The following is a 62,340-nucleotide window of genomic DNA, read 5'->3' as shown; positions in this document are numbered from 1 at the left end:
GCGGGAGACACTAAAAATCCAGACATGATGGCAACATGCTTACCACATTTTAGGTATAAGCGTTTGCACATTGCCTAATGTTGTTAATATTCCTATCTCAAAGTTTGTTTGATGGTATCATTTCAATATTGTTAGCCTATATGACCATGTTCATCACAATTGATGCTGCTACACCCACCGATTTGTTATACTCCTATTACAAACCTTTCCTCGCAAATATTAGGGTAGCTATTATTTACTTAACCTCGTTCCCGTTTTTAATTATTATTGGCAAATAATTTTAATTTCACGTGTAGCTCAATAGGACTGTAGCCTATGCGATAAATTCTTATTTGGATGAGAAAGGACCACGGCGATTGACTGTTTTTATGGTATTTTTGTTCATTTGTAATTTTGTATTTTCAAAGTTAATGGATTATGAACTTCAAGTTCTACATTGATAGGCATTCAGCAATCACATCTTGAATTAGAATGATCTTCGTTTACTACTTTTATTTTCTAATGAATTTCATGATTAATTAAACTGTTTCCATCTTGTTGTCGTTAAGGATCATTTAGACTGCTTATTAATTATTATTTACTCTGAATTAGTAGCTATATTCATGCATCAATAATGGGTCAAGCTCAGGTGGTGATTGAAATTCAGTTTATTTAGCCTGACACAAGTAGTTCAGTTTGTTTCGTTGATGCACCAGGTTTGCATTTAGGCTAGGATGATTTCATAATCAAACGATAATATGCAGCCAAAAGTAGCTAATTTTGTAAGTATATGAAATCATAGTTTTACCACAACTCGAAGACTGTTGTTAACATTTTGATATAGACTACGTTTTAGAATAAGTAATTTAATTTCTACAGCACTTTTCCTTACAGAGGCATCTCAATAGGCTACTATATGCAGAAAAATACAAAATACATAGTCCTACATTAATTCTAATAATAAAATAAAGGTTATGCTTGTTTGAAAATTAATGGTTTACCAAGCGACTTGGTATTTTCTGTAGTGCGGACTTGGCCCAGGGAACGCTCGTTTGATTCAAGTCAAGGGGTCTAATACTACATCTTTCCTAATAAAAAACAGTAATCTAAAAGTGTTAATTCATGGTACATTTTGTGCGCTGTGGTTTTATTTCATACTTAACGTTTGCACAAATGCTGTATAGCGTAGACCTACATCTAGAGAAAGATACTGTATATCACTTAGTTCAACATTTTATTTAGATCATGGCCTATGTATATCATAGGACATATATGTTTCGGATGAGTAGGTCTACCATAAAAACCTTGTATAACTCAATAATTACATTTTCTATTCCGTTTTGTTACATCTTCTCCACATTGAAAGATATGATAAGAAAATATTGACTATGCTTCGTTTTAAACATGTGAGTGTGTAAACGTTATTCATTAAATAAGCTATTTAGGTTGCTTTACTGAACTGGTTTTAATATTTAGGCTACCCTCGACTGCGCACTGACCGCACCAGCAACATGCAAGCGTTAGGATTAAAACAATCAAGGCAAATAAAACTATAAACAAAACCTTGTTTTCAGTGTCTTCTACAATCTAGTGCACAGTGCACAGCTAGAGGCTACATATAACCGGTTTCAATTACCTAATAAAGATAATTATTGTCGTCTATATTTTTCCCTCAATCAAATAGGCTAACCTTGGTTCTGACCAGGCCACCTGTCACGGTCTTTGAGCTCGCTCTGTTTTTCAGCTGTTCATGAAGCTGTAATGTAACTTAATTAAATCTGGTAATATTGAAATCAATGAAGCCCTATTTATGCATTAGAGTAGACTATGATACGTGGTGATAAGAAGTAATTGGACAGTGTTCCGACATTGTATGGATCCTAATACAAATTCGGAAACATAGCCAACCTTTGTATAATACCGCATTATAAATGTGGTTAGTTGGAAACATCACTTGTTCTGGGCCCTTTATGCATGTCTTCGCACATTCAATAGCTGTGCATGGAGGCTTCCAGTGACAGTTTATCATTGCACAATGATTTCATACAGGTAATTCAAGTAAATCTTAGTAACATATTTGTAGAGGGGGGTAGGAGGTTCGGATGGGGGGGGGGGGCAGGAGGGGGGCGCGGTGGAGCAGGTAGCTGACCATAACATTTATAAAATACGTTTAGTTCTATTTTCCCCCATAAAGCCCTGACGATGTTAATTCAGTGTTGGATGGTCAGTTACAAGGGTCGGGTTTAGGATTCTTGCTTCAGGAGTTGGTGTTTCTCTCATTTGCTATTGGTTAACACATTTTGGTTCTCTCTCTTTCCAAACTTCTCATTGGACGTGTGCGATTTGACAGTGAGCGAAGGGGTTGCCCTTAACGCTTCAAAAAAAAAGTTATCCAGAAGTGAGTATCAATCAGAGAGAGGGGAGAAGGACAGAAAGGGGAAGAGAAAGAGGCAGGAAAGCAGGACGGGGAGACAAAAAGCAATAGATAGCCAGGAATATATTTAATGCTAACTTTCGAGCAATTAAAAGCGCCGTGGGGATGGCGTATCATATCTTTAGAGGTTTGAAACACCATTTCTAGTCATAGTTTTTGGATTACTTTCGTCATTGGCGACTTTTGCACCGTTTTAAACATTGACGTGTGCATTTTCCTTGTGCTCGCTGCGTGGACGGAGTTTTTGTTTTCCCTCTGGTGGATTTGCCTTGAGAGAAATGAGTGACAGAAGGCGATCTGCTGCTGCTCTGAGCTCAAGAGCGCACGCCTTTTCGGTGGAAGCCCTGATCGGGTCAAACAAGAAGAGAAAGCTCCGGGGCTGGGAGGAAAAGGATCTGGAGTTGTCTATGGAGAGCCTCGCCAACAACGGACAATTAGGAGACGGCGACGACCCTGTGCATTGTCTGGATATCGACCCCGGTCAGTGCATAACCACCATCACTTCATTTTTTTTTTTTTTTAATATTGTTATGCTTCCAAAACAAAACTACGGATTGGCCTATCTCACGGAAAAGAGGAATACAGAAAAGGCTACTATTTCATCACCATTTCAAAGATAACTAGTTATAACCTTTTCCTCAGATAGACCTACTAATGTGGAATAATAACATCTGTAGGCTAATAGTGTCCATAAATAATATGTATGTACCATACCGTAATAGTGGAGTTTTAACTTTGCATAAATTATCAAAGGAGTTAACCAACCCCAAATTATTGATTTTGTATAAATGCCATCACTTTAACAAATGAATAGGCCTGTCACACCTCGGTCAGATTGACAGGGACAATGTATCAATGCATAATAAATTCTGCAGTCAAACTTTATTCATAAATACCCATTTTTTACTGGATATGTGAGCAACAAAAGTTCAACATTCACCTCTTGCTGCTATACTAAACAAAAATATAAACGCAACATGCAAGAATTTCAAAGATTTTACTAAGTTACAGTACATATGAGGAAGTCAGTCAATTGAAATAAATTCACTAGGCCCTAATCTGTGGATTTCACAGAATGGGAATACAGATATGCATCTGTTGGTCACAGATAATAAAAATTAAAAATGAACTTCACAATGATCCTCAGGATCTCATCACAATTTTTGTGCATTCAAATTGCCATCAATAAAATGCAATTGTGTTCATTGTTCAGAGCTTATGGCTGCCCATACCGTAACCCCACCGCCACCATGGGGCACTCTGTTCACAACGTTGACACCAGCAAACGTGGTCTGCGTTTGTAAGGACAATTAGACATACTGCCAAATTCTCTAAAACGATGTTGTAGGTGGCTTATGGTAGAGAAATGGACATTAAATTCTCTGACAACAGCTCTGTTGGACATTCCTGTAGTCAGCATGCCAATTGCATGCTCCCTCAACTTGAGACATCTATGGCATTGTGTTGTGTGACAAAACTGCACATGTTAGAGTGGCCTTTTATTGTACACAGCACAAGGTGAACCTGTGTAATGATCATGCTGTTATAATCAGCTTTTTGTTATGCCAAACCTGTCAGGTGGATGGATTATCTTGGCAAGGGGGAAATGCTTACTAATCGGGATGTAAACAAATTTGTGCGCACAATCTGAGATAAATAAGCTTTTTGTGCATATGGACAATTTCTGGGATATTTTCTTTCGGCTCATGAAACATGAGACCAACACTTTACATGTTGCATTCATATTTTTGTTCAGTGTACTTCTGTCACATCTACGCATGCAATTTGATGCATATTTGGATAAATGGAACTGAATGTTCTTCTGGTGTATCAGAATGCAAGATCACTGTCGGTCTGATCGAGGCGTCACTAGACCATGACGCACGCAGAAAAACGCAGTAGCCTATTGCAGCAGAGCACGGTTCATATTCTTTTTGCGCAGTTATATTCCTTAATTTTTAATTTATTTTAATGTATCCTTTATTTAACTAGGCAAGTCAGTTAAGAACATATTCCTATTTACAATGACTGCCTACCCCGGCCAAACCTGGACGACGCTGGTCCAATTGTGCTCCGCCCTATGGGACTCCCAATCACGGCCGGATGTGATACAGCCTATGATCATAAATATCATAAGCGGTTACGTTAAAAGTTATATTACCATTTTTTCACAAATTACTACACATTGGTACAAAATGAAGGTTGCGTGTGGGGCCATTGTCCCTTCTCCATTTGCAGAAGCCTAGCTGCATAAAATTGCCCCGTCTCTCTTTCACGCGTGCCTCTCTTGATACAATACAATTGTCCATGCCAGTGACTCAAGGGGAGACATGGTCAGTTGTAATTCATATTCAATTAAGATGGTTTTGAATTGGATGAAATGTTTTACTGCGATTATAAAGGCCTACATTGGTTTCTGTGATTCAATGCAAATTATGCATGTTTGGAGCATGGCACAATATACAAAATTTGCCATCACAAGCCACACCTGGGTTACTTATACCTGTTTTTGTGTGAGTCCAAATATAATGAGACAATGCGTGTGTTTTCGTGTGAAGAGAGTTTGTTTGAATGTAGAGCTGTTGTGTGCTTGTTGTTTTCACCTGGTTTGCCTGTGTGCCCTGTATTTTCTATTCTAATTTCGTGAAGCATATCTATAGGCCTATAGGCTAACGCCATAATTTTTCCTATCTGGGAAACAATAGGCCAATAAAACGTAGACCTACGTTTAAACTATTTTTATTATTATGTTTTAGTACTTTATTTTTCCAATAATATAGGCTAAACTATTTATCTATATGAAATGGAATGGACACGCAACCTCTGCCTTAAGGCTAAGGAAAATATCAACTCAGCTCTCAGTCAATTCTTGACAATTTAAGCAATCACCTATAAAGATAGTCTAAAGTAAAATTGGATATCAATTTTTATTTAATTCAAATTGATAATATTCATTTTGTAAATCTGAAATCGCAAAATCAAAAGGCTCAGGCTAATATTTAAGGCCTATGAATCACGCAGCCTTTTTATTACTGTCAAAACACTTGAAATTCCTAAATCGCAATTATATTTAGGTAAACCATTTGTTTTCGCTTTTCTTTGTTGCAAATGTTGTAATAATAAGTAGCCTGGGCTATCCCGATTTTCAATAGGCCAAAGTTATTGCATGCCTATGACGCAAGTCACATTAGATTCAAGATGGGCATATCCTATCATTTTAAATTCTAGATTTTTCCAAATTATTTACAAAGACGTCTAGGACTTAATTTTTATACAAATTTAAAACGAACTAATAAGTTATTTAATAGGCTATATGTCACAAAATCAATTGACTCGTCTTTTCTAAATCTTGGGGGATTTGGGGTAGGTTTGAATTTAAGAACATTGAACTCATCGAAGAGAGACTGATGTCAAAGCTAGCATGAATGACTCAATCTCGAGGCTTTGAGTTTGAATATCCTTACTTTATACATCAATGAATGATGATGGATATATTCTATATCCCATTCTAACCCTCCCAGGCCGCAAATATGAATCATAATCCTAATATGAATTGATATCTCCTCTCAGCTCAGTATACCCTACATTGAATTTCAACAGACACGTAAACCAACATCTCAATATTACAATCTCCATTACAATTGGATTCACAATAGGCCTAGTAGCGAAGTCCCACCTGCTTTTTATCAAATAGGATATAGGCCAACATTTTTTTTGTATCTAAAAGGATCTCAAACTAATAGCCTACCCGTATTATAAACTATATGCCTATACATAGAAAATATATATCTTATTTGGTTCATTAGAACCTAATTTAGCGTCACGTGCATGGTTTAATAATCTAGGCCTACACATTTATTTTCTAATTGTACAGTTCATTTTAGAAGCTGCAAAGCTTTGTGGTTTGCCTTCAGCAACATGACTTGAACCTCATGCACAGAGGCTCTTGTCTGACGCGTGAAGTGCAGCAGCAAGTGTTGTGGGTTTGGGGGATGCCTCACAAATGCGGAGGACCGAACTGAATTTGTTCACAGCTGAGATGCAGGGTTTCAGTACTACCATTGACTGCGATTCAGTCAGTTAAGGAAATGTTATATATCCTCCACGGTTTCACATTAAGTTAGAGTCGTCGTTGATTGAAAAGGAACGTTGTCTCGCTAGCTCCAAGTAATTTAGGAGCCATATTCCTGGCAGAGTCGCAAGTAGTCTGAGTATCCAACCTTGACTAGCCTCCAGTTGACACGTATAGACCAGCCATCACCGATAACAGCTAGTCTTTGTGGTCAGTTTGTGCGGTTTAGATTTTTTACATAATGATTTTGCCTCCATGTGAGGCTTTCAAACCGACATGGTCAAATAACATTCTCATTGAAAGACACGTCATGGGAAAAAATGTCAAGAAAACCACCTCCACACAATAGTTTCAATTGGATTAATAACAATCCCGTTTCCCAGAGAGCCAGCATGTATGACACATTACCTTTGTTCCAGACAAGCACATGTAGGCCTATCTGCAGAATTAACCCCTCCAATATTAAATTGCCTGCCTTAAATGTAAACATCAGCACTGTTAGCAGTTTGTGTGTGTGCGCGCGCGAGCTTGTGTCAGAGAGAGAGAGAGACTGCTTTTCTTTTATGGATTTACAAATAAATGTAAACATCCAGACTGTGAAATATATCACTACAGATGATCTTTAATCTCACTCTTAAACCTATTACTGGCCTATATGGTTTGGACAGTAGTCTGTCTCACTAGGAATCTGTAATTATATTATGGATAACCATGTAGACTGTTTTATGTTTTTAGTCTATGGAGTGACACTGATTTTTAAGTGACAGAATGTTTAATCTTATTCTGTCCGTACTTCATATAGCTCTGAGGTTTCAATATTGTTAACCTATTCTATATAATAATATATGATAAAGCCTAATATATGATATATAAATTGTCACTTGGTACTTCTGGGGTGATGATTCCTCTTTCACAAAATGCAAATTGCTGCTGATCATCTCTAAATAATTTTGTATGTTAGAAACCCAACTTTTAAAATGATGCCTCTGAGAAAAGCTTAACTCCAAGCCAACAGATGTTTGTACTATTAAAAGGGTTTAATCCTTATTTTATTGCCTCTCCCTAACATGGGCCTGCATTAATTACAGGCGGAAACAGGTGGTTCTGATTCTTGTGGATTGGGTTACTCTGCAATTTCAAGGTTGGTAGATTGCTACTTACCCACTCGGTTACAACTGTATTAAATGCATTTTCTATTCATAAACTTGTTTCCATAGAAAGGTCTTTGCGATTTTATTCGTAACATTTTTGTCCAAATTAGATAATCACATAGTGAATAAGTTTGTGTAAGAATAATTAGCTGAAATCCATATTCTTTGCACCTACAAGCTGTTAATATTCACATTCAACTAGCTGAATTTCTTGTGTTTACCCAAGCTTTGACAAACAGAAGATGGCATTATTGTTATTTTTTTAGACTTGGTAGACATATCAGTTGAGAAGATCTATGTTCTCCATTGAGGCTCACCGCAAGTTGATTTCTCTGTGCCTAACCACAAGATAGTTCATTTGGGTTTTGAAAAAGTGGTTGCTGCTCTCCACCGTTTAGCAGAGGTTGGCTACTGTCTATGATTGGCTAGTTAGTCAGCATTAGTCATGCACTTAAGGTTAGCACCAGATTTCTGACTCTGCTTCCACCTTTCTATCTGTAAGCTGCCATGAGGTGCTACTTCCTTCAATATATTTATTTATTTGTCCCTCACTCCATCTCTCTCATTCTTTCCCCTTCTCTCGAGACATGCATCTTTCTTCCCAGCAATATCCTGTGTAATGTGGGACAGATGTGTATAGTTCTTCTCACACTTTTGTAGCTCTGCTCTGTTCCTGCTGTTTATAGTGGGTGTGACTGAGAGCAGGCTGTCCGTGTGGAGGGGGACAGTGGGATAGCGGTGGAGGACAGGGACTGGTCTGGTGACATGTGAGGGACAGCATGGTGACTCTGAGTGCTAGTGGATGGACGTGGTGTAGCTTGATGACAGTAAAGCGCCTAGACAACAGCAGCAACAGCAGCCATGATGGCTCTGAGCAGGCCCAGATCTCTGGCCTGGCCCGCTGTGTGGCTGATGGCTGCTGGATGCATGATGGCTGTATGGGCCAATCAACAGTTGCACTGTCTTACCATGTTCCTTGGCTAACACAGAGAGAGTCATCACTGCCATCATACTGAAAGGATCTCTCAAGAGGATGATGAAAATAATTTTTTCTCCTCTCACTCTTTCGCTCCCCTTCTCTGGACCTCTCTCATCTCCCTCTCTGTTTCTGTGGTGGAGTTGTCCTGCCTGCATTGTCTTCATGTCTCCACTTATTGCTCTTGTCTCTTGTTTTGGGGTCGTGATCACTTGGTGGTTAGTCCTGGGCCACACTCCAGTCTCTCAGCAGTCCTGAATCTGCATAAAAGCCTGTTTGCATGGTGTGTCCTGCCAAAGCAACCTACTCATGTCAGGTCCCTCAATAAATCATATCATATTACATATTGGCACATAATAACAGAGACAAGTACATTAATAAGAAATTGAAATATACAATCCATAACTTTACTGTGTGCTGTATAGAATAAAAATATATATATTTATGAGCTGCTACATGGCAAAATGTTTTTTTCACTACATAGTGTTGTCAATGTTGAACATAAAATGCTGCAGCCAGTAGTAATGTAAGCCTATAGGTTTATTTGGAAGCTAAGATCTGGAACAGTTATTCTGGAAAATTTCCTTGACTATTCAAGTTCTATATGCAGGCTATACATTTATTTTGCTATTGTAGTTGTTTTTATTGTGTTGCCAGAGATACCATTGGGGAAAATATAACTTTTTTTCTAACTTTGTTGTGGGCTGTTTTCATAGCCTATGTGACATAGTAATATATTATATTTGTAGACATAGTGATATTGTCACGATCGTCGTAAGAAGCGGACCAAAGCGCAGCGTGGTTTGAACACATTCTTCTAAGTTTAATGAAGAACACTTACACAAAAACAACAAAACGAATAAGACGACCGTGACCGCTATATAAACACTGTGCAAACATGCAACATAACATAGACAATAACCCACAACCCACAATACTATACAGGCTACCTAAATATGGTTCCCAATCAGAGACAACGCAAAACACCTGTCTCTGATTGAGAACCATATCAGGCCAAACACATAGAAATAGACAACATAGAAATACAAATATAGACTGCCCACCCCAACTCACGCCCTGACCATACAAAACAAAAGACAAAACAAAGGAACTAAGGTCAGAACGTGACAGATATGAATGCTAGTTTGTAGTTGGCATGACAATCAGTTGGGCTAAATATAGCTTTTAGAATTTTGTTGGTTGGCGTTTTTTCATGTAAAATGCACATTTCGTTTGATGCAAGCGTTACCCTTGTGGACACTTTATGACATTTCAAACGTAAATGGAATAGTTTTAGTCAGATTTCTTTTTTATTATTTGAAATCCAACCAAACCCAAATTATTTGAGTGAGTCAGATTCGGTGCTTTCTCGGAGTTCATGCTACAGATGATTTGGCCTCAACGGTCAATACTCAACTAATCTTCCTGAGTTCTCCGCTTTACCCGGGCTACATTTTTTCATAATCCTGTAAATCTCCACAGATTCGGAGGCGAGCCCAGGTTCAGATGGCGAGGGTCTGGCGGAGAGGACGTCGTGCTCCTTCGGCTCCCCTGAGGACCTAGCCCCGGCGGCCTGCGAGCTGTCTCCCGCTGCCTCCATGGAGGAGATTCAGGTGGAGCTGCAGTGCGCGGACCTCTGGAAGCGCTTCCATGAAATTGGCACGGAGATGATCATCACTAAAGCCGGGAGGTAAAGCAGCTGCTGCATATTTATGATTTAAAGGACTCCGCTGATTAATATATTTTCTTCTGGCACCTACCATGCACTCTTAGAAAAAATGGTTCCAAAGGGCTCATTCGGCTGTCCCCATAGGATAACTATTTTTGGCTCATGGTGGAACCATTTTTAGTTCCTCTGTGGAAAGGTTTCTACATGAAACCCAAAAGAGTTCTACCTCGAACCAAAAGGGTTCTACCTGTAAACAGGGTTATTCAAAGGGTTCTCCTATGGGGACAGCCGAATAACCCTTTTAGGTTTGATATCATCTTTTTTTCTAAGGTGACACACATGTAGCCTACTTTTGCGCAAAATACCCCCCCGTGCGCTATGCATTACCCCTGTAGCACGCATGTTTTTGAGGGGTGCTAATGTGTTGCACATGGGGGCAAGGGCTCCGGACGCGCGAGGGCCGCTCTGTAATCACAGGCCATAAATGACGTATGAGGGTATTCCATGGCTGATGTCAGAGAATAGCCGGGGAAGAAAGGAACTGTTTCTAATTAATCTCTTTGAAACATGTTTTCGGTTCTTGCTCTTTTGGGCAGTGTTACGTACTGGTGAACGTAACAGGCAGCAATTACAATCGAAACCGAGCATATAACTTAACCTACACTGTTCTCATGAAAACTTTTCCCCCTCGCCAGGAACACCAGGTATTTCCCGTTCATTTTGAATTTAACGATCATGCAATAGGCGGACGACGAATTTATGTAGTCAAGTAGGCCTAGCAATAAAGCGGTCGAGGTTATGACTTTTTCCTCCATAAAACAAACGAAAAACACTGTGAAAGCATATGGTCATCTGTAGGCCTATAGTTTATAATGCATAATATGTTGATTTCAAAACTATGTTTAATATAGGTCAAGGTGTTCATCTTATATCTAACCTAACAGGTTTTAGTTTTAAAGGCCACTTTATTTTACTCTGGATTGCGAAATTCGACTTAGCCAGTTGCCCATTTCAAAATAATTGTAATTAATTAGGAATATTAGTTATGTTTCAGGCTCCCATTTAATGTCAATCAGCATCAAGCCTTTTGATTTTTCCACATTTGTAACCATGTATGGTCCTGTATTGCTAAGTTGATAGAGCATCTCGCTTGCACCACCAGGGCCGGGAGTTCGATTCCCGGGGCCACCCATACGTAAAATGTATGCACGCATGACGTTTTGGACAAAGCGTCTGCTAAATGGCATATATTATTATTATTATTACTTTTAGGCTAATATCGGCCTACTACCTGTAATAACAGAACATATTATGAAGTTTAACAACAGAAAATAGTATGATATTAATCACATTTAACAAACATAGGCCTATGATGATTCCTCTGTATATGTGTCATGCATTAGAAGGGAGTGAGGGCAGAGCAGTATAGGCTATATATGGCCTAACACGGGGATGCGGCATATTTCTCTTAATTTTCTAATTTGAAAAGCATGCTTTCCATTTCGTTAGACTAGATTGGCTATCCACTGATTATTTTCGTCAATGTATCTTCATTTATTTAAAGCTGACCAATTAGTTGACCAAAAACCATGTTTTTATGGAGAAATGGCAAGGGCCAAGTTGTTTGCGTGTTTAATTTTCTTTTGGTAGGCCTCTATCAAACTACATAACAATATTTTAAAGTTGTATTGTAAAGTTTTAGGTTTATATTTTCGCGTTTTTCTTCTGTTTTAATAACACATGTACACCAACTTTACAGTTAACCTATACATCTGACTTACCTAAACAATATATGATCAACGTTGTTTTCGTGATATTCATGAATCAGATTTACGTTGTTAACAGCCCCATATATATAATCAGTGTCTGTTTAAATGCAGTAGAGCTTAAACGACTAGCTGCGTGTATTTCATGCCTCTGCTAATAATAACCCTATAAATTCAGAGGAGAAAGAAAGTAAGAAAACAGAACTCATTTGTCATTATGAGGGCAAAGATTTATGATGTTTAAATGAAAAGAAAAATGCAGCTTTTGAAGTGTAAAACGAGGAATTAACTTGAAAATGTCTCTGTGTATGTAGTCCTACTTTTAATATGGCTTTTTTTGTTTTTCCTGGTTTGGTTTGCATCGAATTACCAAAAAACTTCTCATGATTGGGTGCATATTTTCAAGGAAGATTGAGTTTGTTGCCAGCTCGTGCATTAAAACAGTTTTAATCTTCTTTGAGGATGAAATGACCTACTTTCTTTAATCTGAATAATATTTATTTAATGAAGACATGGAATGTTGATACAGACATTTTAAGGAATTATCATAAAATGATGTGTCTAGGCGCTGTTATGAGTGGATGAGGGGTGGAAATTAGCTATATGACTGGCAAGACATTGGTCAAACTTTAAACCATGCCCAGTGGCGCACTAGAATATATTTCTAGTGGCATGAGTGGAATTATACTTAATGTCTACATGGTGCAGGGTTCCGTTTGTAATGCTGATACTCATAATATAATATTAAACTTAAGCTATATTGCTAATCTCTCTCTCTCGCTCTCTCTCAGGCGGATGTTCCCTGCAATGAGAGTAAAAATTGTGGGTCTGGACCCCCATCAGCAGTATTACATAGCCATGGACATTGTTCCTGTGGACAATAAGAGATACAGGTATGCTCCTATCTTCCTAAGGTATGCTCACACTTATTAGCGCTTCCTAACATTTCCTAACTTCCCGTCACTCATTCAGATGGGTGTGTACTATCGTGTGTGCACGGTGATGTACAGATATATACACAACATGTGCTATTGGAACATTACACTCTCCATGTCTGAGATTGATGTTCTTATTCAGTCAAACCAAAATAGGCTCTACCCCCAATTTGGACAACATAGCCGATAAATAGTTGTTGTGTATTTTAAGATGGAGAGTAGTCCCCATGAACCCCAAAAAACATACACAGATCATTGCAAATTTCAAATGGTATGCTGATATGCACATAAATCTGAATGAAACCTGAAACAATGACCTTTACAGTTGTCCATCTTGGGGATAGGTTTTTATGATGGATATCTCCTGCCAAAGTATCTGAATGAATTTCTGGCATAGAGCACAATGTCTGGAGAGAAAGAGACCATAGGAGAGGAGAATGAAAATTATTTATCATATGTGTGTATGGTTAGAGTGAGACCATAATATTGATAGCTTTATTCACTATGGAAATGGCAAAACATCTTTCTACCCTAAACCTGGTTCTTTAACCATGGCGGAATACAACTTTTATGCCGTAAGATATTGTTTTAATGTACTACCTCAGCTGAAGGACGCAGTTCAATGTGTCATACATTGGTGACGTGGCAGACGACAGATTAAGTGGAAAAGTGTCATAGTTGCATTAATGTTATAGCAGCGCTACAGATGGGTTACAATGCATTTGTTAAATTCATTTTCTAATTTTACAGTGTACATCTTCAGTTTATATATCATTAACATGCATTAATGTTATATTATTGTTACAGATATTTTTACTATGTTTACATTTTATTTGAGAAACAGGACTTGGCTTTCTTGAATGGAACACTGAGGAACCACTTTAACAATGCATTCATATTATTTCGCCCAGTTGTTTATTTATGTAAATGTGTCATTGAAGGATCGTAGAACCCTGGCTCTCTCACTGACTGAAGTGTTTGTCTACGAGGGGACGGTCTAGAGAACCAACATATTATGGAGTATTTTTAGAAGCCAAAAGATCTTGTAAAATTAAATAGGATTTTCTTCCTGGCTGGGGACCACCACAGGGCTTTGCAAACTGAGCTCCGAGCTGTCACTGGAATGTCTCATAGTTCTCATAGAGTTGGTGTCTGGAAATAGTCTTTATTGAAATGTACTTGCTTTACTTAGGCTCTCTGCCTCTCTTCAGGAGTGTCTCATTTATACTGAGCTCGTTAAATCTCCATATTTTACTTGTCTTTTATGTGGACAGTTGGTATGTTCTAAATTTGAATCACAAAAGACAAGTGCAGACACCAGCACTGTCTAGCTCTTCAAATTGACTTTGTCCTCTATATTTGAAAACACTCACTCACTCTCTCACTCACACACACACACACACACACACACACACACACACACACACACACACACACACACACACACACACACACACACACACACACACACACACACACACACACACACACACATACAAAAACACGTTCACATTCAAGGACTTAACTTAATGATGTAAACTCTGAACACACACCAGTCAACCCTGTAGGGCAGGGATGATCAACTAGATTCAACCACGGGTCGTTTTGTTTTGAGCGGATGGTCGGGGGGCCAGAACATAATTATAAATAATTTCTAGACTGCAAATTGACTGCAAGAAGCCCAAACATATATAACATTTGACTAAAATATTATCATTTCAAACCTTGCTTACATTTGTAAACGATCTCGTGTCTCGCTATTATGCGAGGGAATATTTGGGAATATTCCAAACATTAAAATCACTTGGAGGTGATTACCTGGTGTTTTTACAGTCTTTTATGTCCCCCCAAAAATAAAAATAATAATACATATTTTTGCTCAGAAAACTTGGGGGGCCAAATAAAACCACTTGTGGGCCAAATTCGGCCCGCAGACCACCAGTTGGGGAACCCTGCTGTAGGGAAATGTAATAGTGATACTTACTTTGTCAGTTAAGGTAACCCAATATACAGTACAGCCTGGGTTTGGCAAGTGTGTGTGAGTACTTTAACGTGTGTCTGTCTGAATTTCTGTGTCCATAAAAGTATATATCTGTTTGATGAGTTGCATGCATACATATGTTGTCTGTGGTCCGTGGTTTGTGTGTGTGTGTGTGTGTGTGTGTGTGTGTGTGTGTGTGTGTGTGTGTGTGTGTGTGTGTGTGTGTGTGTGTGTGTGTGTGTGTGTGTGTGTGTGTGTGTGTGTGTGTGTGAATTGTGTAAAGTGTGTAAAGTGTGTAAAGTGTGTAAAGTGTGTAAAGTGTGTAAAGTGTGTGATGTTGGGTGAGCGGGCTAGGCTAGCCCCATCTGTCCGAATGGTGTCACATAAAGTCAGATCTTTATTGATTGTGCTGGAGCCAGATGGCAGATTTATGGAAGATGAAAGGGGGCTAATCAAATTTCCAGTCCTGTTTGGGGCTAAGGTCTCTCTCTTCTTCAACACTTTCCCTGTTACACGGAACTTAACCCTAAACAGCACTCCAAACAGGAAATTACACAAACGCCTGGCATTCTGTGTGTGTGTTTGGTCTGGTGTGTTTGTGAGTGTGTTCTTGTGTGCTAAAGAGGTGAGAGAGTGTGCATGTGTCTACAGGGGGCTCAAGGCTGTGCGTGTGAGAGAGAGAGAGAGAGACCGAGAGGGTGGTGTAACGCTGCTAGACAATAACAAAGAGGCCAAATTAGAGTTTTGTCCATGTTTTACCACTGAGTGATGACTATGGAGGCGTTGCAGCTAAGCACTTTCAACTGTGCGCATGGCCAGAACTAAAGGCAAACAGCTGTGCTTGGGGCTACAGTGGATTTGAGTCCCTTTCTTGCTTCAGTCAGTCAGTGAGGGGAATGCTCTGTGCTGGGCGGGGCAGTCATATTGTACCCTAACTCGCAATGCAACATAAAATATTATGACTGAGCTTAGTTGTGAATATGTTGTTAAAAGCATATGTAGTATGTGTGGGGATATTTGATGTCTCCATTGTGAGCAAGCTCTGCATCTGCAACACATGAACTCCCTGACTTCAATGCTTCACAATAACATGTGCAAAACCTGTGGGAAAAACACAGAGAATCAAATGTGAAATAAGGTTTGGTGCTGATACGTCTGTCACTGTGTGTCTGTCCTCCAGGTATGTGTACCACAGCTCCAAGTGGATGGTGGCGGGGAACGCGGACTCCCCAGTGCCCCCGCGGGTCTACATCCACCCAGACTCCCTGGCCTCTGGAGACACCTGGATGAGGCAGGTGGTCAGCTTCGACAAACTCAAACTCACCAACAATGAGCTGGACGATCAGGGCCATGTGAGTGAGCCGGTGAGCCGGCTTAACTTGACATACCATACTCTCGCCTCCCTCCAACACCTGTACACTGTTACACCTGTACACTAATACAAAGACATATAAGTAATTGTACTGTTTCAGTATTTCTCAAAGTGTTTCACATTGTAATATGGGAATTTACTTCATCCCACCCATGTGTAGATAAGACTATTCTTAGAGAAGAAGACTGCGGCCTTTATCGACTGATGCTGAAATAGTTGATCGGCATTGATGTAGTTATGGCACAAGATGGATCTCCTTATGACATGAACTCCGTGCTGTTACAGGCCAGATTGCTTTTATTACGGGGGCTTGACGTTGTTGAAACAGTCAGAGGAGCCAGTGCAAATCCATTTCTCCATAGAGGTCCTGATTTAGGGATGCCAGGTAATGTAATTACTCAAGATGGACCCAACCTCCCTAGCCATGACGGAGAGATACATCATTTTTGGAATCCTCTCTCAAAATGGATGCCAGTGGCTTCATGTAGCTTAGTGAGGCACTGATGGGCCGGCACATTCTGGTCCTCATATGGGCCTGTTTTCCAACCGGCCAGCTGATGCTATCGCAGCTCCGTTCTTCTGACAAATGTAATAACAGATGGGTGTTAAATGCAGCAGTGGGCACGTATTTTGGGGGGGGAGTCAGGCAATGCCCCTTTCTCTCCCACAGCCGCGTTATAAGGCCTTTGTTCCGCTGGAGGCATCGAGGCGAGAGGAAATTAACTTTGGAACTTCATGTGTGGGAAACCTCACTGCAAATAGGCGGGTATCTGTCCCATCACTCTTCTCTTCTTCCTCCGTCTTACCATAGTATCAAACCTCTCCATTAACAGTGGTTGCTATAATAAAGGGAAAGGGAAAGGGGGATACCTAGTCAATTGTGCAACTGAATGCATTCAACTGAAATGTGTCTTCCGCATTTAACCCAACGCCTCTGAATCACATAAGCAGGGCTATTGGTTCTTAAAAAACTCTAAAAGCCTAAGCTGTTGGGGGGGGCTAACATATGGAATTGTTTTAAGATGGTCATACCATGGATCATTTAGCTATTTGATTTAGAACTTTAGGACCTCTTTATGTATACATTATTTGGGGATAAAATATTGAATTTGGCCTTACTGCTATAGCCCATAGAAACGCATTGAATAACATGTTAATAAATGTCAAAAAAGATAGACAATAAATGTATCATAAGGTTTTGAAGTGTCTGTTCTATGTCTCTAAGAGATATAAGAAAGCTCAGGAAATATTTTAGTTTAACCCCTTATTTTTGTTGTTCCAAAACTACCTCCATACTTCCATTCATTTGTATGGGTTACCTTCAGACGAGTCCCGTGACACTTGTGGGGGTTGTAGACCAAAACGGAGAGAGTCTCCCCTTTCCATATAGTGGTCATAATAGTATAGATGTTTTTGTGAGAAGACCGATTTTCGGGATGTCTCATGGTCTGACAAACACCGCTGTAGCTCACCCACCTTCCACCGCAGATGCAGAAGGCCGACATAGGTGGATGTGGTGGGTTGAGACCAGCCCATGCAAAAAGATATCTCTAGTTTAAACTGACGGATTTGGATGGGGATTTTTTTATTATGTTACTTAGATTGACGCACGGGTGATTAACCAAGCTGATTGGCTTTTGCTTGTTATTCATATAAATAAGTAATAAATATGTAACTGAAATCACTTTATTGCTACAGTAGGCCTCTTATTTTAAGGACACTACTAGATGTATTGTTTTGATAACAGATCCGTCAGATAAGTCCCTTGTCTGCTCTGTGTTGTTGTGAGCTCAGTGTGTGTATGTGTGACTGGGGAGGGTTTGACCTGACCCAGAACCCTGGCCCTGACTTGGGGTCCCCTGGGCTGAGCAAGGGGCAAGGTGAAGAGGATGGGGGGCTGGAATATTACATTTGTTGTCAATGTTATTTGTTACTGTTTCCCCAATCTTTTTGAAATGACCCCCTTAGTTGTTTGTGGCTCCAGGGAGGCTTTCTCACTCGGGCTGTAATCAAGAGCAGACAGAGAGCCGGAGGGAAGGCTGGGCCGTCGTAACCTGAAGCCTCGGCTCTGCTCTCTGGTGTTAAATACTTACCTTACCACCTCTCTTATCATAAGTGTGGACTTGTGTTCCTCTTAATCATACAGCCCTGATATTAACTCAGACTTGCTTAGACACGCATGGCACATGCACACACATTCACACACAATGTAACCATTACGATCTCTGTGGTTTCAGATCATCCTCCACTCCATGCATAAGTACCAGCCTCGTGTCCATGTGATCAGGAAGGACTTCAGCAGTGACCTGTCCCCCACAAAGCCTGTTCCCAGCGGAGAGGGAGTGAAGACCTTCAGCTTCCCTGAGACTGTCTTCACCACCGTCACCGCCTACCAGAACCAACAGGTCTGAGGCCAGACACTTTTCTCTTTGTTGCTACGATGCTGTTGCCACTCAATTGGTTTTTCTGCACCAGCCTTAGGGTCAATTCAAGTTTAATTTGAGTCAATTCTGGAAGTGAACTTAAAGCGGAACTGACACCGTTTTAACTACTTTGCAGATATGAATGAAATAAACAGACAATCATAATATCAGTCCAAAATATCAAATTCACAGTTTATGCCTCAAAATATACTTTGTAAGAGGTTTAAACAAAAAGGTTATATTTGACTCAAAATTCCATTACATATAGTCAGGTATTGTTTGCAGAATGGATGGATGGAATCAATGCATGATTCATATACAGTTGAAGTCGGAAGTTTACATACACTTAGGTTGGAGTCATTAAAACAAATTTTTCAACCACTCTACAAATTTCTTGTTAACAAACTATAGTTTTGGCAAGTCGGTTAGGACATCTACTTTGTGCATGACACAAGTAATTTTTCCAACAATTATTTACAGACAGATTATTTCACTTATAATTCACTGTATCACAATTCCAGTGGGTCAGAAGTTTACATACACTAAGTTGACTGTGCCTTTAACAGCTTGTAAAAGTCCAGAAAATGATGTCATGGCTTTAGAAGCTTCTGATAGGCTAATTGACATAATTTGAGTCAATTGGAGCTGTTCCTGTCGATGTATTTCAAGGCCTACCTTCAAACACAGTGCCTCTTTGCTTGACATCATGGGAAAATCAAAGGAAATCAGCCAAGAAATTGGAGACCTCCACAAGACTAGTTCATCCATGGGAGCAATTTCAAAACACCTGAAGGTACCACGTTCATCTGTACAAACAATAGTACACAAGTATAAACACCATGGGACCACGCAGCCGTCATACTGCTCAGGAAGGAGACATGTTCTGTCTCCTAGAGATGAACGTACTTTGGTGCGAAAAGTGCAAATCAATCCCAGAACAACAGCAAAGGACCTTGTGAAGATGCTGGAGGAAACAGGTACAAGTATCTATATCCACAGTAAAACGAGTCCTATATCGACATGATCTGAAAGGCCGCTCAGCAAGGAAGAAGCCACTGCTCCAAAACCGCCATAAAAAAGCCAGACTACGGTTTGCAACTGCACATGGGGACAAAGATCATACTTTTTGGAGATGATGAAACAAAAATAGAACTGTTTGGACATAATGACCATCGTTTTGTTTGGAGGAAAAGAGGGAGGCTTGCAAGCCGAAGAACTCCATCCCAACCGCGAAGCACGGGGGTGGCAGCATCATGTTGTGGGAGTGCTTTGCTGCAGGAGGGACTGGTGCACTTCACAAAATAGATGGCATCATGAGGATGGAAATTTATGTGGATATATTGAAGCAACATCTCAAGACGTCAGTCAGGAAGTTAAAGCTTGGTCGCAAATGGGTCTTCCAAATGGACAATGACCCCAGCATACTTCCAAAGTTGTGGCAAAATGGCTTAAGGACAACAAAGTCAAGGTATTGGAGTGGCCATCACAAAGCCCTGACCTCAATCCTATAGAACATTTCAGGGCAGAACTGAAAAAGCGTGTTTGAGCAAGGAGGTCTACAAACCTGACTCAGTTACACCAGCTATGTCAGGAGGAATGGGCCAAAATTCACCCAACTTATTGTGGGAAGCTTGTGGAAGGCTACCCGAAACATTTGACCCAAGTCCAACAATTTAAAGGGCATGCTACCAAATGCTAATGGAGTGTATGTAAACTTCTGACCCACTGGGAATGTGATGAAAGAAATAAATGCTGAAATAAATCATTCTCACTACTATTATTCAGACATTTCACATTCTTAAAATAAAGTGGTGATCCTAACTGACCTAAGACAGGGAATTTCTACTAGGATTAAAGGTCAGGAATTGTGAAAACTGAGTTTAAATGTATTTGGCTAAGGTGTATGTAAACTTCCGACTTCAGCTGTAATTAACCAATGCAATGCTTGGCAGCCTAATAAAGATTGCTATCAGGTTGTAAATCACAGTTCATGCATTGTTTGGAGCCTGAAGCCATTTGGTTGATGCAAAAAGGGTGAAAGTTAGGTGGATATCTCAACACAATCAAACTAGCATTGGCAATGATCATAAGTCATAACGTGGCTATATAACGTGGCTAATATTTAGCAAGCTAAAAACACAGAGCTTTGATGTAGCTAGCTAGCTGCTGGGAGGATGTAATGTCATCATTCGGACGAGTGGGTAAGTGGCAGACTTTTCCCCAAAAAGTTTTTAGCAGCTTAGGTGCCTATAGCTATGTTGCAGGTGTTATTTGGTTAGCTAACTAACAAGAAATGTGACTCGCTTCTGAACTTGAACAACTGTTATTCACAGGAAACTCTTATTTGTCAATCAAATGTATTTGTCATCGATCAAATTGGCAGGCACGCAAGCAAGCTGATAAATCCAATTCAGTTGTCAAAAACATAGGTTATGGGACATAAGCAGGTATTGGAAGGCAGGCTGCAACAGGGCAAGCGAGCAGGCTACTATTCCCCATCATCTCAGTGCAACTACATGCTGAAACATTTGACAGTTTATCCAAAGATACTGGTTTCCCCTTTTGTCTGTACATTTAGCTCTTACTAGATTTCATGTTAGCTCATCTGGCTCTTTCTAAAGTCATGTTGTTGTAGCTGCCTGTAAACATACAGTTAAAAGTGAAAGGCATACCCCAGTATGGCAATGAGTTATTTGCATATACACCAACTATAGCTCTGATTGGTTAGGGTGCACCGGTCTGTGTAGGGTCTGGGCCTGGACAAGACAGATACGTTTTTATTTGTTTTTATTTACTGCGGTGTCTATTAATTGCCCAAATGCACGGCAGCTTTCCCACTCATATTGCTATAGCATTTTCACAAATTCCCAAACATTCTATGAATGTATCCAAATGTAAAATGCTCGCTTGTCACAAAATGTTTAAAAAATTCAACATATTCTTCCTGAGGGTGTTAGAGCTGACGCTTTCCTCATCCTCGGATGAGGTGAGGAGAGAAGGATCTTCTGACCAAAATGCGGAGTCAGGGAAATATGCCATCTTTATTTATTTACAACGATAACTGATGACACGAAAACAACCAAAACACTTTCAACAAACTACAAAATAAGAAAACGACGTACACGCGACCTGAACATAAACTTACATGGACAAACGTAAACTCACGAACAGGAACGGACATCGAAACGAACGAACAGCCAAACAGCTCCAAAAGTGAATACATCTAACATAACGAAGACATCACAGGAGACAATCACCCACAAACACACAGTGATAATGCCCTACCTAAATATGACTCTTGATTAGAGGAAAATGCAAACCACCTGCCTCTAATCAAGAGCCATACCAGGCAAACCGAAACCAACATAGAAACAGGTAACATAGACTGCCCACCCAAAACACATGCCCTGACCAAAAACACATAAAAACTAACATAAATAGGTCAGGACTGTTACAGTACCCCCCCCCCAAGGTGCGAACGCCGGGCGCACCAGCACAAAGTCCAGGGGAGGGTCCGGGTGGGCAGTTGACCACGGTGGTGGTTCCGGTTCCGGACGCTGTCCCCATACCACCATAGTCACTCCCCTCTTCTGTCTACCCCTACCACTGACCACCCAAACATTACCTTCCCCTAAATAATCAGCTAGCACCGGAACAAGGGGCAGCACCGGGACAAGGGGTAGCACCGGGACAAGGGGCAGCACAAAAACAAGGGGCAGCACCAGGATAAGGACCATCACTGGAATAAGGGGCAGCACCGGGACAAGGGGCAGCACCGGGACAAGGGGCAGCACCGGGACAAGGGGCAGCACCGGGACAAGGGGCAGCACCGGGACAAGGGGCAGCACCGGGACAAGGGGCAGCACCGGGACAAGGGGCAGCACCGGGACAAGGGGCAACACCGGGACAAGGGGCAGATCCCGGCTGAAGGACTCTGGCAGGTCCTGTTTGGACGGCTCTGGCAGGTCCATGCAGGCTGACGGCTCTCGACGCTCATGGCAGACTGACGGCTCTCGACGCTCATGGCAGGCTGACGGCTCTCGACGCTCATGGCAGGCTGACGGCTCTCGACGCTCATGGCAGGCTGACGGCTCTCGACGCTCATGGCAGGCTGACGGCTCTCGACGCTCATGGCAGGCTGACGGCTCTCGACGCTCATGGCAGGCTGACGGCTCTCGACGCTCATGGCAGGCTGACGGCTCTGGCTGCTCATGGCTCTCTGACGGCTCTGGCTGCTCATGGCTCTCTGACGGCTCTGGCTGCTCATGGCTCTTTGACGGCTCTGGCTGCTCATGGCTCGCTGACGGCTCTGGCTGCTCATGGCTCGCTGGCGGCTCTGGCAGATCCTGTCTGGTTGGCGGCTCTGGCAGATCCTGTCTGGTTGGCGGCTCTGGCAGATCCTGTCTGGTTGGCGGCTCTGGCAGATCCTGTCTGGTTGGCGGCTCTGGCAGATCCTGTCTGGTTGGCGGCTCTGGCAGATCCTGTCTGGCTGACGGCTCTAGCGGCTCCTGTCTGGCTGACGGCTCTAGCGGCTCCTGTCTGGCGGATGGCTCTGTAGGCTCATGGCAGACGGGCGGCTTTGCAGGCTCATGGCAGACGGGCGGCTTTGCAGGCTCATGGCAGACGGATGGCTCAGACGGCGCTGGGGAGACGGATGGCTCAGATGGCGCTGGAGAGACGGATGGCTCAGATGGCGCTGGGGAGACGGATGGCTCAGATGGCGCTGGGGAGACGGATGGCTCAGATGGCGCTGGGGAGACGGATGGCTCTGTAGGGAGGAGAAGGAGAGACAGCCTGGTGCGTGGTCTAGGCACCGGCTGCGCTGGAGAGGAGGAAACAGCAGGAGAGAGAACCCGGAGAGACAGCCTGGTACGGGGGGCTGCCACCGGAGGACTGGTACATGGAGGTGGCACCGGATATACCGGACCGTGAAGGAGGACACGTGCTCTTGAGCACCGAGCCTCCCCAACCCTACCAGGTTGAATGAACCCCGTAGCCCTGCCAGTGCGGCGAGGTGGAATAGCCCGCACTGGGCTATGCAGGCGAACCGGGGACACCACCTGTAAGGCTGGTGCCATGTACACCGGCCCGAGGAGACGCACTGGAGACCAGCTACGTTGGGCCGGCTTCATGGCACCCGGCTCGATGCCCAACCTAGCCCTCCCAGTGCGGCAAGGTGGAATAGCCCGCACTGGGCTAAGCACGCGTACTGGGGACACCGTGCGCTTTACCGCATAACACGGTGTCTTACCAGTACGACGCCTTCTACCTCCACGGTAAGCACGGGGAGTTGGCTCGGGTATCCTACCCGGCTTTGCCACACTCCTCGTGTGCCCCCCCCCAAGAAATTTTTGGGTCTTACTCACGGGCTCCCAACCGCGTCGTCGCGCTGCCTCCTCATACCAGCGCTCCTGGGCTGTGGCTGCCCTCTTCTCCTCCTTAGGACGGCGATATTCCCCTGGTTGAGCCCAAGGTCCTCTACCGTCCAATATCTCCTCCCAAGTCCAGAAATCCTTATTGCTCCGTCGAGCATTCCCATACCGCTTGGTCTCTGTATTTTGGTGGGTGATTCTGTTAGAGCTGACGCTTTCCTCATCCTCGGATGAGGTGAGGAGAGAAGGATCTTCTGACCAAAATGCGGAGTCAGGGAAATATGCCATCTTTATTTATTTACAACGATAACTGATGACACGAAAACAACCAAAACACTTTCAACAAACTACAAAATAAGAAAACGACGTACACGCGACCTGAACATAAACTTACATGGACAAACGTAAACTCACGAACAGGAACGGACATCGAAACGAACGAACAGCCAAACAGCTCCAAAAGTGAATACATCTAACATAACGAAGACATCACAGGAGACAATCACCCACAAACACACAGTGATAATGCCCTACCTAAATATGACTCTTGATTAGAGGAAAATGCAAACCACCTGCCTCTAATCAAGAGCCATACCAGGCAAACCGAAACCAACATAGAAACAGGTAACATAGACTGCCCACCCAAAACACATGCCCTGACCAAAAACACATAAAAACTAACATAAATAGGTCAGGACTGTTACAGAGGGTATACAGTATATAAACATATTTTAAGGAAATGTATGGTGCTAAAACGGTGTCAGTTCCTCTTTAAATTCAGTTTGTTTATGAATGGAAAATGACCTATTATTATTATTTAAAAAAAGATTTTCATGAATTCCTTTATTCCCCTTTAATTTATTTAATTTATTCCCCTTCATTTCTCCTTTGATTTCTTTGAAATCTTTATATTGATACATTTTCCCCCTCTCCAACATGTGCATCGGTCATATGTATGTCATTTGTTTTGATTGTCATGTTTTTCTTTCCCGGCAGATAACTAGACTAAAGATTGATCGCAACCCATTTGCTAAAGGATTTCGGGATTCAGGTAGAAACAGGTATACATTCCTCCACTAACCCGAGGTCCGTGTAATGCAACCTGTCTCAACGTTCGCCATGCTGTGTGCTGCAAACCAACGTGGCCTTTAATATGGAAATAATCCCCTGGAGATACCTCCTAATCCCATATGCTGCTCCATATAAAATTAATCACTCTCTCCCCATCCAAGAAAACCCCACTAGATCTGAGATAGAACCACAGGTTCTGGGTAGGGGAGAGCTCTCTCTCTTCCTCGCTCTGTCTCTCAGTCTGGATTATCATATGTAACAGGGGAAACACTGAACCAGACCCTCAGCACATGAAAGCTCCCCTCCCATCTGGAGCGCATTATCGGCACAGTTATTTGAGACATATTTTTTCATTTTTCAAACAATACAGTGCATGATTTATGAACTAGCATTAGAATTTCATTGCAGAAAACTACAGATGAAAAGATTATGTAGAAATAAGATATTTATAGACAGAAAATGTATTTATCCTCACACATATCCCCCTAACTACTCATACCAATGCATTATAGTAATTTACTACATCACTGTTAAGCTGTCAGTTATTCCACATTATAGCGAACTGAAATGAATTAAAACGAGGACATATGACACAAGCTAATTCGTTAATTAACTACTGAGTTGTTTCCCCTCTATGAATTTATATCTTAATATAGAGCTCTCTCAGGCATTAAATTATGAATGTCGTCAATCAGATTTTTTGACTGGTGACACTTGACTTTATGAGGTAAAACAGGGCAGAGCTCATTTGTTGGGTTTTGGTCCTGAGCGCTATGAATGAGCGTACTGATGGCCAGGGCCAGTGTGATTAGCGTAGCGCGCAAATGAGCTGGAATGGCCCTGGAGTTACTGGCCCTAAAATAACATGGTCGGGACAGGCCCTCATTTCCCTGGGACAGGGCCCAGCGGCGCACACAGGAGTAAATCATGCAGTAAGGAGAACCGTGTACAGATTCTAGATGAAACGTCACTCAGATTTATGATCACAGTAAAAACCTGCATTTTAATGGCTCCAGTTTCCTCCCAGTCTGACTCTACTTCTCCTTCTCTTCCTCCCTCCTCTCTCATTCTCACTTACACTCATTCCTTTCTCTATGTCCCTCTCTCTCTCTTCGACTATCTGTTTTGCCATCACAACTCTTCCTTCCTCTTTCTCCTACCCCGCCTTTGTTATGTTTTATGTATCCGTCCCTCACACTGACCCTCTTTTTTTTTCTCCACTGTTTCAGTCTCTCGTTCTCTCTCTCACACAGGACTGGTCTAGAGGCGATCATGGAGACCTATGCGTTCTGGAGACCGCCTGTGAGGACACTCACGTTTGAGGACTTCACCAACATGCAGAAACAGCAAGGTGTGTACAACTGTCTCTAAACTATGGCCTAATCTCTACAATCTTCTACAATATACACTCTTTCACTGTCACTTCATATCTTTCCTTTACCTCACAACACATCAATTCTCTTCATCACTCTGGTCATCACCACCTGTTTTGGCACCTAACTTGGAATCAGCTGAACTTTTTATTAAATTAACCCTGTTGCTTTTGGACGGCTTTGTGACATGAGTAGAATCAGTGATAGCTCAGCGTCTTGGTCATGGCTCGTATCACAGGCCCCGATGCTTTAAAGTGAGCCAATTTCTTCAATGCTCCTTCTTCCGAGGTATTGATGACGTTACACCACTCAGTATTTTGTCTGTGCCGACATCTGTTTGTTATCACAAACTCCTCCAAACCGATTAGACGTTAATTAGAGTCCTCACGCCGCTGATGAACTTTGGACGCTCCGTAAGTGCTCGGAGCTAGAGCGTGTGTCGTCCCCCCACCTCCACTCCTGTCCCCCCCAGCGGCACCAGATGCCCTTCCAGCAGGGTAATCAACAGCCCTTCCAGTGGGGTAATCAGCAGTTCCCCTCAGCGCCACCAGATACCCTGGCAGCGGGGTAATCAACAGCCCTTCCAGCTGGGTAATCAACAGCCCTTCCAGCGGGGTAATCAACAGCCCTTCCAGCTGGGTAATCAACAGCCCTTCCAGCTGGGTAATCAACAGCCCTTCCAGCGGGGTAATCAACAGCCCTTCCAGCGGGGTAATCAACAGCCCTTCCAGTGGGGTAATCAGCAGTTCCCCTCAGCGCCACCAGATACCCTGGCAGCGGGGTAATCAACAGCCCTTCCAGTGGGGTAATCAACAGTTCCCCTCAGCAACGCTGAAGCTGCTCTAACCCCTGTCCGACCAGAGAGGAAAACATGACATCACTATGATATCCCCCTCTCCTGGCCAACAGAACCCTGCAGAACTGAGCTGAACATTATCGAAGGCATATGGTGCAGTCAGAATCAGAACCCAGGCCAGGAGAGAGTCATGAATTTTTTATTTTCTTTAGCTGGTTTCAAACTGAATTTCTCGAACATTAAAATTAATGCGGGCCAAATTCTCATCAATAAAGAAATATGTGAGTGATATCCCACAGCTATCCTTCAATTCCAAAAGCTTGACTTATTGCATGTTAAACTGTGCCAAGATAAAAAAATATATATTTTTATGTCCATACATGTCTAAATTATGAATGCATGATTCTTTGAGAAAAGGGGCAAGCTCGGAGCTCTGTTGACCAGACATGTACTGTATCAAACTGAAGCCACATTTATGCTCAGAAACAAGTACTGTTATTTTAGGGTTTAGGATCCAATAAATACTACTATTTCAAAGAAGTAATGATGTCATGCAATTAGTCCTTAAAATCAGATGTTGAGCATATGAAAGTTGTAAAGTCAGCTGAAATTGACCAGTAAATGTAATATCAAATTATTTAATACATGTGAATTAAGTGGCTTATGCACCAGCCTTAAACAGAGCTCTCATATTTGACCGGTTAAGATCAAACGGCAGCAGTCACTGGAATGAGACATTCTGGCGGCGATAGGTCGAATGGCTGAAATGAGAGATACTCTGAGTGTGATTGTTGGCCAATGCTTCTGTTGTTGTTTCACTCCGTAGCATTGGCTCTGTCTCACTGTCTTTGCGTTGAGTGTGTGTGTGTCCCTGTGTGTTTTTCAGGAGGAAGTACGGGCACCTCTCCCACCACCTCCAGCACAGGAGCCCCCTCCCCTTCTGGCACGGCCCACCTCCTGTCCCCCTCCTGCTCCCCGCCCACCTTCCACCTGGCCCCCAACACCTTCAACGTGGGCTGCAGGGAGAGCCAGCTGTGCAGCATGGGCCTGTCTGAGTATCCGGCCTGCGCACGCAGCAACATGGCGGCCCTGCAGGGCTACGGGGGACTGTCCGACAGCTCCTATGGACGCCTCCAAGCAGCAGGAGGCGCTGTGGCCTCCACCCAGCAGTCTGAATCCTTCCTGCCCCAGAGGACATCCTCCCTGATCGCTGCAGGCATGCAAGGGGGTGGCCATGGCCCTCTGTCTGGAAGCAGCGGTGGCGGGAAGATGGATGCCTACGGAGGTCAGCTGACCTCATTTCCGGCCTCCCAGCTGCAGTATGTGATGCAGGGTGGAGCTAGCTCTGCCTCTGGCTCCTCCTCCTCCTCAGGCTCCTCCCCCTCTTCTGCCCACATGTTCAGCGGGGGACACCACCACGTGCAGCAGGGATCCTACAACGCCTTCTCACTCCACAACCCCTACAACCTGTATGGATACAACTTCCCCACTTCCCCTCGCCTGGCTTCCAGCCCTGAGAAGACCCAGGGCGGCCTCTTGTGCTCCTCCTCCTCTGCCGGGGTGTTTGCTGAGCGCCAGTACCTGTCCAACGGTGGCATGGACAGCATGCACATGATCGGCAATCCCTCCGCTGGCCAGCAGGGGGCTGGCTCCTGTGATGGCCGTCAGTATGGCTCCTCCTCTCAGATGTCAATGCACATGGTGTAAAAACTGAGATCCCACTTCTGACACCAATTTTCACTGTCCTGTTATTTCAAGAAGTTCTGTCTCTTCTACTAAGATATGCTATTGATGAGTCATTTTACATTTAGCGTTGTTTGTAATACTGAGGTACAAAGTGAATCTTTCAAAAAACAGACTTTTCATCTCATTGTGTTTTTAATTTTTTTTAAATTTCACCTCACATGCTTTAAACAAGGAGGAGGAACTGTTATTTAATTACCACAATAGTGTTAAAAAGGGGAAGTGGAACCATATACCGTGCTCTCAGTGCACATGTGGCTGTTTAGAACACTAACCCCAACCATGGGGACATACAGGGGGATATGTGAAAGAGAGGAGACCACATACTCTTACTGTCGAGGGATTCTCAGGAGTGAACCCATGAATCTGTTATGGTGCAATAGTAATGACAGTCTCTACAGTAACTCAGCCTTGTTGCTATGGACTCTATCCAGTCCCGGACAGGATGTGACAGAGGCTCTGTGTGATCCAGAAACTTCACCTCCACTTCCACTGCTCTAGTTTTAACAAGACATTTATGCAACATTATGCCATAACGTTGTGGCAACATTGGGAGAGAACTGAGAGGGTTGTGGATATTAACAGTGCCGGATCAATATGAAGGACTTCAATATGAAGGTTTTCCCCTCTGGCCACTCAGCGGGGATGATGGGAGGATAATGGATGAGGCACAGAGGGTGAATATAATATAATACAGCACATGCTGGAAGGATGAAGTCAAAAAACTAAAGGTCAGGGTGAGGGAGGAACTATGTGTGTCTGACAGTGGGGTCCAGTTGTTGGCCCTGCACCTCTCAGTGGACACGCTGGACGAGAAGCTCTGTTCAAGTGGACACTGAACATATAGTGAAATACAGTGAAATCACCACAATCTTATCAACTCCTTTCCTCACAGACTGGAATGGCTTCACTATTTTTGAGTGGATTACCTTTTTAAAAGCATATATAAGATGGCGAATGCAAGCAAAAACCATAAGCTTTACAGTTGTTGTGTGAAAGGTTATAAAGATAGAATAGGAAACAGAGTAATTATAGTATGTTTTGGTGTGTTGTAGATAATTGTATTTAAGTGCCAAGCAATAATACAATTATATGGGCCAATCTATCATGAAAACAAATGTGAGAAAAAATGGAAATAGCAAAATTATTATTTTGAAAGGCCTTTTAAAAAACTGTAAATACAGGTGCCAAGCACACAAAAGTTCAATAAACATTTTAATTCATTTACATGTTTTTGATTCATTTACAGCTGTCACTCTTTGTAAGATGTGCATATATTCAAAAAAGTGGACCATTAACAAAAACACAAGCAATAGAGTAAATGCATCCCCTGACATTTTCCCATGCAAATAGAACTTGATTACTATGATATTCTACCATATATCTATATATATGGTATACAGTGCCTTCAGAAAGTATTCATACCCCTTGACTTATTCCACATGCTGTTGTGTTACAGCCTGAATTGAAAATTGATTAAATATATATTTTTCTCACCCATCTACACATAATGCCCCATAATGACAAAGCAAAAACATGTTTTTATAATTTGTATTCCAAATGATTGAAAATGAAATACAAAAATACAGTATCTCATTTAAATAAGTATTCAAACTCCTGAGTCAATATGTGTTTGAATCACATTTGACAGCAATTACAGCTGTGAGTCTTTCTGGGTAAGTCTCTAAGAGCTTTGCACACCTGTACAAAATTTGCACTTTTTTTTTTTTTTTAATTCATCAAGCTCTGTCAAGTTGGTTGTTGACCATTGCTAGGCAGACATTTTTTATTCTTGCCATAGATTTTCACGCCGATTTAAGTAAAAACTGTAACTAGGTCACCCAGGAACATTCAACATAGTCTTGGTAAGCAACTCCAGTGTATATTTGGCCTTGTGTTCTAGGTTATTTTCTTGCTGGAAGGTGAATTTGAAATCCCAGTGTCTGTTGGAAAGCAGACTGAATCAGGTTTTCCTATAGGATTTTGCCTGTGTTTAGCTCTATTCTGTTTCTTTTTATCCCCAAAATCTCCCTAGTCCTTGCCAATGACAAGCATACCCATAACATGATGCAGCCACCACCATGCTAAAAAATAGAGTGGTACTCAGTGATTTGTTGTGTTGGATTTGCCACATTTGGAGTTGTTGGATTTGCCCCAAACATAAAGGACATAAAGTTAATTTATTTGCCACATTTTTTGCGGTTTTACTTTGGTGCCTTATTGCAAACAGGATGCATGTTTTGGATTTTTTTTAAATGCTGTACAGGCTTCCTTCTTTTCATTCTGTCATGTAAGTTAGTAGTGTGGAGTAACTACAATGTTGTTGATACATCCTCAGTTTCTCCTATCACAGCTATTAAACTCTGTAACTGTTTTAAAGTCACCATTGGCCTAATGGTGAAATCCCTGAGTGGTTTCCTTCCTCTAAGGGCAACTGAGTTAGGAATAATGTCTTTATCTTTGTGGTGACTGGGTGTATTGACACAGTACACCATCCAAAGTGTAATTAATAACTTCACCATGCTCAAAGGGATATTCATTGTCTACTCTTTTTTTTGTATCCATCTACCAATAGGTGCCCTTCTTGGGTGAGGCATTGGAAAACCTCCCTGGCCTTTGTGGTTGAATTTGTGTTTGAAATTCACTGCCCGACTGAGGGATCTTACAGATAATTGTAAGTGTGGGGTACAGAGATGAGGTAGTCATTCATAAATAATGTTAAACAATATTATTGCACACAGAGTGAGTCCATGCAGCATATGTGACTTGTTGACCAAAATTGTACTCCTGAACTTATTTAGGCTTGTCATAGCAAAGGGCTTGAATACGTATTGACTCAAGACATTTCAGCTGTTCAATTTTAATCAATTTGTAAAAATGTCTTAAACGTAATTCCACTTTTAAATTATGGGGTATTGTGTGTAGGCCAGTGACACAAAATCTCAATTTATTCAATTTTAAATTCAGGCTGTAACACAACAAAATGTGGAAAAAGTCAAGGGATACTTTCTGAAGGCACTGAATATACAGCATGATATATTATTCAAAATCAAGCAGGTTTATTTCATTAGTTGAAATAACAGGACATCTTACTAACTGTGGCTTTAACATTGGAAATCTGCAATACTATATAACTATTCAAGTATGGAACAGTAAAGATGGAGAAAATGATTAACCAGTATATCATGTATTTAAGAAACAGTATTCAAGAATGATCTTATTCTCACAAGCTTAAGGTCCTGTAAACAGACATCTGCTCTCGTTGGTTTTAATCAATGACTCAACAGCACATCTATCAAACTGAAAAAACACAGCCCAGTCCTGCTGGTTCTGTCTGCCAGAGAAAAGTAGCTCGTAATCATTTGAACATTTGAGAGAGAGAGAGAGAGAGAAGGAAACCATACAGTATTTATGATGATTCTATTCTTGATCTGTGCTGTCCCTCATTAGAGCCTTACAGACCACAGTGATTTAGCAGGCCAATCAGCATCCATTACATAGATGTCCTCAGAGGAGAACGTTCTTGCCCAATCACTTCCTATCATGAGTACGGTTCTACCCATGAAATATCATATCTGAACCATCATCAGAAAATGAAGGGGGTCCGGGACCGTGGAGACAGGGCTCTATTGGAAACACCTGTTTTCCAACCGTGACCACAGTAATGAGTAGATGTACTGGAGAGAAGAGCAGCAATGATTTCATAATTTGGCATAACTCCATGTATCTGAATATTATTTGCAATAATTATTCACGTTATTTGTCTGATATCCCCCTACTCGGTTCCAGGAGCATTTAAAATCAACTTCTCTTCACCGCAAACTTACCTTAGCTTTACAGAGGAAAGGCACGTACATGGTAAGAAGAACACAGAGTAGAAATCTACAAAGCATAGGACACAGTACACCGCAGTCTGCTATAGCACAGCACTACCGTATCAAAACATTGTCTTCCAATGTCAGATCAGTTCTGAAGTGGAAAAAAACGGCTTGAATAACAACCCCCTTACATCCTTTCATCTAGGCTTCTTTCATTAGCAGTAAAATATGCAAACAATCTGATTGATTGATTAATAGATGTATGCCTGCCATATAGTAAAATATGAAACTGGAACAATTTAAGATTCCAAAAACACTTCTGACAGGCTGGATATTTTACGAGACACTCTAGCAAAGTTGAGAGGGTTCCAGTGCCTGCTGGGCTTTGAGGCCATTTTTGAGTGACAGCACGCTGACTGGAAGGTATCCCATAATCCTCTCTGCTGTCATTGATCTTTCTCTCAGAGCAGATTTCAGACGTTTTACATACTCCCAGAACGTGCAATCTGTCCCCAGGGAACCCTACTGGGCAAGTCTGGCTGAAGACCATTATTGAAACTGCAAAAAAAGGGATAAAAAAAACGTCACTTTGATTGGGGACACTAGGATAGCTTTTCTTTTTTATAGTCCGGACTGCTGGTTGGGTATATAAGACAGTATGCTAAGATTTCTGGTAAACTATTGCCCTCTTGTGTTTATTCTCCTCTTTGCTGTGGATTGTTAAGTGTTACTGGCCCATCATGAGTCACTAACTGTCAGCAGATTCACTATCTCAATGTGTTACTGTACAACAAGTGTATTACAAAACTAAATCACCTGTATGTCACAACTGAGATTCCAATACCTTCAAATACCTTGCATACCTTTTTTATTTTACATATTGAATGTATTTTGAGAGTAACACATCAAGATGCAGATCTGAGCACTGAGTGTCCAACTAAAGCAACACGTTGATTTATTGCCAACTGCGACACATTAAACGCTTTAAACGCAAATGACACATTAAATGCTTTAAAATACTTTTTATCTCATTTCATTAAGGAATGTAAAGTTACAGCCGGCTATCAAATTTGACTTACGAACTTTTCTGGATAGACACCTCTTGCCGAGGTAAGTATGAGAAAATAATTCCTCTCTGTTTCTAGTTTTTAGTCCATATTCAGGGAGGAGAGGAGGAGGGGGAGGAAAGGAGAGAAGAAGGAGGAGGAGAGGGGGAGGAGAAGGAGAAGAGGAGGGGGAGGAGAGGAGAAGGAGGACAGAACGTGTCCTGGATCCAACTGGTTGGTGATTCATGGTTTCCCTTTGCTCTGTGTGAGAAAAACAGCATAGAGCAGCTCATATGTCTATGAGGTAACACGCACGCACGCACGCACGCACGCACGCACGCACGCACGCACGCACGCACACACACACACACACACACACACACACACACACACACACACACACACACACACACACACACACACACACACACACACACACACAACCTTTCTCTGAAATGTGGATGCACAGGTCAACAGGAAATTCTTTAAATTATTATTTTTCTCTTCTGGAGGGAACAGAGATGTTTGAGATACCATCACCCCAGAGGCAGGTGTTTCTGATCAACCTGAGGGCCTAGATGGAAGCGGCCGGAGGTCTCATGTGGCGGGTGGCCTGCTGAGTACATAGACGTCCCACCGGGTCACCTCCCTGGCTTAATGAAAGAGGTCCGGTCTGGAGCGGCCTGGACGGCTGACCCGGACGGCTGACCCGGATACTGAACTCCGACAAGGGCCAGACTGAGCTGTGTGGGAATAGGAATGGCCAGGGTTTGAGAAAAGGTATGAACGCAGAGGGGAGAGCGGAGCGATGTTGAGCGATTAAAGGTTGTGTGTTTCAAATTGCCTTCAGAGCTGAGCAAAACCCGCACTTGAGTAAGAGACCTGGTTGAGAAAAAGGCCTGGTCTTGTGGTGGTTTGGGGGGTGGTGGTGGAACAGCACACATATGTGGATTCGTTGGTGGGGTGGGAGGTACGGTGTGCTGGGAAGGGGGGGGTTTGAGGGTGCCCAGATACAGCGAAACAGGTGTCCCTGTGCCTCCACCAGGAGAAAATAAAATTAGGAACGGCAGCTCATTTTGTATGGAGCCTGCGCAGCTCAAACATGATCTGAATACGATGATTGGTGGCAATAAAATGAGAGATTTCTTATGGATATCCTTTAATGCCATCACTGATCTCCTCAAGATTGTGATGACAATGTGTGATTGTGAGTATGGTAGTAGACAGTGTTACTGCACAGGTGTAAATAGCAACTTCATGTAAAGTGTTATCTGGGACACTGAGTCTACATTGAGAAATCTCAGGGGTGATCATGGGGTAAATAATACAAGTGGTTCTGGATGTATAACCAGCATTATAGGGGTATAGCAAAGCTCCGTGCCATAAATAAAAAGGCCCGTAAAACAACACAATGCTTTTAATTGGCACATTTCCCAGCTCTGGCACGGAATGCATCTCTTGTCCTTGACGGGCCTTCAGAATAAGCATTCTGAGTCGCCATTCACTGCGCTCGTTATTTTCAGATGAAATTTGTTTAACAGTCGATAGATGGACGCGGTGGACAACCATCATTCAAGCATTTGAAAATGCCCAGCTAATCCCCCCATCTAAATATTCTGGAAAATATTCTGCCAACACACATGCATACTATAAATCACCTTTATAATGCTTGTCACATAAAATGTTACTAGGGCTGTGGGCTTAAGAGCGTGTCCGTTGTGTTAAGGCCAACATGGCTGGCTGGGGCTGATTTTGGGACTGTCATGCGTCGCTCGCTCGGCTCCCCCACCATCAATCTATCTATGGAGGCTGCATATGCCATGGGTGCGTGTTTGAATGCAGGTTTGTGGCTGGCAGCTGCATTCCTTCATGACCCTCACCTGGATCTATTGGACAGAAACAAGACAAAGAGGGTTTCGCAGAGATTTCACGGCGACCTTTCCCTAACAGCTCTTCAGCAAAGCACAGGTCTGACTGATAACTTGGATAAACTGCGTTCTATTCTGGTAATGATAGCGCTATTAAACAACACAGACATAATCCCCGGTAACAGGGCCGCTGAAAGCTGTCTCGCCACCCGTGCTCATCATGCTTGTCAAAGGCCTTGGCCCAGGTCACATTGCGACGTGGGCTGGTTTCGGAAAACAGGAAGCTGGGTTAGCTCGCTCCTTCCCCTGATGGAATTTGGCATTGCTGCACACGCTCAGTAAGTGCCTGAAACCCACGTCTTTCTGAGGACTGTGACCCTGACCAACTGCTTTCCCTCAACCAAAGCCCCTTTTAAGTCCCTGACATGCAGATAGTTGGAAAACAAAGGTTGTCTGTGCATGTGTGTGAGTGTCAGTGCTTAGTTACTGATACTGATACACACACCAGTCCTAGGCCGAGCATGTGAAAGGATGTGTATTTGTGTGTTTGTTTTGTTTTGTGTGTGTGTGTGTGTGTGTGTGTGTGTGTGTGTGTGTGTGTGTGTGTGTGTGTGTGTGTGTGTGTGTGTGTGTGTGTGTGTGTGTGTGTGTGTGGTGTGTGTGTGTGTGTGTGTGTGTGTGTGTGTGTGTGTGTGTGTGTGGTGATATGCCAAAGGCAGTGTAGGGAGGGAGAATAGGGAGGCTGGCCTCTGACCTAGCCTGGTCCTCTGTGGGCACAGTCAGCCAGCCAATCGGATTCTCAATATCTTACTGCAGCTTTTGTTTCACAGCCATCAGGCTTTTAAAGGAAACAAGAGGTTACTACAGGCTAAGGCTGTTCACAAGCAACACTTGTCTTCTCAGTATAGATGGCAGGTGCTGAGAGGGATGGAGGGGCAGGGAGTCAGGTGGGAGAGGTGTGGCAGGTGGGGCTCCAGCATAACAACACACAACCATCGCTACACAGGGCAAAGAGTAATGGACTATTTTTAGAGAAAGGATTCAATTAATATGGGTGAAGGATAATGTTTGCTCTTTGAACATTGCTCTCTTCCTGTGTGATGTATGTTTCATGCATTCCTTTCAAAGCAATGCCTCTAGAAGAAAATATGAAGACCTTACTTTGTAGGAAAAAACAGGCTTAACATAGGATAGACACAAAGTTCAAATTCAAATGTCCCACAGCAACTGTACCCTGCAGTCTTGTTTTTTACACATCCCTGCCAATGCCCCATCCCCCTCTCTCCTCAGACCAAGCAGTTTGCTTCGTAATCCCCAACACCTGCTTCACAAAGGAATGCCAAGTTAAATTTACAACAGCAAGGAAGGAGAGACACACTGGAAAGCGGAGGTGTCATACCATACCATAGTGTCATACCATACCATCAATATACATATAATTTTTTTTACATTGAATGAAGTATAATGATTGTGGCTCTAAATTGCAGGGAAAAGCTGTTTCAAAAAGATGTTCCAGCCATCCTCACATACTTTGTGCCCACTCAGATTTTTGGAGGGCATGACGCCCCTGCTAGAAAGAGCCTGTTAATTAAACAGGTTTCTCTAATCAATGAAGTAAACTGTATTTAACTTGGAGAGAGGAAATTGCATGCAGGAGCCTTAGGCTCCTGGGTTGATTTAATGTTAATAGTGAAATAAACAGGGCTCAATGTTGAAGACATCATTCAGCCCAGTTCAGTGTTGAGGTCAATGTAGTTTTCAATTCACTTCATTTAGGAAGTTAATACAAATGTAATTAAGGAATTTAAAAATCCCTAAAGAAAACAAATCTTCAATTCACTTCCTTAATTGACTGAATTGAAATCTTAATTGACCCCAACCCATGCATTAGTAATAGCTAGGTGCCGACTGCCGACTGCCGACTGCCGACTGAGGCCTAAACGGTCTCAGTAGCACCTCTTGTCTCCTAGAGCAATGTCCCCCAACTGGCGGCCCGCGGGATGAATTTAGTTTTCTGAGCAAATTATTATTTATATTTTTTGTTGGACATAAAAGATTGTAAAAACACCAGGAAATCGGCGCCAAGTTAAGTTTTGAAATCTGTTCCCAAGTATTCCCAACCATAACAGAGAGACAGACACATGATGGTATACAAATGTAAGTAAGGTTTAAAATGATTATGTTTTAGTCAAATATTATTTCTGTTTGGGCTTCTTGCAGTCAATTTGCAGTCTACAAATTATTTGTAATTATGTTGCGGCCCCCCGACCGTCCGTTCAAGAAGAAATCGTCCCGTGACTGAATTTAGTTGATGATCCCTGTCCTAGAGGCTAGTTCCCCCAGACCTCATACTCATACACCACAGCACAGATCGGCCCAGCTCAGCCCAGTCCAGCCAAGGCAGCAAGCTGTGTAGCTCTCTCACTCTCCAGGCCAGAGCAGCTCTGCCTGCCATGCCTCTGGCCTAATCCACTTAAAGCCAATTACAAGGCTATTACTGTGATCGCCCTCCTGAAAATGACAATGGAGCCAGTTGGGGAGCACGAGAACAATCACAGCTACTCAGGCCCTTTTTCTCTTGCCTTTGGAAATCCCTTGGCGCTGGTATCTCTATCACTAGGAGCGAGGATTGACACAATGAGTGTTTTGGCGAGAGGTGTCGACTGACGGGTCCCGGAGCTGGAGAGGCAGTTCAGTGCTTTAGAGGGTGTTTTTGGGGCTCTTTGGGGTCATGGGACCAAGGGCCAGACAAACATCCGTACTATACACACACACTGCCTCTCACACTTTAATTGGCGTACATTTTCAGATTGGAAGCTAGGCCGTTTGGTATGTGCAGTAGTGCTACCTTATTCAACGTAAATATTTATGTAAAGCATATTTCAGGTGCCGCTGCCTGTTCATATAGACTAAACTATTCATGTAATTACAATGTGACTGTTTGAAATGACAAACAGTGGTCGGATATTTTCCATTACCAGTCCACTCAAAATGCATTATCCTGCATGATTATTCTATGTGGTCAGAGCTTATTCTCTCCACTTGGCTGAGTCTACTGGCTCCAGTCAAGTCTTTATTAAGTTTTCCTCATTCATTATTTCTTGAAGGCCATAATATAATAAAGGCCTATCCATAATGGGGATAGCAGCCACCCACACTAAATTCAGCCAGTGTTAAAGCAGCTCATGGCCATGACTGGTAAAGCCCTTTTCCTCCCCAAATGCGGTCAAGTGCCATTTATAAAACCAGACTGGAGCTGGAGCTCTGCCTTCAGCCCTCAGCCTTCCCTATTAAGAGATCAGGAAACTGCTTTATGTTCATTCATACAAACACATTCATGCATATGTGGAGGCGAGAGAGAGAAAGTGTGTGTGTGTGTATGTGTGTATCATACACACATATGGTGCACACACACAACAGCAGGCATTCAAAGCATCACACGCAGCACGTTTCTTTAATTATGCAGGAAGTTGGCCTGCTACATTCTTCCTCTTATTTATGACCTGTGGCGGCCATCACTCCATCCAAACAGCCCGACAGGGGGAAGCCCCCAGTTTGTTAGCTACACATTTATTCAGAGTCATAATTCTTTGTAACGTTATTGTTCAACTAGATATTGGACGTGCAGGCGCAATTAGTGAGGAATTTCAACCACTTGGGTGATTCACTGTGAAGTCTGAACCATAGAAATAAAAGATAATAGTTCTGATGGATTTTATTCTCAGTCGTTTGTTTATGATGTTTTACCAACTGGTTGTCAATTAACCAAGCTGGGCTCTTTTTTACAATCAACATCACTCCGTCAAGGGAAATATAATATTCTTTCTAACAAAGAGAACTACACATATTTCAGGATGTTGTGCATCCCTGGAAATAATAAGATTTCATTACAGTTTTGAAAACTTAGCTTGTCCAAAAAAAGTTGTCTCTTGGCACAACTTATCCCGGGTATGGAGTAAGTTGAGCCGCAGGACCGGGTACGTTAAGCCGCCTACAAATGTATATTCTGAATGAAATACAGTGCCTTCAGAAATCATTCATACCCCTTGACTTACTCCACATTTTGTCTCTGGGATGCTGGCCTTGTAGGCAGAGTTGCAAAGAAAAAGCCATATCTCAGACTGTCCAATAAAAATAAAATATTAAGATGGGCAAAAGAACACAGACACTGGACATAGGAACTCTGCCTAGAAGGCCAGCATCCCGGAGTCGCCTCTTCACTGTTGACGTTGAGACTGGTGTTTTGCGGGTACTATTTAATGAAGCTGCCAGTTGAGGACTTATGAGGCGTCTGTTTCTCAAACTAGACACTCTAATTTACTTGTCCTCTTGCTCAGTGGTGCACCGGGGCCTGCCACTCCTCTTTCTATTCTGGTTAGAGCCAGTTTGCGCTGTTCTGTGAAGGGAGTAGTACACAGCGTTGTACGAGATCTTCAGTTTCTTGCCAATTTCTCGCATGGAATAGCCTTCATTTCTCAGAACAAGAATAGACTGACGAGTTTCAGAAGAAAGTTATTTGTTTCTGGCCATTTTGAGCCTGTAATCGAAGCCACAAATGCTGATGCACCGGATACTCAACTAGTCTAAAGAAGATATTGTAGATATTGTAGATATTCCATAAAAAATCTGCTGTTTCCAGCTACAATAGTCATTTACAACATTAACAATGTCTACACTGTATTTTGGATCAATTTTATGTTATTTTAATGGACAAAAAATTCTAAGTGACCCGAAACTTTTGAACGGTAGTGTAAGCATTCACACCTCTGAGTCAATACTTTGTAGAAGCAGCTTTGACAGCGATTAAAAATTCTTAAAGATCTGTCAAATTAGTTGTTGATCATTGCTAGACAACCATATTCAGGTCTTGCCATAGATTTTCAAGTAGATTTAAGGCAAAACTGTAACTTGGCCACTCAGGAACATTCACTCTCTTCTTGGTAAGCAACTCCAGTGTGGATTTGGCCTTGTGTTTTAAGTTACTGTCCTGCTGAAAGGTGAATTAATCTCCCAGTGTCTGGTGGAAAGCAGACTGAACCAGGCTTTCCTCTAGGAATCTACTTGTGCTTAGCTCCATCCTGTTTCTTTTTTTATCATGAAATAATCCCCAGTCCTTAAAGATTAGAAAGATACCCATAACATGATACAGCCACCACAATGCTTAAAAAGATGAGGAGTGCAGTGGTGTAAAGTACTTAAGTAAAACGTACTTTAAAGTACTACTTAAGTAGTAGTTCTACTTTTGAGTAATCTGTACATTACTTTACTATTTATGTTTTTGACAACTTCTACTTTTACTTCACTGCATTTCTAAAGAAAATATTGTACTTTTTACTCCATACATTTTCCCTGACACCCAAAAGTACTTTCCCGCACATATCAAGAGAACAGCCCTGTTCATTCCTACTGCCTCTGATCTGGCGGACTCACTAAACACAAATGCTTTGTTTGTAAATTAATGTCAGAGTGTTGTAATGTGTAGCTGGCTATCCGCAAATAAAAAATAAAAAATTAATTGTGCTGTCTGGTTTGCATAATATAAGGAATTTGAAATGATTAATACTTTTACTTTTGATACTTAAGGACATTTTAGCAATTCCAGTTACTTTTCATACTTAAGTATATTTAAAACCAAATACCTTTAGACTTTTACTCAAGTAATATTTTAATGGGTGACTTTCACTTCTAGTTGAGACATTTTCTATTGAGGTATCTTTACTTTCACTCAAGTATGACTTTTGAGTACGTTTTCCATTACTGGAGGAGTGGTACTCATTAATGTGTTGTATTGGATAACACTTTTGTATTCAGGACAAAAAGTGAATAGCTTTGAAGTATTACTTTAGTGCCTTGTTGCAAACAGGATGCATGTTTTGGAATATTTTTTTTCTGTACAGGCTTCCTTTTTTCACTCTGTCAATTAGGTTAGTATTGTGAAGCAACTGCAATGTTGTTAATCCATCCTCAGTTTTCTCCTATATATATATATGTCACAGCCATTAAAAACTGTAACTGTTTTAAAGTCCCCATTGGCCTCATGGTGAAATCCCTGAGCGGTTTCCTTCGTCTACGGCAACTGAGTTAGGAAGGATGGCTATATTTTTGTAGTGACTGGGTATATTGATACACCATCCAAAGTGTAATTAATAACTTCACCATGCATGAAGGGATATTCAATGTCTGCTTTTGATATTTTTACCCATCAACCAATAGGTGCTCTTCTTTGCGGGGCATTGGAAAACCTCCCTGGTCTTTATGGTTGAATCTGTGTTTGAAATTCGTTGCTCGACTGAGGGACTTTACAGATCATTGTATGTGTGGGGTACAGAGATGGGGTAGTCATTCAAAATCATGTTAAGCACTGTTATTGAACACGGAATAAGTCCATGCAACTTATTACGTGACTTGTTTTTACTCCTTAACTTATTTAGGCTTGCCATAACAAAGAGGTTGAATACTTGTTGACTCAAGACATTTCAGCTGTTCCTTTTTAATGAATTCCACTTTGACATTATGGGGTTTTGTGTTTAGGCCAGTGACAAAAAAAATCTCAATTTAATCCATTTTGAAATTCAGACTGTAACACAACAAAATGTGAAAAAAGTCAAGGGGTATAGTACCACTACCTTTTTAAAACCATGTCTATCTTTATTTCCCAAGCAGAATTCAACACAATCACGATTGCTTTTTAGCACAGGCTTAACACCTAACAAACACTTTATACCTTTTTAAAAAAAGCTTTTAAAATAGGCCAAGCCATTTTGTTACCTCATATTCTAGCAATAATAACTTATATTATGCCTAGGAACAAAACACTTCAATTTGCTCAACTTGCCATTGACTCAACCATTGGCTGAACTGTTTGACTATATTAGCCCACACAGCTACAAGGACAGACTTTCATGCTAGGTTTAGGACCTCATATTGAAGCTTTTAGAGACCCCAACTGATGTATAGAACAATCTTTAAATTATCTATTTTTGTTTAGATACAAGCATCATGAAACCTCTAACACAATCAATTAATTTGACTTGGTGAAAATCTGTTTTTTGGTCCTAACTTGCTTACAACTTTTTCCATGTGGTTTCTCCATCTTCACAGACTCCATGAGATGATGACCTCTTCCTAAATATTATGTATTCGAATTATTCATTTTATGTATGGTTTCCTAGAAATAAGGATGGCTCAACTTACCCCTTTGGGTCAATTTACCCCACTCTCATTTACTGTAGGCCTATTATCTACATTCACTGGTATCAAGTTAAAACGTCCACTAATATATTCGCTGATGGTTACACTTTATTTTACAGTTCACAATTTACCTGGTAACTATTATACTAGTATACAATAACTATTACATAATGACTTCTCTTTAGTCTCTTTGGAATTCTAGACCAAGCGTCACTTTTTACCATTTTACCATTACTGCACCTGTACATAGCCCATCTATAATTTAGCCCAAACAACTACCTCTTCCCCTACTGTATTTATTTATTTACTTATTTTTCTCCTTTGCACCCCATTATTTCTATTTCTACTTTGCACATTCTTCCACTGCAAATCTACCATTCCAGTGTTTTACTTGCTATATTGTATTTACTTCGCCACCATGGCCTTTAATTGCCTTTACCTCCCTTATCTCACCTCATTTGCTCACATTGTATATAGACGTACTTTTTTCTACTGTATTATTGACTGTATGTTTGTTTTACTCCATGTTTAACTCTGTGTTGTTGTATGTGTCGAACTGCTTTGCTTTATCTTGGCCAGGTCGCAATTGTAAATGAGAACTTGTTCTCAACTCGCCTACCTGGTTAAATAAAGGTGAAATAAAAAATAAAAATAAATTTTCTACATCCACTTTTAATTGGAATAGTTTTGTCTTTCAGAGAAGTCGGCAGTGCTGATTTTAATGACCTGGGGATATATAAACGCTATAGAGAATACTCTGCATTAGTTCCGGCGTATTTTGTGTTATAGACTGGTATAGTGCTCCTCTTGCACTTAGAGGTTTAAGTTAACGCTACAGTTTTGGAACATTGAGACATGCTCTCAGGATGCTTGGACGTCTCTGTGTCATTTTATATCTATTTTTTTCTCCAACGACTGAGTTGCCAGCTTGAGTAGTATGGGTTACAGACCAGAAACGCTGAGGCCTATTTAGTTACGACTGCGCGCAAACTTGTGTGTATGGTGTGTGTGTGTGTGTGTGTGTGTGTGTGTGTGTGTGTGTGTGTGTGTGTGTGTGTGTGTGTGTGTGTGTGTGTGTGTGTGTGTGTGTGTGTGTGTGTGTGTGTGTGTGTGTGTGTGTGTGTGTGTGTGTGTGTGTGTGTGTGTGTGTGTATTCGTGAGTTAGGCGCATTAGTTGAGTGGAAAATGGCCTCTAAAGCTCCTCTACTCACCTTTCACAGTAGCAACATTTAGCAAGGTGCACCCCTCTCCACCTCCTCCTACCACTCACCACCCTTCTGCCGTCCCCTCACCCCACATTCACCCCTATTTCCATATTAATTTTTCACGACCTGTTTTAGGAGCGATAGAAGGAAAAGTGACTTTACATGAGGAATTCTCCTTGAACAGATGGTCAGACGCAAAGGAGAATGGGGTTGGGGGGGGGGGGGGGGGGGTGGAGGAGGGGATCTGGGAGGGGGGGTGAATGTGACAAAATGCAAAGTGGAATTCGCCAGCCACTCCATTCCAGAATTGGCTCACAGAAAGAGCATGCGAGATGTGCGATGGCATGTCCTTGGCGGTCCAGGCGAGCTTGGGTGACAGCTGTGATGTTCATAGGCCGGCTTCGATGACAGTCAGGAGGGGATGGCTCGGCTCTTTTCAGACAGGAATGAGGTTTTGTCATTAGATTCTAAAATCTGTCTGATTTATGATATTTCCACTCCTGTTTTCCCCTTTACCCCCTTGACCCCCCCAGAGAACCCTTGTTGGGGGGCCATGACATTTACTGGAGTTGTTGTTGTTTGTTTACTTCTAACTTTCACCAGAAAGATAATCATCTCCCATCAGAACAATCAGTTGTTATCTCAGGGAGCAGAAATGTGAGATAGAAGTGGTGATATGTTGCTTGATTTAAACACTAAATCCAGTGTTTATATATATATATACTCCCACCCCACTCTATTATCCCTACCCTGATAGTGCTCACACAGCTCATCACTAAGCTAAGGACCCTGGAACTAAACACCTCCCTCTGCAACTGGATCCTGGACTTCCTGACGGGCCGCCCCCAGGTGGTAAAGGTAGGCAACAACACATCTGCCGTGCTGATCCCTCAGGGATGCATGCTTAGTCCCCTCCTGCAGTCCCTGTTCACCCAAGACTGCGTGTCCAAACACGACTCCAACACCATCATTAAGTTTGCTGACGACACAACAGTGTTAGGCCTGATCACCGACAACGATGAGACAGCCTATAGGGAGGAGGTCAGAGACCTGGCAGTGTGGTGCCAGGACAACAACCTCTCCCTCAGTGTGAGCAAGACAAAGGAGCTGCTTGTGGACTACAGGAAAAGAAGGGTCGAACAGGCCCCCGTTAACATTGACGGGGCTGTAGTGGAGAGGATCTAGAGTTTCAAGTTCCTTGGTGTCCAAATCACCAACAAACTATGATGGCCCAAACACACCAAGACATTCATGAAGAGGGCACGACAACACCTTTTTCACCTCAGGAGACTGAAAAGATTTGGCATGGGTCCCCAGATCTTCAAAAAGTTATACAGCTGCAACATCGAGAGCATCTTGACTGGTTGCATCACCGCCTAGTATGGCAACTGCTCGGCATCCGACCGTAAGGCGCTATGGGGTGTACGGCCCAGCTTCCTGCCACCCAGGACCTACAGTTGAAGTAGGAAGTTAACATACACTTAGGTTGGAGTCATTAAAACTCGTTTTTCAACCACTTCACACATTTCTTGTTAACAAACTATAGTTTTGGCAAGTCGGTTAGGACATCTCCTTTGTGTATGACACAAGTAATTTTCCCAACATTTGTTTACAGAGAGATTATTTCACTTATAATTCACTGTATCACAATTCCAGTGGGTCAGAAGTTTACATACAAGAAGTTGACTGTGCCTTTAAACAGCTTGGAAAATTCCAGAAAATGATGTCATGGCTTTAGAAGCTTCTGACAGGCTAATTGACATAATTTGAGTCAATTGGAGGTGTATCTGTGGATGTATTTCAAGGCCTACCTTCAAACACAGTGCCTCTTTGCTTGACTTCATGGGAAAATCAAAGGAAATCAGCCAAGACCTCAGGAAAAAATTGTAGACCTCCACAAGTCTGATTCATCCTTGGGAACAATTTCCAAATGCCTGAAGGTACCACGTTCATCTGTACAAACAATAGTACGCAAGTATAAACACCATGGGATCACGCAGCGGTCATACTGCTCAGGAAGGAGACACGTTCTGTCTCCTAGAGATGAACGTACTTTGGTGCAAAAAGTGCAAATCAATCCCAGAACAACAGCAAAGGACCCTGTCAAGATGCTGGAGGAAACAGGTACAAAAGTATCTATATCCACAGTAAAACAAGTCCTATATCGACATAACCTGAAAGGCTGCTTAGAAAGGAAGAAGCCACTGCTCCAAAACCGCCATAAAAAAGCCAGACTACGGTTTTCAACTGCACATGGGGACAAAGATTGTACTTCTTGGAGAAATGTCCTCTGGTCTGATGAAACAAAAATAGAACTGTTTGGCCATAATGACCATCATTATGTTTGGAGGAAAAAGGGGGAGGCTTGCAAGCCGAAGAACACCATCCCAACCGTGAAGCACGAGGATGGCAGCATCATGTTGTGGGGGTGACCTCAAACCTATAGAAAATTTGTGGGCAGAACTGAAAAAGCATCTGTGAGGAAGGAGGCCTACAAACAGAGATAGCCTACAGAGTTCTGTCTTACTATCCAGTTCTGTGCCCAAACAATTTGAGTTCTACTTTTAAAAATCCACCTTTCCAGAAACAAGTGTCTCACCGTTGCCGCTTGCTATATACCACCTTCTGCCCCCAGCTGTGCCCTGGACACCATATGTGAATTGATTGCCCCCCATCTACATTCAGAGCTCGTGCTGTTAGGTGACATACACTGGGACATGTTTAACACCCCGGCCATCCTTCAATCTAAGCATGATGCCCTCAATATCACAAAAATTATCAATGAACCTACCAGGTACAACCTCAAATCCGTAAACACGGGCACCCTCATAGTTATCATCCTAACCAACCTGCCCTCCGAGTACACTGTCAATGGCTCCCTAAAACACTTCAGCGAGCAGGCCTTTCTAATCAACCTGGCCCGGGTATCCTGGAAGGATATTGACCTCATTCTTTCAGTAGAGGATGCCTGGTTATTCTTTAAATGTGCTTTCCTCACCATCTTAAATAAGCATGCTCCATTAAAAAATGTAGAACCAGGAACAGATATAGCCCTTGGTTCACTCCAGACTTGACTGCCCTTGATCAGCATAAAAACATCCTGTGGCGTACTGCATTAGCATCGAATAGCTCCCGCGAAATGCAACTTTTCAGGGAAGTTAGGAACCAATATACACAGGCATTTAGGAAAGCAAAGGCTAGCTTTTTCAAACAGAAATTTGCATCCTGTAGCAAAAAATCCCAAAAGTTCTGGGACACTGTAAAGTTCATGGAGAATAAGAGCACCTCCTCCCAGCTGCCTACTGCACTGAGGCTAGGAAACACTGTCACCACCGATAAATCCGCGATAATTGAGAATTTCAATAAGCAGTTTTCTACGGCTGGCCATGCTTTCCACCTGGCTACCCCTACCCCGGTCAACAGCCCTGCACCCCCTGCAGCAACTTTCCCAAGCCTCCCCCATGTCTCCTTCACCCAAATCCAGATAGCTGATGTTCTGAAAGAGGTGAAAAATCTGGACCCCTACAAATCAGCCGGTCTAGACAATCTGGACCCTCTCTTTCTTAAATTATCCACCGAAATTGTTGCAACCCCAATTACTAGCCTGTTCAACCTCTCTTTCGTATCGTCTGAGATCCCCACAGATTGGAAAGCTGCCGCGGTCATCCCCCTCTTCAAAGGGGGAGACACTCTACACCCAAACTGCTACAGACCTATATCTATCCTACCCTGCCTTTCTAAGGTCTTCGAAAGCCAAGTTACCAAACAGATCACCGACCATTTTGAATCCCACCGTACCTTCTCCGCTATGCAATCTGGTTTCCGAGCTGGTCATGGGTGCACCTCAGCCACGCTCAAGGTCCTAAACGTTATCATAACCGCCATCGATAAGAGACAATACTGTGCAGCTGTATTCATCGACCTGGCCAAGGCTTTCGACTCTGTCAATCACCACATTCTTATCTGCGAGTCAACAGCCTTGGTTTCTCAAAGGACTGCCTCGCCTGGTTCACCAACTACTCCTCAGATAGAGTTCAGTGTGTCAAATCGGAGGGCCTGTTGTCCGGACCTCTGGCAGTCTCTATGGGGGTGCCACAGGGTAGAATCCTCGGGCCGACTCTTTTCTCTGTATCGGGCCAACTCTTTTCTCTGTATACATCAATGACGTCGCTCTTGCTGCTGGTGATTCTCTGATCCACCTCTACGCAGACGACACCATTCTGTATACTTCTGACCCTTCTTTGGACACTGTGTTAACCAACCTCCAGACGAGCTTCAATGCCATACAACACCCCTTCCATGGCCTCCAACTGCTCTTAAATGCAAGTAAAACTAAATGCATGCTCTTCAACCGATCGCTGCCCACACCTGCCCGCCCGTTCAGCATCACTTCTCTGGACGGTTCTGACTTAGAATATGTGGACAACTACAAATACCTAGGTGTCTGGTTACACTGTAAACTCTCCTTCTAGACGCACATTAACTTCTCCAGGGTAGGGGGCAGCATTTTCGCGTTTGGATGAAAAGCATACCCAAATTCAACTGCCAGTTACTCATCCCCAGGAGATAAGATATGCATATTATTAGTAGATTTGGATGGAAAACACTCTGAAGTTTCTAAAACTGTTTGAATCATGTCTGTGAGTATAACAGAACTTATTTAGCAGGCGAAACCCCGAGGACAAACCATTCAGATTTTTTTGTTGTTGAGGTCATTGTCTTTTCAATGAGTGTTCATTGGGAAACCAGATTTCTACGCGAATTGCTTGGAGTTCCTACGGCTTCCACTAGATGTCAACAGTCCTGAGAAATAGGATGAGGTTATTCCTTTGTGTAATGAAGAAATACGGCCATCTTGAAGTCGAGGCACTCCAGGTGTCCTGGACATGCGCTTCAATCAAACAGAAGGCATGCAACATTTCGTTTGAACACATATCATCCCGTCTTCAATTTTATCGATTATTAACGTTAAAAAATACCTAAAGTTGTATTACAAAAGTAGTTTGACATTTTTTGGCAAAGTTTACAGGTAACCTTTGAGATATTTTGTCGTCACGTTTGAGCAAGTTGGAACCGGTGTTTTTCGGGATCAAACGCGCCAAATAAATGGACATTTTGGATATATATCGACGGAATTAATCGAACAAAAGGACCATTTGTGATGTTTATGGGACATATTGGAGTGCCAACAACAGAAGCTCGTCAAAGGTAAGGCATGAATTATATTTCTATTTCTGTGTTTTGTGTCGCGCCTGCAGGGTTGAAATGTTTTCTCTCTTTTGTTTACTATGGTGCTATGCTCAGATAATAGCATCGTATGCTTTCGCTGAAAAGCCTATTTGAATTCTGACATGTTGGCTGGATTCACAACCAGTGTAGCTTTAATTTGGTATCTTTCATGTGTGATTTAATTAAAGTTTGATTTTATAGTAATTTTCATAGTAATTAATTTTAATTTGGCGCTCTGCATTTCTCAGGCTTTTTGCCAAGTGATAAAGTAGCGTCTTGCCTAAACTCAGATTTTTGGATATAAATATGAACTTTACCGAACAAAAAATACATGTATTGTGTAACATGAAGTCCTATGAGTTTCATCTGATGAAGATTATCAAAGGTTAGTGATTCATTTTATCTCTATTTCTGCTTTTTGTTACTGCTCTCTTTAGCTGGAAAAATGGCTGTCTTTTTCTGTGACTTGGCTCATACCTAACATAATTGTTTGGTGTGCTTTCGTCGTAAAAACCTTTTTGAAATCGGACACTTTGGCTGGATTTACAACAAGTGCCGCTTTAAAATGGTGTAAAATACTTGTATGTTTGAGGAATTTAAATTATGGGATTTCTGTTGTTTTGAATTTGGCGCCCTGCAGTTTCACTGGCTGTTGACGAGGTGGGACGCTACCGTCCCACATACCCTAGAGAAGTTAAGCATCTCCAATCCAAAATTAAATCTAGAATCGGCTTCCTATTTCGCATCAAAGCCTCCTTCAATCATGCTGCCAAACATACCCTCGTAAAACTGACTATCTTACCGATCCTTGACTTCGGCGATGTCATTTACAAAATAGACTCCAACACTACTCAGCAAATTGGATGCAGTCCATCACAGTGCCATCCGTTTTGTCACCAAAGCCCCATATACTACCCACCACTGTGGCCTGTATGCTCTAGTTGGCTGGCCCTCGCTTCATATTCGTCGCCAATCCCACTGGCTCCAGGTCTTCTATAAGTCTTTGCTAGGTAAAGCCCCACCTTTTCTCAGCTCACTGGTCACCATAGCAGACACCCACCCGTAGCAAGCGCTCCAGCAGGTATATTTCACTGGTCACCCCCAAAGCCAATTCCTCTTTGGCCGCTTTCCTTCCAGTTCTCTGCTGCCAATGACTGGAATAAACTGCAACAATCACTGAAACTGGAGACATATATCTCCCTCACTAACTTTAAGCACCAGCTGTCAGAGCAGCTCACAGATCACTGCACCTGTACATAGCCCAGCTGTAAATAGCCCATCCAACTACCTCATCCCCATACTGACTGTATGTTTGTTTATTTCATGTGTAACTCTGTGTTGTTGTTTGTGTCGCACTGCTTTGCTTTATCTTAGCCAGGTAGCAGATGTAAATGAGAACTTGTTCTCAACTAGCCTACCTGGTTAAATAAAGGTGTAATAAAAATAAAATAAAATAAATCAAACCTGACTCAGTTACACCAGCTCTGTCAGGAGGAATGGGCCAAAATTCATCCAACTTATTGTGGGAAGCTTGTGGAAGGCTACCCGAAATGTTTGACCCAAGTTAAACATTTTAAAGGCAATGCTACCAAATACTTATTGAGTGAATGTAAACCTCTGACCCACTGGGAATGTGATGAAAGAAATAAAAGCTGAAATAAATAATTCTCTCTACTATTATTCTGACATTTCACATTCTTAAAATAAAGTGGTGTTCTAACTGACCTAAAACAGGGAATTTTTACTTGGATTAAATGTCAGGAATTGTGATAAACTGAGTTTAAATGTATTTGGCTAAGGTGTATGTAAACTTCCGACTTCAACTGTAGAGGGCATGACAAAACCTTTTCCCCCTCAGGAGACTGAAAAGATCTGGCATGGGTCCCCAGATCCTCAAAAGGTTCTACAGCTGCACCATCGAGAGCATCCTGACCGGTTGCATCACCGCCTGGTATGGCAACTGCTCGGCATCTGACCATAAGGCACTACAGAGGGTTGTGCGAATGGCCCAGTACATCACTGGGGCCAAGCTTCCTGCCATCCAGGACATTATAAAATAGGCGGTGTCAAAGGAAAGCCAATAAAATTGTCAGAGACTCCAGTCACCCAAGTTATAGACTGTTTTCTCTGCTACCGCAAGGCAAGTGGTACCAGAGTGACAAGTCTAGGACCAAAAGGCTCCTCAACAGCTTCTACCCCCAAGCCATTAGACTGCTGAACAATTCATAAAAATCGCCACCGGACGATTTACATTGACCCCCCCTCCCGTTTGTGCACTGCTGCTACTCGCTATTTGTTTGTTACCTATGCATAGTCACTTCACCCCCACCTACATGTACAGATGACCTCAACTAGTATGTACCCCCGCACACTGATTCAGTACCGGTGCCCCCTGTATATAGCCTCGTTATTGTTATCATAATTGTGTTACTTTTTATTATTACTTTTTATTTTAGCCTACTTGGTAAATATTTTCTTGTTCTTGAACTGCACTGTTGCTTAAGGGCTTGTAAGTAAGCATTTCACAGTAAAGTCTACACTTGTTGTATTCGGCGCATGTGGCAAATCAGGTTTGATTTGATTTGATTTTTTATGATTTTTCAAGTTCAATGGACATAATACATAGGTATGGTGACAGAGGGCAACCTTGTTTTGCGCCTCTTGACAATTCAAAGTTCTCAGAGAAGTAACCGTTGTTTATTATTTTACATAAAGGATTCTTGTACATTACTTTTACCCATGAGAGATTCTCCAAAATTGAAAAAATCCAGGCTCTAGATTTACTGAGTCAAAGGCTTTCTCAAAATCTGCTATAAAGATTATTCCTGGTTTTCCAGCATTCTCATAGTTTCCCATTATTTCTCGTAGTTGTCTAATGTTGAATCCCATCTGATCGTGATGAATAATGTCCGGTAGAACATTTTTTATTCCATGAGCAATACATTTTGCCAATATTTTTGCATTACAACATTGAAGGGTGAGGAGGCCTCCAACCCCTGGCTCCTGCTTCAGTAGGAGAGAGATAAGTCCCTCTTTTGGGGTGTCCGAACAGTTTGACATTTACGTATGATTAATTAAAACATGATGGTAATGGATCTTTCAGTAGTTCATAAAAGGTTTGACATATCTCTATTTGAATGCCATCGAGACCAGGGGTTTTCCCATCTGAAAGGAATCAATTGTCAGCCGTAGTTGGTCATGTGTAATTAGGCCTTACATATTGGTCCGCTGACCAACCAGCCAACAAAGTGTCTCAGTTTTAAAAACATTCAGATGCTCAGGGAAAGGTTCTGACAGCCACTTTTCATTGGCCCCTGGTCTCTCTGATTCCCCATCGGGCCAGCCAATTAATGAAGAGATTACATGTCCAGCATCTCTCCTTAAAACCAATTAATAGAGAGATTACACGTGAAACATCTCGCCTGACAATCCATTAATGAAGAGATTACACATAAAGCATCCCTTTAAAAAGGGAATGTGTGATAATACGGGGCCAAGCCTCCAGACCATTCCACCTGAGACCTACAGCAGCAGCAGCTAACTAGCCCAGAGCCTCAGACCAGCCCCACAACACACGTGTAATCTCTGTATTCACCTTTTACTAAAAGGTCTCAATCATCATCACAACTTATAAACCAGTACTATTTATTTGACACTGGTTATGAAAATTGTCTTGTAATTCCAGTCTTTAAAAAAAAAAAAAAATAATGTTTTTTAACCCCTTTTTCATGGTGTCCAATTGGTAGTGTCTCAATTGTCTTGTCTCATCGCTGTAACTCCCATACGGACTCAGGAGAGGCGAAGGTCGAGAGCCATGCGTCCTCCGAAACACAACCCAAAGCCACACTGCTTCTTGACACAACGCACATCCAACCCGGAAGCCAGCCACACCAATGTGTCAGAGGAAACACCATACACCCAGCCCGCCACAGGAGTCAATAGTGCACAATGAGGGAGTCAATAGTGCACACCCTGCTGGCCAAGCCCTCCCTAACCGAGACAACGCTGCGCAAATTTTGCATCACCCCATGAGCCTCCCGGTCACAGCTGGCTGCAGCAGAGCTTGGGCTCGAACCTAGAATCTCTGGTGCCACACTGCGATGCAGTGCCTTAGACCACTGCGCCACCCAGGAGGCCCTTAAATTTTTTATTTAATCAATTATTCAAATTAAATCAGTGCTTGAGTTGAAATGGTTCTCTACTGTGACTGAATACTTGGCCCATTACATTTCTGAAATGTGATTTTGTCGAAGTGTGTGGAGGTACTTTTCTTCAGTGATCAGCTTCCACAGCTTAAGGTAACCTTTTTGCCCACCGTGTAAAATATTGCTATGTTTAGTCAGGTTTAGTAATGTACAAAAGTTTGTTTTACTGAAAGGCATAAGGGAAAAAGGAAAAGTGAAGGCCTGTTATTTGCGTAATAGAACCCAAGAGTCAATGTCAATCATTGGTTTAACCAGCAGGACAGATGGACACAGGTTCTGCTGCCTCCATAAAAGTGTACGCAGCACATCAGGTATTGTTGTATTTCAAAAAGAAATCAAGCCCAGTGGAATTTCCTCACATCTTAAAAGAATGACACCCAGCTATGCGACACTTCCCCTCTCCTTATTGGAGGAATGTATACGCTCCTCTCCAGACCAGGTGCAACAGCCTAGTCTCTCTCCCTCTCTCTCACACTCACACACACACACACAAATTCTTGGTTCCTTCTCCTGCAGGACAGATCCATTGTTTCTGTGTGCCCCCCCCATCCCAACCCCCAACCCCCCACACACACCCTAAGTTCTCCCGTCTGCTGTTAACTGAGAGTATTTCACAAGCTGTAAATTCAGAGCAGATATATAAATCACAAAGGGCACAGTGGGCTTAGGGGGTTCAGTAACGGGATCTGCAGACTTTCGCCCCGGGGGTAGCCGGTCCTATTCCAAACCTGGCCATGCGGATGGAAGAGGGAGCACCACTCATATGGACTGGGGGTCAACGCTTTGCCCCCATATGGACCACTACTTTGGGGAGACAGAGACTTGTGATGTGGGGTTAGATATATAGTACCAGTCAAAAGTTTGAACACACCTACCCATTCAAGGGTTTTTCTTTATTTTTACTATTTTCTACATTGTGGAATAATAGTGAAGACATCAAAACTATGCAATAACACAAAAAGTGTTCAATAAATCAAAATATATTTTAGATTTTAGATTCTTCAAAGTCCCCTCACCCTTTGCCATGATGACAGCTTTGCACACTCTTGGCATTCTCTCAACCAGCTTCACTTGGAATGCTTTTCCAACAGTCTTGAAAGAGTTCCCACATATGCTGAGCACTTGGCTGATTTTCCTTCACTCTGCGGTTCAACTCATCCCAAACCATCTCAATTGGGTTGAGGTCGGGTGACTGTGGAGGGCAGGTCATCTGATGCAGCACTCCATCACTCTCCTTCTTGGTCAAATAGACCGTACACAGCCTGGAGGTGTGTTTTGTGTCATTGTCCTGTTGAAAAACAAATGATGGTCCACTAAGCTCAAACCAGATGGAATGGCCTATCGCTGCAGAATGCTGTGGTAGCCATGCTGGCTAAGTGTGCCTTGAATTCTAAATAAATCCATGACAGGGTCACCAGCAAAGCACCCCCACACCATCACACCTCTTCCTCTTTTCTGCACGGTGGGAACCACACATGCGGAGATCGTCTGTTCACCTACTCTGCATACGACTGCACTTGAATAAACTTTTTTAAGTTCTTGAAATGTTCCATATTGACTGACGTTCATGTCTTCAAGTAATGATGGACTGTAATTTCTCTTTGCTTATTTGAGCTGTTCTTGCCATAATATGGTTTTGGTGTTTTACCAAATAGGGATATCATCTGTATCCACCCCTACCTTGTCACAACACAAATGATTAGCTCAAACACATTAAGAAGGAAAGAAATTCCACAAATGAACTTTTAACAAGGAACACCTGTTAATTGAAATGCATTCCAGGTGACTACCTCATGAAGCTGGTTGAGAGAATGCCAAGAGTGTGCAAAGCTGTCATCAAGTCAAAGGGTGGCTACTTTGAAGAATTTCAAATATAAAATATATTTTGTTTAACACTTTTTTGGTTACTACATGATTCCATATGTGTTATTTCATGGTTTTGATGTCTTCACTATTATTCTACAATGTAGAAAATAGTTGAAAATAAAGAAAAACCCTTGAATGAGTAGGTGTGTCCAAACTTTTTACTGGTACTGTGTATTGTGGTGGAATCATTGGTTTACAGTCCATGGCAGTGCTGGAGGTCAGGTATATTGTTATGGTAAATAATGCCGAAGGGCACCTGCACATGGGATATTTAGTGTAAAATGGGCATGACACATTGGAAACCAAGTGTGAATGGAAACAAAGCTTATTATCTGGATCTCATGATTAGAAACATTATGATTAGAAACATTATTTGTAAAACCAGGTATAGACGAGGTGTTACTCATTGTTGACAGGAACATTGTGGCCTAAGTTAGGACATTTAGAGTTGTAGGTATGCATTGGGGCATTGTGGACTTTAATTAACTTCTCGACTCTGACAGACAGATCTGATGTCAGTGATTTTCCAGACATGATTCACTGTTGCAACAGGTCTCATGTCAGGCAAAATGTTTCCCCCCAAAACCCCAGTGTTGCATTAAGCTGCCCTATCCCCCCTCCCTTGCTTCACTTCTCCCCCTGTCCCCTGTCACACCCTCTCCTCTGCCCTGCTTCCATGCTTCTCTCTATCCCACTGATCCATCATGGGATGACAGTCTGTGTCAGTAGCTGAATTTCTGCTCCACAAATAGCTCTGCCAGACGAGCCTCTCTTTTTGGGCCCTCCCGCAATGGTCTGCTATCCCTGTCATGAGTCCCATGTGCTGGCCTGTGAACACACATCTCCAGCAGCCAGCACGACCCCTGAGCAGCCCTGAACCATCCCCACGCCAGGTTTATTTTAGACTTTCTCTCTCTCTCTCGCTCTCTCTCTCTGCAGTCAACCATCATCAATCACAGGCCTGTTGGAGGTGAAAAAAACTAACAATACCCCTTGAGGACATGAGGGTTGATTTTCGAGTGGTGGCAACAACTTTGCAACTTTTCAAAAATATTCCGTCCCCAGCAGGGTTTTAGCCCAATGAATCTGCCAGCCGATTAATGTTTGCACTCAGCGGAGACTGTCAGTAACCCACCCCAGTCTGCATGAGAGACATTCACACCAACAATTAGTACTTAATAAATCAGGGTCTTGTTTTAACACCTTTATTCTCCACACCAAGGGGTGCCTCAGGACAATGGAGATGTCTTGGAGATAGACATTATCCTCTCATCAACAGCACCATGTTTATTGACTAGTATCCTAATGGAAAGGTGGTTATCAAAGTGATATTACCTTTTAGGGTGGATTTACATGAGTAAAATATGTGTAGTAAGATCTATCTCTCTTCAACATCAGATTTGCAATTTTTCTGTTTACACTATCCTTACTTTAGCCTTGGATGTGATGTGGCCAAAGCCATATGCCTGCTTCATGTGTGAGTGCAGCTATTAGCATACTGCAAATATAGTATATAGACAAACAAAATAAGGATAGCAATTCAAACTATACAGGAGCTTCTCATCTAGACCATATTGCACACTTGATTAATGCAACAATTCACAAATGTATGGATATTTTAAAAGCTTTAATTTAGAATTTGGCTAACAGAGCAAAAATGCAGTCTACTGGTATTAAAGTAACTGTCCAGTGTTGAAACCTGTAAAAAAAAATACAAATAATAATTGAGTAAGTTAAAAAGCAGCTTTTCTGTGTTGGAATGGTGTGGACGTACCTCAACAAAAGAATGGTGTGGGCGTATACCGATCATAAAAAATATTATTGCGAGTAGACAGCTGATTGGCCAGCTCCATCGATGAGCAAACATGACACGTTCTATGAGGAAACAGCAAGCATTTTTTTAACGGTCTGTTTGAGATACAGGTGGGGTTTTTGAGGTGTTTTTTCTCCAATATATGATTTGGCCACAAATAGAGTATTAAAAAAAAAAAAACGTATTTCACCTTTATTTAACCAGGTAGACCAGTTGAGAACAAGTTCTCATTTACAACTGCGACCTGGCCAAGATAAACCAAAGCAGTGCGACACAAACAACACAGAGTTACACATGGGATAAACAAACATACAGTCAATAACACAATAGAAAAGTCTATATACAGTGTGTGCAAATTAAGTAAGATTAGGGAGGTAAGGCAATAAATAGACCATAGTGGTGAAATAATTACAATTTAGCAATGGTAAGGCAATAAATAGGCCATAGTGGTGAAATAATTACAATTAAACAATGGAGTGATAGATGTGCAGAAGATGAATGTGCAAGTAGAGATACTGGGGTGCAAAGGAGCAGAAAAAATAAATAACAATATGGGGATGGGGTAGTTGGGTGGGCTATTTTCAGATGGGCAATGTACAGGTTCAATGATCTGTAAGCTGAGTCTCCAGCTTCAGTGATTTTTGCAATTCGTTCCAGTCATTGGCAGCAGAGAACTGGAAGGAAAGGTGGCCAAAGAGAAGTTGGCTTTGGGGGTGACCAGTGAAATATACCTGCTGGAGCATGTGCTATGGGTGGGTGCTGCTATGGTGACCAGTGAGCTGAGATAAGGCAGGGCTTTACCTAGAAAAAACGTATAGATGACCTGGAGCCAGTGGGTTTGGCGACGAATATGAAGCGAGGGTCAGCCAACTAGAGCATACAGGCCACAGTGGTGGGTAGTATATGGGGCTTTGGTGACAAAACGGATGGCACTGTGATGGACTGCATCCAATTTCCTGAGTGTAGGACTAGTCAACAACATTATTTGGGTACGAGCTAACAGAATATGAACTTTAAAAAGTATGGTTTTCACTGGACAGTTACTTGTAATTAAGATCATTCTTGCAGGGACATGTGGTGTGGGAAAGCAGTTGTCTTTACACTATACCACTCAGAGGGGGGTATGTGGTGTAAATGTCTCCCACACTACCTACGTAGGTGAGACTAAGATCTCTTAGGCAAAAACGTGAACAATAATTACAGATTTCTTGAGTTATCTTAGATTAGTTCTGACTATTTTGAGGAAGTGTATACTGGCTACAGCATCTCAAAATGGACAAACAGTACTATTGCCGCTTTTTTATCGTTTTCAAGCGATTTAAGGGAGTATGCGAGCACACTCGGTCGTTTCGGCTAGCCGAGTTCGGCTAGACGCCAGCGAACTGAAGCATGCTGACGCCTTTACACTACAAAAGTATCTTTCCTGGGACTAGTGTCGTCAAAGTAGTGTAGTGTAAAGAGTCCCTTAGCATAGTTGATGTGCTGAGTGCCCTGGCTAAAAGGTTATTCAGGTCTGTGCTATGGTAAATAATAGTATACTTTGTATACTACACTGATAAGATAATTACCATTATTTAACTAGGCAAGTCTGTTAAGAACAAATTCTTACTTACAATGCCGGCCTACCAGGGAACAGTTGGTTAACTGCTTTGTTCAGGGGCAGAACAAGAGATTTTATGTTGTCAGCTCAGGGATTCAATCCAGCAAACTTTACAGTTACCAGCCCAACGCTCTAACCACTAGGCTACCTGCCGCCACCATATTTACAAAGCTGAGAGACATGTGTGTACTAACTAGAGGCCTGGCCCTTGATCATGACTGTCAGTTTTGTTAAGAGCCCGACGCTCGGTCTGAACATTAACACGCATCGCCTAAGGTACGGTTTTGAAAGCACCTTATCTTTCACATCAGCGTCAAAATAATTTTCAAGAAACAAAACGTTATATTGAAATAGGGCTATAGGGTTAGGGTTGGTGTTTCCACACGGCCATATCTCCAAATTAAAGCACCTGTTTACGGGAGACAAATGAAAGACAGAGGGTCCACCTGTGCTAATTAGCTGTCTAGAATCCTCCGAACACTTGTGTCTAACGGAAGAAGGCAGCAAGAAATATGTTGTCACTGAAAAATACTGTTGGTTGCAACTGTGATAAGGCCGGTTAAAACAGTCTACAATAAGTGTGTATTTTGCATTTGTAAAATTATTTTTATGTGATATGAAAGGGCTTTATTATTCTAGCACCATATTGCGATTGAAAATCGATTCACGTTTAGATGGAGTATTTGGCTGTTTTGGCTGCCAAAGCCAGTCTACCTCTGAAAATAACATATAAGGGCCTTGGACCTTAAGGAGTAACGGTAACGTTAGGTTCTTTAAGAGTACATCTTGGGCTAGAGGTGCGCCAGTAGCTATATCATACATGGTTGTTGTCTAGGTAGCCCAATGTAAGTGTTCTAATGGAACATTTTAACAAAACATGCTGCATTTTCATAAGTAAGAGACAGTGTCGCTCTGCAACGGCTGCCTTCTATCATATCATTTACAGTTGATGTAATGAACCGTTTAACCTCAACAGTCCCCTTGTCCTCACTTGGTATTCTCTGGATGGTCAAGTGGAACATTCCTGGAGACTTTATGTCAGTCAGTTGGCTCAGAGCTTTTTTAATCACATAAACCAGTAGATAACATTACCAGAAGAGGTCACAATGTTCTCTGGGGCTGTGTATTCTCTAATGAAACCAAAACAAGGCATCATTATAGGTTTAAAGACCCATTCCAAGGCCCCTGATAGAAACATACATCTGACCATTTCTTTCATTGGGTTAATGTAGTGTAATTTCCGCTGATCAGTCTCACTCTCTCTCTCTCTGTCTGTCTTGGTGCCTGGTTCTGTCTTGGTGCCACATTCCTGATCGTCCAGTCTGATGACATTGTGTTAATTAGTGCAATTCATGATTCTAAATATCACACCAAATCTATCCATCAACAAGTGAGTTTCATCGATGGTTTTCTGATTATTAAAAGCAAATTATTCATCTTCATCATTTGACAATGTCCCATTGGGCCTGATCAAGGTGTCTGATGTATACCAATATAACTCTATGGGACTTTCAGACAGGTATTATGCAAATTCGTTATTCAAAACTATTTAGATTACAATCCTTTTTATAATCAGATCAGAAACAAATTGTGAAATGGATATTCATTATTGTAGATTCATTTTATGAGAGATATTATTATTTTCTAAATCAATGTTGTGTAGTTCTAACATATAGTGAAACAGTTGTCTGGAATTGTAACGGTAATTAATTATCTACCTAGCAACTACTTTGCTGTATTCTGATTGGTCAGATGTTAGTATTTGTTGGAAGAGAACAGGAAGTATTTGATGAGGGGGTTTGATTAATTTTGACCGGGTGCCCATGTAGGCGTGTTTTGCTTGGCTGAAAGTTGAGTGCATTCGATTTGGATCCGGACTGCCTCCCGGGCGTGAGCCAGGTGCCCCATTCAAAGCCCACGGCAAAGTCGGATCAAAACAAAATTACGTAATTAGAGATGTGTACTAATTAGTAAGATTCTGTGTTTTCCCATGCAAAAGTGCCTTGTTGACAAAATCACTGAGCGGCTCAGATTACTGTTTGATTTGAGAATGGCTCTCCTCCCTCGCTGCTTTCACCCAGCGGCCTTTGCCCGGCGCCCTGCGGCTCAGCATAATCAAATCTGCCAGATGTATGGCTGTGAATGTGGTTAGTTTGTGACATAGAGCTAGATAGGGGACTCATTTTTGTATCTGTGCCATCATAGTGTCTGTGACAGCCTCAATGGCACTGTGCATGCTATCTCCATTTTAAAGTAGTACATTTTCATCTTCTTCATTACCTGACTCATAGGAATCCCCACCCAGTTGACTGCTTTAAAATGGTGAAAGCCCTCAATGGCAATGGCCATGCTAAAATGGGTTATATCCATGATGAGACCTCTAACTATATGGTTAATGATTAAATCAGCAACAGAGTAATCGGTCTCCCCATCCAGTATTTGCCTACAAAGAAAGTAATCCATCCACCATCTAAAGAACACTCAAACAACCGTATGCATAAAGCTTTATTTAAACCTATTGCATGGGAGTGAAGACAGAGACCCACGCAAATGTATCCACTTGTTGTTGATTTGAGTAACTGAACATGATTAAAAATCAAGGTTAATTGAGCAGTGTGATGGGGTGTTGTTCAGTATGCTAGAGTAACAGTGTGTAGCAGTGTGATTGGATGTTGTTCAGTATGCTAGAGTAACAGTGTGTAGCAGTGTGATTGGATGTTGTTCAGTATGCTAGAGTAACAGTGTGTAGCAGTGAGATGGATGAGTAGAAGGCGAAAATAACTTGGTATGCTCTTCTCAGAATACCTGATTTGAACCTATGATTAATGATGCGTGCTGTAATTATAATATATCTAAATTGATAAAGGCATGTGGTGTTTGTAAACCCTCCTCTGTAGCAAATACTACACAGTCAATATGCAAACCGTACGCTTCCAGTGAGTTGAAACAATGTAATGAGGGGAAGAATCCAATGAAAAATATCACTCCATTTACAACACATTCACTAATCCTCTGTGACATTTCACAACAAACCCCCTTGTCCTGTCCCCTCCACCCCTCCACACACACACATTTTTTGTCTTTGAATCACCTCAAAGTTTTAGCAGACCACAAATTACAGTGGCGGGGTCTTTTCACATTAAAAGTCTGGGTGAGTGGAAATCTAAAAGCAGGACATAGAGACTCTCCAAGCCGGCTTGTGGGCCGCCGCTGCATATATGTGTTCCAGATATCGTCACATCACATGAAGATTCCACACCGCACACATCAATCTCTCCTCAGGCTGCTTTACAGCCACCCTCGCCACAGGGAGTGGACCTGGCTGGAGTGTGTGCGTGTGTGTTTGTGCTGGATGGCATAGCGGCGGGGGGTATGGTATGTGTGTG

At 42.2% G+C, this 62,340-nt stretch overlaps 1 protein-coding gene across 4 annotated transcripts; it reads left to right on the top strand.

The window, feature by feature from the left end:
• The first annotated feature begins 2,396 nt into the window (after nt 1-2,396).
• Nucleotides 2,397-30,340, top strand: LOC139538773 (T-box transcription factor TBX15-like). Of its 4 annotated transcripts, none has more exons than XM_071341189.1 (8): nt 2,397-2,893; nt 10,095-10,302; nt 12,839-12,940; nt 16,144-16,315; nt 18,573-18,740; nt 25,127-25,191; nt 26,455-26,552; nt 28,257-30,340. In XM_071341189.1, the coding sequence occupies exons 1-8, from the start codon at nt 2,692-2,694 to the stop codon at nt 29,075-29,077; spliced, it is 1,836 nt and encodes a 611-aa protein (XP_071197290.1). In that variant the 5' UTR covers nt 2,397-2,691; the 3' UTR covers nt 29,078-30,340. The 4 variants fall into 4 exon arrangements, with proteins under 4 accessions (XP_071197290.1, XP_071197288.1, XP_071197289.1 ...); XM_071341187.1 differs by having other exon boundaries at nt 26,431-26,552; XM_071341188.1 differs by having other exon boundaries at nt 16,144-16,327.
• The last annotated feature ends 32,000 nt before the right edge of the window (nt 30,341-62,340 follow it).

Source organism: Salvelinus alpinus, chromosome 14 (genome assembly GCF_045679555.1).
Source record: "Salvelinus alpinus chromosome 14, SLU_Salpinus.1, whole genome shotgun sequence".
Lineage (NCBI taxonomy): Eukaryota > Metazoa > Chordata > Actinopteri > Salmoniformes > Salmonidae > Salvelinus > Salvelinus alpinus.
The sequence above is the reverse complement of the archived record's forward strand: the minus strand, read 5'-3'. Positions and strand labels throughout refer to the sequence as shown.

Bases quoted from the DNA above. Each gene is read 5' to 3' on its own strand.
- LOC139538773 (XM_071341186.1), top strand. From the start codon at position 2,692: ATGAGTGACAGAAGGCGATCTGCTGCTGCTCTGAGCTCAAGAGCGCAC. The intron at 10,303-12,838 runs GTAAAGCAGCTG...GCTCTCTCTCAG, and splicing joins ATCATCACTAAAGCCGGGAG to GCGGATGTTCCCTGCAATGA. The intron at 26,553-28,256 runs GTGTGTACAACT...TGTGTTTTTCAG, and splicing joins CAACATGCAGAAACAGCAAG to GAGGAAGTACGGGCACCTCT.